The sequence below is a fragment of the Adiantum capillus-veneris genome, chromosome 10 (assembly GCF_014529385.1).
Source record: "Adiantum capillus-veneris isolate H3 chromosome 10, ASM1452938v2, whole genome shotgun sequence".
Lineage (NCBI taxonomy): Eukaryota > Viridiplantae > Streptophyta > Polypodiopsida > Polypodiales > Pteridaceae > Adiantum > Adiantum capillus-veneris.
Window position 1 is genome coordinate 30,802,664 of NC_140940.1, and position 72,089 is coordinate 30,874,752.

At 40.0% G+C, this 72,089-nt stretch overlaps 2 protein-coding genes and 1 pseudogene across 2 annotated transcripts; 1 reads left to right on the top strand and 2 right to left on the bottom strand.

Moving 5' to 3' along the window:
• Positions 1-27,279: 27,279 nt before the first annotated feature.
• Positions 27,280-32,216, bottom strand: LOC147448639 (uncharacterized). Its single transcript, XM_086522421.1, has 7 exons — positions 31,454-32,216; positions 29,251-29,410; positions 28,548-28,712; positions 28,302-28,466; positions 28,139-28,230; positions 27,808-27,902; positions 27,280-27,733 (listed from the first exon to the last, which is right to left on the bottom strand). The coding sequence occupies exons 1-7, from the start codon at positions 31,512-31,514 to the stop codon at positions 27,386-27,388; spliced, it is 1,086 nt and encodes a 361-aa protein (XP_086378547.1). The 5' UTR covers positions 31,515-32,216; the 3' UTR covers positions 27,280-27,385.
• A 3,490-nt stretch (positions 32,217-35,706) lies between these two features.
• LOC147448640 (uncharacterized) lies at positions 35,707-37,202 on the top strand (annotated as a pseudogene).
• A 15,864-nt stretch (positions 37,203-53,066) lies between these two features.
• LOC147448641 (uncharacterized) lies at positions 53,067-55,258 on the bottom strand. Its single transcript, XM_086521188.1, has one exon. It carries the CDS (start codon positions 54,209-54,211, stop codon positions 53,648-53,650), a length of 564 nt encoding a protein of 187 aa, XP_086377314.1. The 5' UTR covers positions 54,212-55,258; the 3' UTR covers positions 53,067-53,647.
• Positions 55,259-72,089: the final 16,831 nt, after the last annotated feature.

Sequence of the window (72,089 nt, forward strand, 5' to 3'; positions counted from 1 at the left end):
ATAGTGGGATGCTTGGCGGTTAGCAAGATGCCTCACGGTTAGCAGGATGCCTCACGGGTAGCGAGATGCCTGGCGGTTAGCAAGATGCCTCGTGGTTAGCGAGATGGGAAGGTTGCAAAATTCACGATTAGCAAATAAATCCTTTACCAAGGCTCTGTTGGTTAGACAGAGAAAGTCCGCGGGTAGCGGCAAACTCATAAGAAATGTGAAAAGTTATTTTTGCTGATATATAGGGTTGTGTTATTAGGCATTGCTTGAATTGTTTTGGTATTGTTTAAAGGGTTGTATAAAAGAACCTGTGTCTGGAATTAATTAAGGAAGAATGTTCGTATATGTAAAATAGTGTGGTTGTAATTAGAAAACAAGATAAAAAGTGTGAGTGTGGGGTGGAAAGTGAGGGCTGGCTCAGGTTGCCAGTCAAGGATGGGTGGTCTCGATTAGTCAAGAAACTCTCCACTCCCTCGTATTAAGAGGAGCGAAATTAGAGACTCATTGTGCCAAGAGTCAAGATATTCTAAATATACGTGCCAATGAAAGGGGAGGATTGTAAAGTGTGAGCTTTGTCCTAAGGTGTGAGTCAAGGAGAGGAGAGTGGATTTATCCCACATACTGTGGAGAAAGGTTGTAGAGATACTTAAAGCTCATTTCTTGAATCAATAAAAAACAACTTCATTTTGCACTACATGCTTGTCTATGGTGAGCTTGTGCTAAGCTAAGTCAATACTCAAGATTGTGTTTATGAGTCCAAGCTAATTCTATCTTGGAACCTAATTCACTTGAGTGATAACCTTGCTTACACACACACTCACACATTGAAGCCATGTTTCTCTTTCATCCACCATAGCTAGCACGATCCAATTCCTAACAAGAACTACTTGTTGAGGTTAGAAAATCTCATGACAATGTATTAGCCGACTGTCAGAAGGCTAAGTATTCTGTTGTCAAATATGTTGCTGATGTGCACCGTTGCGAGGGTGCCCTTGACACCATCCAAATGCACTTCTCTGACGGTGCCAATGTACCAACAGGCTTTCTTGATAGTCTCCAAGAAAAATTTGACCAAGCAAAAGCCACCCTACAGCAGGCACAGGTATGCTTTTAACTCCATTTGATTGTAGTATAATACCTGCAAAGTACTGGTTTGGATGTATAATATACTATAGTCTATATACTGTTGTGGAATGATTACACAATAATACCTATAAAGTAGATTGATTACTGTAAATAATGGTAACATACCTGCAAAGTAACGGTTGCAATACCGGTATTGGTATTCTATTGGTGAACATGTTACTATAAGTTCTATCAATGATCACAATAACGGTATAAAAGCAACATAATATAGGTATAACAACAAAATAATACTGATATAGTAACAAAACAAAACAATAGTTTAATACTAAAGTAACGGTATGATTATAATAACCATATTGTACTGAAACTCTAATAGTGAAAATGGTATTATAAGTTTTACAATACCGGTATTATGGCTCTATCATACCGGGATGGGTAGAATGTGGTACCACAAAACCGAATAATAAAAAAACATAATAGTATGACAATAACATCAATTCGGTAAGGGTAGATGACAATACCGGTATGATTACATCCTACCGGTATGATTAAATCCTACCGGTATCATTATATCCTACCAGTATGATTACATCTTACCGATATGGTTATATCCTACCGGTATGATTATATCCTACCGGTATGGTTACATCCGACCGGTATGATTACACCCTAACGGTATGATAAAATCCGACCGCTTTGATGTTATCCTTCCGGTATAATGTTATCCTACCGGTATGATGCTATACTATCCAGTATAATTACATCATATCGGCAGGATGTAATCAAACCGGTACGATAACATTATTATACCGATCTTCAAGCATTCATACCAATTTTATACATGTTTGACATTGTCTGATAACAGAGGTCTCTTGCCTACAGGAAGAATTATCCAAATGCTTGGAGCGTGAGAAAACCTTTGGTCTCTGTGTCATGTTTGTGACAGACATGATTAGTCAACCAATGCTACCTGAAACCAAGTCTTGCCTGCACGAGTTTCAGCTCCTAGACATAGTGTTGTTCTCATTGATGTGTGCAATGCTTGTGGTGTAAACATTTATGATCACAATCACTCAAGCCATGTTGTTCTATTGCCTTGTTCACATGCATACCATGCATTCTGCTATGCTCACTTGGCTGAGAAAGGAAAGTGCCTGCTTAAGGATTGCCCCATAGTTATTTCTGCAGAAGACCAATCCCTTCTAAAGAAGAAGCCAGTTGAACCATGCCCAATAACAAGTGAGAAAATTGTTTCAACAGGTAAGAAACACACCATTGTTTTAATCAAGTGGTTGATTTTTGTCTTCTCTGATGTTTTTTCAAAGTCAAGCTGCTTCAGAACTACTGTCGGTAAAGACACAGGGAACAATGCAGTGACGCCTGCATATAAGACACCTATGGAGGTTTTGCTTGATGAAAGAGTCCCTGGTAATGCTGAGAAACCTGTTTCGGAAACAACAGAAGAAGAACAAAACTTTGAGGTAAAGGAGTAGAGTATGACTGGTGCTGAAGGGAAAACCCAAAATGAGGAAGACAATGTATTGCTAGACACTGGCGTGCGGGTGACAAGATCAAAGACCCCAAGAAAACGAGGCCAACGTGGCAAGAGTAATTTTTTTCATTGATTAAGGCTCTAATAAGTGATCTTTTGTTGCACAGCTTTCTAAAGCTGATGGTCGTGTAGATGTCAGGCTAGAGGGAAGTCCCGAGGAGACCCTTGCTCAGCATATGAGAAAGGCAAAAAAAAAAAAATCAAGAAGACTGCAGATGAGAAGCCTAAAATGGAGAAAAAAAAGCAAGGAAGAGGAAGAGACCCAGGGGCAGCCAGAAGAGGAGATGGACATAGAAGACACTAAGGAGATGTAGAATACCGACACAAGTTTTGACCCTAAACCCAGAGCCTACAAAAGATTATAGTTTGCCCCCCCTATGTTTATTTTTATGTAACCACTTCTAAAATTAATATAACTTTCTTTCCCATTCGACGTCTCTTTCATCTTGTGCCTAATTTTTGAACTTTGTGTATTTTTATTGTATGATTTCAATCTATAGATGTCCTAATTACATATTTAAATTTAAGTCTTGTGTAATTTTTCATCTACAGATATGTTTTCAGTTGAAGAATGGCGCCTTGCAAATAGGTTCAGGGCTGACAAGCAGAATGGCAGGACTGACATTCGTGCAATATGGAATTGAGTGTTGTCTCCTCCAGTGCTCGTGTTTCCTCTATGGTATAGACCGTGTAAAAGAATCCCACTGATATGGCCAAGGCCACCACCTCTGTTGAGTGTCCAGTGTAGGGTTCTCATTTTGGACCTTAACACTAGGTTGGTAATGGGACACTTTTATGTCCTGGGACACTTTTATGTCCTGTTAAGTGACCATTTTCCTTGAATTATGTCAAAAGTTTCAAAATGGATTTTGAGGTGCTATCTATCTAGAAAGTTGTCTCATGAGCTGAAAAAAACTCAACATTTTTTTGGAATATCAATTCCATCTTTAACATTGTCCTTGCACAGCATTTCACAACCTAAACTGTGTGAAAAAACGGGTCCTGTTTTTGGCTTTTTTCAAATTTTTGCAACTATACCACTCTAGAATTCATGTTTATGAGGTCTATAATGCTAGAGAACTATCTTTAGTAGTCCTCAACATGTCCCGATGCTTCTAGGGAGAAATAAATATTAAAGTTGTAAGTTATGACCAAATTACAAAAATTGTCAAATCCTGTTTTTTAGCCAATTTTAGCTCTTCTATGATTTTTTTGGTGGATTTCATGATATCCAAATGCATTTTTTATTTTCTATGTCGCATATTGTAACATAAAGCTAATATTCCTTGAGTTTTGGGGCACCTAATACCGTATTTTGCATAGTACACAACGATGGTTGATTTTTTCACTTATAGAAGAAAACGAAACATTCTAGTATATCAAGTATAGCTTTTTCAATATTGTTAGTTTCTTGTGACAACTACATGCATTTTGTAGGTAGGAACCATATCTAGTCATAAGGATCAAATTCGGCTAGATATTGAATAGTTTCTATGGGATTCTACAACTCATAATGTTGAACCCAGTTTTTTCATGTTTGCTGTATTTAACACTTCATCTTTGTCCCCAAGATTCCCCTTGGTAAGAAATGTATTATTCTTTTGACATGCTCCATGGCTCCTTATGAACATAAAGGACAATAGGGAACTAAGAAAACATGCATATATTATTTGTATTGAGCGTGGCTATAGAAACTTTGATGATAGGTTTGCAGAATGGTAAAAATTCAACTTTTTTGTACCTATTTATTTTGGAAAAACAAAAAATAGTGGGTGAGAAGAAATCATATGTTGTGATCACCAACCCATTGAAGTTAACTAGGGAATTTATCTCAAGTCCTACAAAAATCCCTAATCTTATTTTTATGCAACAAAAAGTAAGAAATGTCTGTTTTGACAAAAATGCACTGGTCCATCAACTTTGGAGGTTTGGTGTGACCAAAAGATGAGAAATTTTACAAGTTTCTTATTTTTTCCATGTGTAGTAGGCCTTGAACTATAACCTCATGAAAGGATTTTACAAAATGAGTGGATCTACTATGGTTTGGGAGGTTTTTTTCAAAACCCTGAAAGGACACTTTTATGTCCTATTAGGTTACCAACCTAGTGTTAATGGCTTACTGCTCAAGAAATTTGATGAAAAATATGGTGAAGAATTGCCCTACTGGCCAAAAATGCGGTATGTTGTTGAAGGGGATACACAGTTTTGGGTAAGGCCTGATGCAGAAGTGTTTCTGAATTTTTGTTTCCGATGGTTCGAAGTGTGGATATGGAGCTGCTGCGAGTTTGAGAAGCTCAAATGCAGGCTAGCGACAGTGTTCCCAGACCACCACAAAAGATTCAATAGAGTGGTAAGTCAGGCACAGTGCACAAGGGCCCCTTTTAAATTGGGCATGACAGATAAACCGGTGTTCCACAAGAATCTCAAAAATTTTCCTGACCTACCACCTGACACACGTATCTTTGATGATTCTAGATATAAGCTAATGTTTAATCCATTGGGGTCATTTCTTGTTTTTACCAAGCTAGAAAAGCAGCCTAAAGAAGTGCGCGCCTGTTTTCTGTCAACCACTGTCATAAACTGGCTGGCACACTGGTTGATCTCTAAGGACAGAATTGAGTATACAAAGAGGACTGTAATTTGTGAAGACGGACAACCTAAGGACACCTATGTGCGTCGTTTTTATTGGAAATGGCGGATTGAATTTTTCAAGAAGAAAGGAACAGGTTTTTTTTATAAAACAAAAGCTTCATAAAGTCTGTGAAGTGGGCGACTTTTGTCGATGGATGTAAATGGAGAATTACTCAGCCTTCTTGTCAATCAATGTAACAGAATTCATGTATAATACATTTACAAGCAAGTTGCACGAAAATACGTTGTATTCTATATTTGAAGTATCTTGCAAATAAAAGGAGAGAGGGAGAGGGACGAGAGAGAGAGAGAGAGAGAGAGAGAGAGAGTCTTATACCAGTATGATACTGAGAAGTGACAAAGAGAGAGAGGGGGAGAGAGAGAGAGAGGGAGAGGGACTTGTATGATACCGGTATGATACTGAGAAGTGACTGGTATGATATCAGTATGATACTGAGAAGTGACTGGTATGATACCGATATGATACTGAGAAGTGACCGGTATGATACTGAGAAGTGACACACACACACACACACACACACACACACACAGGGAGAGAGACTTGTATGATACCGGTATGATACTGAGAAGTGACTGGTTTCAAACACAGTTCAGTTTACAGTTAAAGGCAGAGTCAAAGAAAGGGATTCTGCCATCATGTTTGTACTATTATTGTACTTATACTATTATCTCAAACTTGTATGATACCAGTACAAAACCATTAAATTACTTCCTTTATAGAACCAGTTTATTTAAAACGTAAGTACATGTAGTGATTCAAAGGGATAAACAAAGACATTTTTATATTTTAAAAAGGAAGTTTGGACAAAAAAATTCAACAAACTAATTGCTATAGCTCAAAAGGCATACTATTGTAGATAGAGTTGCTGGCATCAAGTGATATTGTATATAGTTTTGACTTGCTGGGATGGGGTATCATGGGGATTTTGATTGCCCGAACAAGATGTGAATATATGAATACCTCTGGCTTTTTGTCCAAAAGCTCGTAGGTCTGCTCATTTATCATAGGATCCTCGCCCAATGATATTGCCCCAGTCATCTTCAGCGTCTAAATGAAACTCCTCAATAGCTGCAGTGCATTTCACTATATAGAAATCCACTTTTTCTTCATTGTCATTTGGTGCGGGAACAACAAAATTATCACCAACAATAAGAGCTTGACTGAGGGTGTCATAGTGTCCTTCATACGCTGCATCCTCATTTATTTCGTCGTCATCGTCTTCCCCTTCTTCTGTAGGCTCCAAAATAAGGTATGTCCAGAAAGGAACGTGTGACTTGCTCACACATCTCCTCCACTTTTCATGTTTACATGCACTACAGAAACAAGACAGTGAACGTGTTCTCAAAGCAGTTGTATCATACACTGAATATGCAAAAACAGTGTGCATTGAGCGGGTATCTTTTACAGCCTTCACATCCCAATTTTTTCCCCTTTCGACATCCCCCAATTCAATCACCCAAAAAATCCTTCTTACATAACGGGCCTGGGACGCATAGGTGGCTGTAGCACCATCTGACAAGGTCCGTCTCAATAATGTCACAACATCTGTAGCATAGTCTATCTTTGGGCAGTTTGGCTACAATTGGTATTGAGTTAAAGACCTTTTTATCACTGCTCCCGCACCGTCGTGTTCTCCCTTACCATGGCCGGATCCAAAAAAGTTCCAAGACATTTTCCATCTCGTAAAAACATTGTATCTGCATTTTATTCAATGGATAGTTCTTAAGAAGATTAATATACTCTTGGCACGATAAAATTACCAAAAAAAACACGTATTATGATATTACTGATGTTAGACAAGCATTTTATTACAACTTTAATGCCAATATTATAGGTCTCTATATTAAAACCACCTTCAGATAATGTTGTTAGAACATGGTATACCTGGCAAGGATTCTTGCTTTGAATTGTGACGCTGTTCCATCAGACCATACCCAATGATGCCTTATGTTTAGACCAAATTGCTTTAGCCATTCTGCATGTTTCAAAAAACAGTGTTGAACAAAATATGTGTCATGTTGCTTGTCATCTGAAATGAAGAAGTGAATTGTCTTGTGGATGTCACCTGCATAGTATAAAAATCATAAATTATTGAAGGCTTAATACAAAAGAAATAATACTGATCTAGGGTGATGTCGTTACATGCAATTCGGAAATATGTTATGTGCGCAAAAATAGTTACTTGATTTGAATACCAATGCATGGACTGAATCTCATTTTGTTCTTTGAAACTATAATTTTCAGCAAAGTCAACAACTGACACAACAACATCTTCTGGAAAGCTTTGTATACATTCATTATATTGTTCTGCTTGCCATCTATACACAAAATGGTCTTTGAACATGACTCAGAGATCCTGGTATGATATGTCCTTATGCAACAAGACTCTCCTTTTCTTCTTCTGACCGTCACGCGCAGTTCCTACTTCTAGGTCCTCAAAAATCTTCACCACAATCTTTTTAGCAATAAATGCAGCCTCTACAGCACCAAAATCTAACTTATCCGGGCCACACCTTTTACATTGACCACTCAAGCAGGCAAGGGCATGGAAGGTGGACGTATCTGATTTTGGACACAATATAGAGTCCAATAAGGCTGTTACACTCTTGATAGGGTTTTTTGGTGCCTTGCATCCACCATTGTCTTTGCATATGTTGCATTGACATTGGCAAGCTTTTCCATGCAGACCGAATACAGAACTTCGCACGTGATATATGGCATCCTTTAGGAAGGACATTTGAACATGTGAAATGCAGCAGCAAGTATATCGGTCTCTCAATTTCCACACAAAATATGGCTTCATGTACTCAAACGCACGTTGCCTTATTACAATTTCAGGGTATTGTTCTTTGAAGTTGAGAAAGAGCTCCACCTACAATGAAAAACATATATGGTTAAAGAACATTGAAGAAAACTGCAGGTTTTTATTATCTTTGAAGAAAACTGTTACATTACTTTAAACCAATATTTTTATTTCAAACCAGTATGTTTTTTCACTTAATTGGTTAGGCAAACCAGTACATATGAACACATGTCCTTGGTACTTACCAGTGGTATATAAGTGTCAACCAGTTCAAATGTTCTTACTGCTGATGTAAACCAGTCTTTTCATTTAAAACCGGTATGTTATTTATCTAACCAGTACATGTGATCACTTAACCACGATGTATACCAGTGAGAAATAAGTGTTAAAAAATGAACACATGTCCTTGGTACGTACCAGTGGTATATAAGTGTCAACCAGTTCAAATGTGCTTACTGTTGATGTAAACCAGTCTTTTCATTTCAAACCAGTACATATGAACACATGTCATTGGTACGTACCACTGGTATATAAGTGTCAACCAGTTCAAATGTTCTTACTGCTGATGTAAACCAGTATTTTCATTTAAAACCGGTATGTTATTTACCTAACCAGTACATGTGATCACTTAACCACGATGTATACCAGTGAGAAATAAGTGTTAAAAAATATTTACTGGATATGTAAACCAGTATTTTCCTTTCAAACCGATATGTTTTTTACCTGTCTGACATGACAAATAGTACATATGAACACTCGACTAGTACATGTGAACACTTAACCACGATGTATACCAGTGAGAAATAAGTGTTAAAAGTTTTTCAATGGTTATGTAAACCAGTTCTTTACCTAACTGGTATGACAAACAGTACATGTGAACAGTCGACCAAGATGTTTACTGGCATAAAATGTGTAAACGGTTTTAAATCTATTTACTGGTTATGTAAACCGGTATTGTAATATCAAACCACTATTAGTTTTTATATAACTGGTTATGTTAAGTAGTATGTCTACTACATACCACATATACACTTGATCAAGCTGTAAACTACTTTGAAAATGTGTTAACCAGTTGAAATTAATTTACTCGTTATATAACCGGTCTTTTCATTTCAAACCGGTATTAGTAAGTGCATAATTGGTCGGGTCAACTAGTACATCTTTCACATACCACATATATACACTTGACCAAGTTCTATACTAGAGGGAAAAAAGTGTTAACCATCTAAAATTAATCTACTGGCTATGTAAAGTAGTTTTTTCATTTAAAATCGGTATTAGTTATTACATAACTGGTTAGCTTAACCAGTACATCTTTCACATACCATATCAAGAGTTGTTTAAGATGCTTATATTGGTCATGGAAACCCATATCCGATATTTATCTACTTTTAACTAGGACCGAATACATATTCAATATTTACATTCATAGTTTTTTCATGCGATGACGGGAGCAAAGCGAACCCCGAACCCCGACGGCCTCTAAAACACCGGGGACCGAATGGCGCGCCTCGACCTTGTCATGGTAAAGAAAACAAGGGGCACCACCTAGCTTCAGCGGCTAGGACGCAAACAACACACCACCATAACAAAGTTTTCATCCAAGAGAGATGGATGCCTGGGAGTAATGATGAAGAGGAAAGGGAATGAGATCAAGTGAGAGAGAGAGAGAGAGAGAGAGAGAGAGTGAGGGAGGGGGTATAGAAGCTTAGTACTTAGGCACCACAAAAGGATGGCGAATCCGCACACCCTTCACACATACACAAGCTCACTACAAACACAAGACTAGGTGGCGATTCCGCACACCTCACATGGGCAAAACATTGCAAGAAAACATACTCACAAAACCTCAAGCTTTATTTAGAGAATAAGGCGATGAAATGGGGAGCATAGGGTAGGGGAATGAGAAGGGAGAGCGTGGTAGAGCACATGGCGGATAGGTGGGAGTTGATGGCGAAGACTCGCACGAGGGTTATGGCCATCATCCTTCATTTAGTTTCCCTTCATCTTCCATAGCCCAAGGGTGTAGAGGTCATGCTCAAGATGAGCATGGTGATTGCTGTGCGCTCCTTGCCGCACTGTTGAAGCAAGGGACTTGCCAATACACCGTGTGCGAGCCACAAATGGCTCCAAGCACACAACAAGCCTAAACTAGCAAGCTCAAGAGAGCAAAGGGTGTGTCACTCATCGCTCTACGCTCGCCTTCGTGGTGGATTCCTCGCCGCGATGAAGAAGAAGCTGCAGTCGTGCCACGCTCAACCGCTTCGCCGCCGTCGTGCCTTCGTAATGCTCGATCGCACACACACTCTCCCTCTCTCTCTCTCTCTCTCTCTCTCACACACACACACACAAGGAGGTGAAGAAGAAGAAGATGGAGATGGAGATGGAGCAAGAGCACTCTTCTATTGCACAAATGAGAGAATGAGTAAAAATTAGGTTTAGTTGGCTTTTATATGAGCTCACCCCATTCACACTTGGGCGCCCATGCTTAGCCAACTAATCCCTTGAATGTCCCAGTTAGAGTGCGCCTCTCATCGGCGATCACTCTTACCCTTTTCCTATTGGTCCGACAAGCCCGGTACCTGACTCTACCAAATACATAATACACGTCCGTCGTAGGTGATGGGGTGTCCGTGAGCCGTGAGGGTTAACATGCCCCCCCTGCTGATGTAGATTCCGTCCTCGGAAGCTATTGAGTTGAAGCTGGTTCGTCGAGGTGGAAGAGCATTTGAGATGAATGTCCTTAGCCTTCTTCAGTCACTGCAAAATCAAACAACATTGGCACAGTAATTGCATTCTCTTAAAAAGCATATGCAGTTTTAGGTAGACAAATTGATTGGTAAAAGAATTTCAAACAATTTGTTAGCAATGAACATTAAATTGCAATGTAATCAAATGCATAAACAGATGTAAAGGTAGAAAATTAAACAAGTCTGGGGTCGCTAATTTGACAGTCGAAAGGCACTAGAGATCGAATATTAATACCATGGGTAAGCTTCTTAATTATCTGTGGTCAATTAAGTTGTTTAATCGCGAGAGCCAAGTATTCATGTTCGAGGGCTGACTAGAGGCTATATCTAGAAGACCTTGTAGTTAAGCTACGATAAAAGGAATTTCTCATGAAATCATCGCCTGACTGATTACCTTTTCGTTGACCCCCCAAAGTCTTTTCACATTGATTCAATTATGATGTGTGTGCTTATTTTGTATGCCTTGGGTTTTTTGCTTTTCAAGGAAAAGCGCCCACACTGGGAACCTCTAGGGCTCTAGTACCATAGGCGATACATGTGAGTGAAGTACCAATTTAAGCAGGGATTTCTCTTCCAGCTTAAAATTTTACATTGTGGCACTTTGATTTTTTGCTTGTTCATTTTCAGCATTTTAATTTTGTAACTTTGGGGGGTCATATAACACTGATACACCTCCCCAGGCTCATCACATTAGTAAACTCCCTTTATAATACTTAAGCTAAAGGTCAATAGGGTTAAGCCCACTAGAAAGCCCTAGTACATTTCACACAATGCTGCCTAAATCGGATTAAGAACCTATGTAACCATTGCTTATTAGGAAGGCATTCCCCATGGTATTAAGAGAAGATTTCTAATACCTAGCTTGGTCAAACTAGCTTAGTCGGACTGCTTGATTTTTAAACCTAGACAACTGATTATGACAAAACATTACATTGAATTAAATGTTTGATAGTAAGAAAATGCGCTGAATATTATGCTACCAATCACAATCAAAGCAGACAAACATGGATGCAAAAAGATAAGGGGCAATGATAATGGACAAGAAACACCTGTTTGTGTCGATGGTCACGCTTGATTTGAAGAGTGAGTCGAGATAAAGATTCCATGAAGGTCCAAATCCTATCAATAGCAACACGCTCCTGTACACACTAGGAAACAAAAGGAATACCTCCAGGAGGCACATTAGTGGGAAAAGAGAACTTCGCTAATCTCTCAACTCTAAAACAGAAACACTCCTATCGTACTAATCTTACCTACCCTCCATCACTCAAGTGATGAGGATCAAAGGTGTTTTATGGCATAGGTTTCTGTTTCACTGTACCAGATGTGACATGTGTAGGTCTGAGTCAATGTTTTGACTTTTAATGTGCATACTCGTTTGCTAATTGCTCTTGCTCTTTTTTTTTGTTTTTTTTTTCTGAGTATAAGGCTTTATATGTACATTCCCTAAGATTGGTGATTGAGAGGTCAGGGAAAAAGGTTGAGAGGGAAACAAATGAATGATGACTGTCAGCAAACACTCCCCCCCTTCCTTGGGTAGATCATACCGTTTGAAATGAGCTTGTCACCCTTTGAAACCAATTGTTCCAGTTGGTAATAGGTGAGGATTTTTGCCAGTATTTTTCTATTACCCTAGGTGCCTCGTCAAGTTGCAAGGGTGGTAAGGTACTCTCCCAGGATCGAACTTGAAGTGGTTCATCAGGTGATTCTTGAACACTAGGAGGTGTGGATTCTTTGGTAGCTTCATGGAGGTCAACTACTATAGATGGATGCTGTGTAGAAGCTTTTACCTCTATGGATGTATTACATGAGGAGCTAGAAGCTTCATGGGACTCCCCCCTTCCTGAGCTAGGTGGAACAAATCGTTCTTTCTTTGGTACCCAAACTAGCTCGGGAGCGGGTGTGTAGCATTCTGTGATTTTTTTCTTTCCACTATCATTGATTCGTTTTGGAGCTACGGGATTGGGCTCACTTGGGTCAGGTGATAGGTAAGAGCACAATCTACGTTTTGGCACCCAGATTTGATCATTTCCTTGATAGTAGCCTTGGGCTTCCAATAGTCGTTTAGGGATCCATCGCAACATTTTCTTACTTTTCTTGGAGCGAGTGGTACGTTTCTTACAAGGCTTCTGTTTTTTAGCACTAGCTATGGTCACTAAGGAAGCTTTAGGGACCCACTTGTATGTTTTCTTCGTTACATTAGGATGTGTTTTGTCGGAAGGGATATGCATTGCTTGTAGCATATTTAAGGGTATAGGCATTTCATCCCCCTCAGGTGTTACCCAGGTCGTCCCCCTATTTCCCCAAGTGTCTATGGTTGCTGCTAGGTGGACCCAATCCACATTGTCCGACTCAGTCATCCCAGGTAGGATATCCATATAAGGAGAATCTTGGCCAATGTCTGTATCCTTCTTACAAGTGTAACAATATTGTAGTGGGGCCGAGTGAACTGTGGTGTCAGAGCAATGATCAATAATGGTTTTACTCCCTAAGGGGTGTACCTTACCAGTCACCAAATCCACTCTAAGGACAGAGTCTTGGAATTGCAAATAGACATGATTTTTAGACCAATCATGAACCATTTGTGCTTCCCTCATGAATGGTCGTCCTAAAATCATCTCATATGACATAAGGTGTTTAGAGAAATCCATTACAATGAACGTATGGCGTACCTTGTGTCCTAGAACTTTGATCTTAAGATCCTTGAGCATCCCCATAGGTTTGGCTATGGTACCATTTGCCATCTTTACCACAATGTTAGTAACACTGAGGCGGGGTTTTCCCATGGATTCCCAACAATCTTTTGTAACGATGCTAACTCTCGCACCACCATCAAAAATTCCCTTTATAGTTAATCCCTTGGTAGTGATGGGTAGGGTCGCATTAGACTCGTCGCCTTCAAAATACTGCCCTAATTTGTTAATGGGTACCTCGATCACAGACTCGTGTCCATCTAAGTCAAGTGATTGCACATGATTTTCCTCATCAATCATAATCGAGTCAGGCCTATTTGGTTGCGCAAATTGTGGTAATCCCGTTCATAGCTCTCCGTTAAGGAATGCTCGAAGTGCAAGGAATAACTCAGGATCTCCATACAGCTTTGCTATGATCGTGGTTCGGACCTCAGAAGACATGAAGTCCACTAGTTTGGCAACATTCATTGGCATTTTGCAGGGTGTAGGTCCTTGACTAGGAACTGGTGAGGATGGAATCTCATATTCCTCAATGGGATCGGGTATTCCTTCGTTAAACATCCTTTCCAACAAGAAAGGTGTATGCTCACTTTCTGATGTCCCGTCCTCACTCCCTTCTTGGATGATACTAGATATGGCTAACGGTCTATGGTTCATGTGGGGTGGATGAACTTGCGTGGGAAACACTGTGTCATAAATTTTGACATGCATGGGTTCTGGTTCTAGTTCCCCTTGAGTCTCCTCCACTAAACCTCTTAGATGTTTCACCTGCTCAATCTCGTCTACTGGGTTTGGGTACGTCCCAATCTTCTTTTTACGATTCTTCCCTTTTTGCCCCTGCGGTTTATCTTGGGGGTCTTGGATTGGATTTGGAAACACTTGTGGTGTTTTCAGAGGCTCTTTATGGTTTTCTCTTATTCGGTTTTCATTTGGTTCCATGTCACGGTTTTCTTTGTCGGTCTTTCCCTTTGTGGTATTGGTTCTAGTCTCCATTGTCTCGATTGAATCTGAATCATCCTCGAGGTCATTCATATACACGGGGTCATCTCCTGTTCCTATGTTTGTTTTGGAACTTGGCTTTGAATTTCCCATATTCTGCGACCTCTTCCTTCGTGTCTTCTTTTTCTTTGCTTTGATAGCTGACGCGGTATCTCTCTCTTCGAGGATATGGCCTGGCCCTTGAAGCATGGACCGTGTAATCGCATAAGCGGGTGCGACGGGTGGTATTGGCGATGTCACACTAGCAATTTCGACCAAATTTAGGGGTGTGATTTTAGGCGCATTTGGGTTATAGGGGCATTGGGCAATCAAGTGATCTATGCCACAATGATTACATGTGAGTATTGGCATTGCAGACGTGCTCCCTTGATTCATTTGCATCTGTGCAGCATTCTTTTGCAGCCTAATAGGGCACTCCGCTGCTCGATGTGGTCCACCACACTCGTAGCATTGAAGAGGTGGCCTCCTAGCCTGGGTGTTGATATTTTGACCTCTGGATGCGAGAGGAGCAGCTTGATAAACCGGCTTGACTTGCCCCCAACAATCTTCCATGTAGTATATAGGATACTCTTCCAATGTATCAAGTCCGTAGGCAATACTAGTGTCTATTTCCTCCTCACAGCCATCTGCATAAGCATTTGATGGCTCGCAACCCACTTGGTTCATAGGGGCGACTCTTGGATGCGGGGGCTGCGGTCCTAGCACAGGAGGTGGTAGCGGTGTAGCTTGTACAACATTTTGAGATCTAGGGACCATGTGTTGCGGTAGTTGCTCAACAGGTGGAGCAGGCATCAATACAGGAGCTCGAGGTGCATCCGTCCAGGCTACAGGTGGTCTATTTGCCATCATACGTTTGATCATTAAACAATCCTTAGCTTGGTGACCATACCTACCACATGCGTTGCAAGTTCCATTAAATTTTACTCTAAACGTAGGGCACTCACTAGTGCTATGTGGACCTAAGCAAATGGAACACCATTGTTGCTCCCTTCTTGGATACATGTGACTATTTTGAGGGGGTCGATTATCCTTAAGAGACTCTTGGATTGCCTTGGTGAGGTCTGTCAAGAATGTCTCAAATACCTTTGGCTCATTGGCAATGGGCTTTGCAGTCATGGGTTCATACTCAATGGCTTGTGAGCTAGTGGATCTCGTGTCAGTAGACACCCTCATGCCTGCTATCATCAAGTTGTCCTCTAATTGTATTGCATTGGCAGTGACATCTTCCGAGGTTGTGATACCTCTAATCACTAGTCCATTATAGATTCCTTCATTCCTCAACCCTCGAATGAATCGATCAAGCAGTTGGTTATTGTTGAAGCGCTCATTTACAGGGCAGCGAGAGTTTAAGTGCTTTAGACGACTAATGAAGTCCCTTACTGACTCTCCTTCCTTACGTTTGGCCTTCTGTAGCTGAGATGCTACACCCCAAAGAACACCTTCTCGTATGTACTCCTTTAGAAACAACCTTCGAAGGGTAGGGTAGATTGTTTTCTTGTCCACCCTTAGGGTTCTATACCAATCTCCAGCCTTCCCACTTAATGTCAAGCTTAAGGCATTGCACTTATGTAGTTCGTTGCGTTCCCCTAAGGAATCACATACTTGTTCAAACACTTCAATGTGTTTTCTAGCATCTTTGTCCCCATTGAATTTTTGCCTGAGTTTGGCAATTTGTACTGCCTTACTTCTAAGCTCTCTGTCAGATGCATGACGCATATTTTCCGCGATAGATCGAACTATGGTTTGAGCAAACGCTGCCAAGTCACCTATGTGAGGAGGCAGGGCCGGTGGAGGTACTCTTGGAATCATATGTGGGAGAGGGACGGGTACCGGTCTTGGCATATGTGTGGATGATGCAGGATATGGAACATAACCGGGCATAGGTCCACTCGGATAAGGGCTAGGGAGCGGCACTCGAGGAGCATAAACAAGTGGTACAATTGGAGGTGTGGGGGCCATGTGTGCATAAGGGGCTAGAGGCACATACGGTCGAGGCCCCATATTAGGTACTACGACACTAGGTAGTGGCACTGCGCTAATCGTAGATGTCATCGGTACATTCTCTGTCAGGCTTATCCCTGGAGTGAGCACTGTGTTTTCCTTAATAGAGGGTTGAGCCAAGTTAGGAAAGCTAAAGTTGTCGCTCGGAGGCTTAGATTGCATAGAGACCCCAGGTGAAATGACGTAAGATGGGTCCACGGGACTCATTAGAGGAGTCTCCATTTGTGATAGAGTAGGCTGTTGAGCCTTGCTCGTATCCAGAAATCTCATGGGGCCAGTTGAGAGTATATTTACCCCTCGGTTTTGCCTTTCTGATTGAATAATGCCATGGATAACATTACAGATCATTTTCTGTTGATCTTCGATGCTCGTGGCACTAGAGGTGGATTGTACAATCTCTATCCATCCTACATGGTAGGCGTGGCCAGAGTGTAGATCCGTCAACACCTCAGTGTGGAGGTCGTATGTCCAATGATCATTAATGAACAATCCTTCTAGAGTCGACGTGTGAACGGTTTCTTGTAAGGTAGAAGCAATGTTGCTCCCCGTGGTTTTGCTTGTCACCAACGGTACTCTAGAGGGAACTTCTGAAGGAGGCATCTCAACAGGGCCTTCTTGGTAAGAAGTTGGCAGGATATCCACATGGACACTCTTTGGGGGTGTGGGGTCCACGTGCGATGTGAAAGGAGAGTCCACTTCCCCACCCCCTTCGTGTGCTTCATTTGCATCAGGTTCCAAGCGAGTAGCTCTACCTAATGTTTCCATGAAACGGCTAAACATACTAGTACTAGGCTGTGGAGCTTCGGGAGGTGCATGGCCTTCTCTCTCAGTGTTTTGGGTAGGGTAGGCTTCCATGATTTCTGAGACGGAGGAGGAATCACTAGCGGCTATTTTAGGGTCTTGGGTGGTGCTACCTTGTGTCCCCGCTGAGGGTCTAGAGCCTATCGTGGATGGGTAATGGGTGTCCGTATGAACAGAGGCACCCTCAATATGCTCGTGTTCTAGCACCCACCCAGAGCGTAAGTGCATGTGCTTTTGATACCCTAAGGTGTCAAAAAGCTGCTCTAGGAGGCCTTGTGACTAGTTTTTTGCGTGTTTTTTTGTTTGTTTTTTTGCTAGATTTTTGAGAGCGTGTCGTGGAATGGGTCGTGTGATAGCTCGAAACGAGCGTATCGCTAGGAGGGACGTGTTGTGCTTTACAGCCCACCGTTTGGTTCTATTTTGCTCCAGAAAACCCCGAAACAGTCTTTTCCTAGCTGGGGAACTAGGCTCCAAATAGCAAGTCTAAGGGTGCAAGTGGGAAGAGAAGGGAGGAGAGTGGAGGACTTGTCCCACATGCTCTCATTCCGTCTTGAGGGAGTAGGGTATATAGATAAGAGTGAGTCTAGTATATATCATAAGACTGAGGACTGAGGTCTAGGCCTGGGCCTGGGCTTGGGCTTGGGCTTGGGCTTGGGGAAATGATCCCGATCTAACTTTTATACAAACCAACCCGTCCGTTTTTATAACTCACGTTTTTTATTTTCGAAAATTTAACCTCCCCCTCACTCGCGTTTTTATTTTTCGGATTTTTATTTTTATTTTTATTTTTATTCCAAAAAAATTATTTATTTATTTATTCCAAAAAATTTAAACTTTTTTTTTTTTTAATGCAGAAAATGCTGAAAATTTAACACAGAAAATGCAGAAATTGAAACTTGACAGAACCAGAAAATGCAGAAAATGCAAAAACGCAAGAAATGCTAACTGTGCAGTGCAAACCAGAAAACGTAGAAAACGCAGAAAACGCAAAAAACAGAAATCTCCATAGAACTACACACACTCATTCCCTGTCTTTCCTATGATAGAAATTGCACCACAAGAAAGCGTAAAGTGCTTAACCGAGCTTAGTGTAGGGCATTTCCCCGGCAGCGGCACCAAAAATGTGCGCTCCTTGCCGCACTGTCGAAGCAAGGGACTTGCCAATACACCGTGTGCGAGCCACAAATGGCTCCAAGCACACAACAAGCCTAAACTAGCAAGCTCAAGAGAGCAAAGGGTGTGTCACTCACCGCTCTACGCTCACCTTCGTGGTGGATTCCTCACCGCGATGAAGAAGAAGCTGCAGTCGTGCCACGCTCAACCGCTTCGCCGCCGTCGTGCCTTCGTAATGCTCGATCGCACACACACTCTCCCTCTCTCTCTCTCTCTCTCTCACACACACACACACACAAGGAGGTGAAGAAGAAGAAGATGGAGATGGAGATGGAGCAAGAGCACTCTTCTATTGCACAAATGAGAGAATGAGTAAAAATTAGGTTTAGTTGGCTTTTATATGAGCTCACCCCATTCACACTTGGGCGCCCATGCTTAGCCAACTAATCCCTTGAATGTCCCAGTTAGAGTGCGCCTCTCATCGGCGATCACTCTTACCCTTTTCCTATTGGTCCGACAAGCCCGGTACCTGACTCTACAAAATACATAATACACGTCCGTCGTAGGTGATGGGGTGTCCGTGAGCCGTGAGGGTTAACAATTGCGGTGATGGTGATGGTGTGGGTGTGTGTGTGTGTGTGTGTGTGTGTGTGTGTGTGTGTGTGTGTGTGTGTGTGTGTGTGTGTGTGTGTGTGTGTGTGTGTGTGTGTGTGTGTGTGTGTGTGTGTGTGCGCACTAGACACACACAGTGCATAGTGTACTCTTTGGTGATGGTGTGTGTCCTTAGTGTGATGGTGACCTCTCTTTATATAGGGGAGGAGGGGGGAGAAATTCTAGAATTTAGAAATGAAGAAATCATTATCTACATAGGCCATGTGACTGTGGGCCCCACTTGTCTGGCTGTGTGTATATGTGCCAGGACAGCAGTCTCATGAGAGAGAGACTAAGAGAGAGAGATGGGTTGATGAAAAAAAGTGAGAGGTGACATGGAGAATAAAGTAATTACAAGAGGGGAGAGAGGGGAGTGTGTTCAGAGGTGAATCTGTGTGCAGATGTGTGTGAACACAAGAAAAATCAGGTAACCACCGGGTGGGGATGGGTCTGTGGGCACCTTTTTTCAGTGAAACTGAGTGTGTGTGAGTGTGGGGGAGGTTATTTAGCTACAATACAAGAGACATGGCGCCCTTTAGAGAGAGAGGGGGGTATTTGGGTCATGGGATATGATAGGAGAGAGAAAGAGGGGGTGGGGTATACTATTTTGGAAGATAGGGTAAGTTGCATGTGAGTTAGGGTGCATTATTGGTGAGTTATAATGCATTATTGGTGAGAGGTGGGGTAGCTTGAGGGGAGAGAGAAAGGAGAAAGGACAAGGGGAAGAGAGAGGGGGTTGACCTTTTGAGTGGAGGAGAGGAAAAGGGACACCCGGCGGGACAACAGTGAAGAAAAAGGAGGCAAGGTGGGGATGGGCTACCCCGCAGGCATGAGGTGGCCTATTTTACCTTTCTTATATATTTACATAATCATACTTTATTTTTTTCTTACTTTTGCCAATGCCTTTTATCACTCCCTCCCTAAGAGGGGGTTTTCATGGGGTGGGGACGAGAGAAGAGGGGTATGGGAGCTTGGCTTGTGAAAAGCCCCCATCAGCGGCAACCATACTGCATACGCATATGAAAGTATGGTTCAAGTATGGTAAAACTGCAACCATACTTTCATACTTGACCTCAGCCACTTGTGTATTAGTAAATGCAAACTGCATTCGCTCAATCCTTCCGATCTATTGCATCGATTTCCACACTGCAGATGTTCATGACCCATTGCATACAGAGAACCTAGTGCAAAACTACAAACTGTATTCATTCAACCAGTTGCGTACAGAGAACCTAGCACAAACCTACAAACCGAATTCGCTACTAGTGCTGACTCGGAGCTGTCAATATTGGGGAGCAGCTACCATGTGGAAGAGATGAGGAAAGGCTGTGAAGCAAGGAAGGGCATACTATGAATGCTATGCATGCAGGAGCAGACTCGCAGAGTACAATCGCTAGGAAATTTGGGGTTTTTAATTTTAGTCCCATTTGTTTATACATATCATACGCGTGTGAAAGTATGCGTCTGCAAACGTATTTTTCAGCAAACATACGCGTATGTTAAAAACTATGTTTCCATTTATATTCTCCTTCACATCCAATATTTATCTACTCTTAATCTAGGACCAAATACAGATTCCCCTTATTTCCATTTATAACTTTCTTCATACCCAATTTCATATCTACTCTTATCAACCCAATTATAGTGAATATAGGTCATGAATGCAAATATTAGAAAACAAAAATGGATATAGTGAAGCAAGTTATTACCTGAGATTGTTCAAGAAGATGCATAGGATGTTTGACGTATGAATTTCTTCCAGTACGCTTTCCGCATACATCCTTCTTATTGGGTGAAACACGAGTGTTAGACATCAAAAAAGAGAAAATCAACTCTTTCTCATCAGGTGTTATGAAACCACGATCCATTGGCTATCAAGCACACAAAGAGATTGGCAAATTTCCATCACCTGCTGCCCTCAACCGATTCTTTGCAGCTATGAAGTTCCTCTTGTGCAAATTTATCAATTTAGATGCAACTAAAACATTCACTTTTGAGGTAGATGTACACTCAACATTCATAAGCATTGTGGTGATGAACCTTTTAAGAAAGAGCTCATGTCCGCTCTTGGGTAATTTGATTGCATCTATTGTGTTGCGTATGGCTTCAACAAAGGTTGTTTGGTGCCCTGGGCATTTCAAGGTCTCCAAGAGAAGGATGATTGACAAACTTGCACAAAATATATGAGCGTGATGCAACATCGAGGGTCTTTGTACGCCGATTGAAGAGCATAACAAGGTGTCATTGCAAAGTCTTTCACGCTTTGCATCATCAACACCATTTTGATCATTATCTTCCTCACGTGCTACCTGCTCAAGCTTGTTCTTAGCACGCTGCTCCCTCTTTCTCCTAGCATGATATTCCTTGATCGCATCAACAACATACCTAGCACACAGTTCACAGTGAGGCTGAGAGCAGTCACATACAGTGTGAGATTCTTGCTCCATGCTAGAGAGGGAGAGATTGAGCGAGGTGATAGGCCTACAGAGAGCAAGAGCAGTATATGACAGCAATAGATGTGTGATAGGCCTACAAAGTAAAACAGCAATTTGTGCTCCTACATAGAGAGTTAGAGAGAGACAGGAAAATGAGAGAGCGGGAAGACAAAGAGCTGGCTGACGTGCATAGTTAAGAGTTACAGAGCCGTCTTCTATATTTGAAAGAGAGCCGTGGAAATATTAATGGTGTAAAGAGCTTGCTGACATGCATAGTTAAGAGGTACAGATCTGTCTTCTATATTTAACAAAAAGCTGTGGAAATTTTATATTTAATTTAAAACTGTTCAAAAGAATATATCAAATTGAACTAATATAGATGGTTTTATGTACCGGTTATAAAACCTCTGTCCGGGACAAGGTTTTTGGTCCACCTATTCATGCATCCACCCAAGAAGGCCCAAAGGGAGTAGTATCATAAGGTTGATGTATTTATGACTATTGAGAAAAATTGATCATTGTGTCTACTAGATGAAAGCTACAAATGATAGTTTCTTCATTTTATCCTTCGTGTGGATTCTGCTCATAACTAGTAAGTGTAGGATTCATGTAAATGCATTGAAGGCAAAGCTACATGAGAATTTTGACACAATTTTTTTGATAACTAGACCATATTGTTGAAACATGGGTTATGCAAGATAAGCATTAAAAAAAAATTACTTGACTCAACAAGTACATTTGCAATGAGCTCAATGTTTCCATATGGTGGGTGTTGAGGGACCGATCTCTTTGCAAATCCCTTTATGAGGGGGGATGTGAAGTCAAATTTGCACCATCATGTAGAATGCATGCTGGCATAATTACATGTCTTATAGAGTGACCATCTATTCTTGAAATATGGATTATGCAAGATAAGAGTAAAACGATTCTTTACTTGAATGAACAAGCACATTTGTAGCTAGCTCAATGTCTCCATATGGTGGGTGCCAAGGGACCAATCTCTTTGCAAAACCCTTTGTTAGGGAGGATGTGAAGTCAAATTTGCACCATCATGTAGAATGCATGTTGGTATAATTACATGTCTTATGGAGTGAACATCTATTCTTGAAATATGGATTATGCAAGATAAGAGTAAAAAGATTCTTTACTTGAATGAACAAGTACATTTGTAGCTAGCTCAATGTTTCCATATGGTGGGTGCCAAGGGACCGATCTCTTTGCAAAACCCTTTGTTAAGGAGGATGTGAAGTAAAATTTGCACCATTACATTGAATGCATCTCAGCACAATTATATGTTTGATGGAGTGAACATCTCTTTAGAACCCAAGCATTGGTCGTAATCATCAACAAAACAACATGGAAAGTCACCCTTCAATGCATTCCACTATTACAACATAAAGTTGCCCATAGTATTGTATCTACACGGAGTTATTATCAAGGATTTCAAAGTGTAGGATCCTTCATTGCTAGGAGGGATTGACATTGAAAACTTATTGTACAGCATAAGTGCAAGGAAGGGGGGTTATTCAAAAAACAAGAGAAGTGTATAAGTTAGCGGTACTAAGGCCCCAAAAATTTCCCCTTTAAACTTATAAATAGGATGGATGGGATTTAAGTCCCACTTAAGATGGGAGGGAGAAAAGAAAAGGAGAAATATAGAGATGTATTGGAAGGAGAGGAGCATAAAGAGTCTATGTAGATAAATAGAGAGTTTGATGAATACATCAAATGCCAACATTACAAACACATTATTTGTAATCTTCATCTTATGTTAATTAAAATTTAGTCATTGGTATTAAAATCCTAAAACCTTTTCACATAAAAGTTTATATGAACTCACATGTTGCTATCGAGGATTACCTAGTTAGTATTACCTAGAAAGTTGTTTGTTCTTGTGCTAAAGAATGCTTTGCTATAAAGCAGAGTCCATGGTATCAACAAAGATAGATCACGCAAAAGGTGGTTTGATAAAGAATGTCAAGATGCTCAAAATTCCTTGATAAATCTTGATGCAACTATGGAAAAAGATAACTATCAAAGTCATTTGCATACATACAAGGCATTGATTCAAAAAAAGAGAAGAACATGGGAAGTAAAGCAACAACTTTTTCAAGTCCAAGAAAAGGCACATGCATGTGGAAGATTTTGGAGAAACTTGAGGGGAAAGCGGGTTGAGAATTTTGGTAACTTGAGTCTTGTGGATATGTACACACATTGTAGGAAATTATATGAGCAAGCAAATGCTTAAAAAATGACATTTTATGGTTCACTCCCATGTATGCCCTCTTTTTTTACTGTTGAGGATGTATGCGGTGGGCTTGAAAAGTTGGCCACTCGCAAAGCGGGAGATCTTCAAGGTATCAAGCCTGAGATGATCAAATGGACGGGAGATTTTACCCTTGAGTGGATGTGTGACATGTTCAACCTTGCACTTCAACATGGTATGCCTTATTATTGGAGTACTAATTGGGTTAAGCCTTTGCATAAAGGAGGGGATAAGAATGTAAACAACTATCGGACTATAATGATTGGGTCTCTTATGGAAAAGTTGTTTGGGTGCATAATGGAGATGAAATTGAGTGATTGGGCTGAAGATAATGACAAGTGTGCAAAGGGACAAACGGGTTTTTGTCGATGCCATAGCACCATTGATCATCTTGTCACTCTTCGTGTTCTCATGGAGAAAAGTCGGTTGAAAGGCAAGCAACTGTATTGTTGTATTGTGGACTTTAAGAAAACCTTTGATATGATTCCACGTAACAATTTGTGGAGACAGATGGAAGAACTCCAAGTGCCAAGTGAGTTTTAACTTGCAGTTTTTTGAATCTATGAAAAGTGATTTGTCAACTGCGCATGGGAAGAGAAATTTCAAAAAAAAATTGTAAGGACTATTGGCGTTAAACAAGGATGTCCGTTGTCACCAACTCTCTTTGGTCTATGCATCGATCAATGCTTTTGTTGTATGCGGATGATGTATGCGGATGATGTAGTGCTTCTAGCACACATTTTAGAAGATGCAGAAAAGCTTATGGTTGTCCTTGAGAACTTTTGCTTGCATAGTGGGCTGATTGTGAATGAATCCAAAACAAAGGTTATTCTTGTGAAAACCAACCATAAGGAGAAGCCATGCATTGTGTACAACAATGAGACACTTGAAGCTGTTGAGAGCTTTAAGTACCTTGGCCTTGAGGTTCCGTCCAATCACAAGTGTGGCATAAATGTGCTATGCGTTGTTTGGAAGTGGAAAAGAGAGCATATTATGCATTTGAGAAGATGTGTAATGCGGGAAACATCGAGTGTTGGGTTCTCAAGAAGTATCTTTTTGATGCATTGGTGACACCGGTTCTTCTTTATGGACTTGAAGTCTGGGACGGGAGCATCTCAAAGTCTACTTGGAAAGAGTTTGAGAATGTCCAAAAGCGTTTTCTTACAAACTTTCTCCAAGTGAAGACACAGACACCATATATGCTCCTACTTCTTGAGTCAGGATGTCTTCCAATTGAGGTTATGGGCATGGAAAGGGTTGTGGAGTACATGATAAAAATGCGTCAAACCCCTCACATGGACTTCCTACAATCGCATGGGAAGCAAGAAAAAGAGTTCAAAAGATGCATAAAAGCAAGATCTTGAGCACGGCATGGATGCAAGACATAAAGAAGTGGTTTAGGAGATGGGATGCATTACACTTGCTACGTGATGCTTCAATTGACTTCCAAGTGAATGAAGCTTTTCTACAACACCAATGCATGTATTACGGCTTGGGAGAAATCCGGTGGGTCACGCTTCATACATTACACCACCCATATTGCTCCCAGCTACAAAACCATGTTCTTCGCTGAAAGAGGAAACCGTACTCACACTTACATGCTAGAGCATATCCCCTTGTTGGCGGTACGCACTATCGCAGCCATTTGGCTTAGCTCCCATTTCCTTCAATGAGAGATAGGGCATTGGGGCAATGGAGAAGAGTCACATTAGGAAAAATTTGGGATCTAGAGAGTGCCTTTTAAGAATTGAGGACCGCAAGGTAAGAACCAATCAGCTTTAAGCCACCGTAACAGTGAAAAGTATCACTAAAAAGAGTTTTAAAATAAGAATTTTGTAACAAAAGAAGTGAAAACGACTAGTAAACCCTTGAAACAAAGATATCAATCTTCATTGTTCTCAAAGATCAAGAAGCTTTATTCACTTAAAAAGAGTCCCTTTCAAATCAACCAATACTTTCATGATGCAGTCCTTCTCTCAAGGAAAAATATACTCTTATTATTAAAATCATGCATAAGTGGACTGCTAGTCACAAAAATATCCCGTTCATTAGTTACTTATGATTAATTATACTTCTCTCATCTAAAGATTCTTGAACTTCCTCTTCTCAAATTTCTCTTGTTTTCTCTCTGCATTCTATGGCTTCCTCAAGCAAGTTATGTAAACCCTCTGCTTCTATTGAGTCTATAACTCTTTTCAACACGCTTAATGATCAAAATCATTGGATACCTTTGACGACAACCAAAGGATCTTGGATTCTAATGCAATCAAGAAAGCGAAAGAGGCAAAGTACAAATGAATTTTTGTCATCTTGGAAGGCAAGGGTGAAGGATTTTCATGTCAATGACAACAAGAAATCAGTGAAAGAAGTTATTGTTCAACATGTTTATAGCGGCATAGAGAGCTTACACTTTCTCAATGGCCAATGGATCTTCCATTAAATATACCAAACTGTAAGTTATAAAGCAGAAGTGTTTATTAATGTGGTTTCTTAGAATTTTATTATGATTTTATTTATGTATTTTGTAGATGTCTATCCTTCTTCCTATGAAGATTGGCATTCAGTGGATTGTATAATAGGAGTAATCAATGTCTACCATGCTTTCATTGGTAGTCAACAGTATCAAGGAAGAACAAATTGACAACTTGCAAAGCTAGGTGTTTTCTTTTATGATAGTTTCTTTCATGTCGGTACCGATCTTTCTTCTAGAACACTAGAAAAGCTTTCTTTACCAGATTTTATAAGTTCAGACTGGCCCTTGCCAACTAGTGACATAAGTGAGGCATTTCGCTTGAAGCTATTTAATGAAGTACAAAAAGGGTTGAAGCCTAATGTAGCAAGTAGGCTTGTGAAAATCAAAGTCAGCATGCCAATCTATGTATTTGTGGATTTTTTTGCCACAAATGAATGTCCAAAATACCATGCTTGTGTGTAAGAATGTAGACCAAGACACAGTACTTGAGTTTTTAGACAAAGGATGGGATTTTTGTCATTCTAATGGAATTGATTTCAAAGTGGATGCATCAAGTGTAAACGTGAAGTACATGATAAAAAGTCAAAACATTATCATGACATTTTACTATCAGAGATCTCATAGAGTGCATGGTGTTCCTGTGATATTGGATCAAGACCTTCAAAATATGCAAGGCAATCCTTTAGTGCACATTGATGTGTGGATGAATGAAGAACTTCAAACCACTCTATCTATTGGTGGAGAGTGCAATCTTCTACAACTTTGACAAGGTTTGATAAATGAAGATGAAGTTGATCTTCCCCAAGATTTTTCCTTTCAGATCAATGGTAGACAAGTAAGTAGTTCCATCAAAACGACACCTTTACATGCAACATAAAGATTTTTTACTAACATAATTCTTTATCTTGACAGGTATCCAAGAGAAGAGAGAAGCATATGAAGTGCAAGGACATATATTTAAATGTAGTCTTTATAATTATCACTTAGGTACAACAATTCAAATACGAAGAAGGTAAAGACAAGGCCTTAATCTAAAGCAAGATTTTTTAATACAAAAAGTACTTCAAATACATTTATTGTGTTTCAAATACATTGTCACTTTCAATCTCTTTTTGGTCCTTTCATGAGGTGCTTACTACTGATGGTTCTGGCATTGGCGACTTCTGTAAGTCTCCGTCTTCAACAAATTCTTCTACATGAGGGTCAATCGGCGGATCTTTTTTGTAAATCTCTTCTTTTTGTGATGGTGATTCTTCTGCGAGATGATATTCATCTTCAGACCACTCCATCTCTTTGAAAAACTTTGATAGGTCATCATCTGTGGCCTCTCTTCTATCAAACTCTAGCTTTTCCTTTGAGCAAGCTTTGCAATTACTCCAACTATTCGCATTGAAAATATATATCATGCTTTCAATTTTCTTGATGCAAAAATGTGCTACATCAAGCTCTGTGTATGTTGTAATAGAAAGCTACGATACAAAAACAATTTTGTGAGTCAAAGCAACTATACTATTTGTGTATTAAGTGTTATAAAGAAATAGACCTGAGAGGTCTCGCTTTTGTAAACATGATCCAACATGGCTTTGGCATTATACAGTAAATACCATCCGCACTTATGATTGTCCTTTTGTTGTGGTACTTGTCAACCAAAATAATTCATAAGACAAAAGAAACTTACAAAAACAACACGAGCTTAGTACAAGAAAGAGAACTCAAACCTGAATCTTTCGATATATAACCTCTTTTAAAATATTGCCCAAAGCATAGAAGCTTTCAATGGTTGCAAGTAAGATGTTGACGCAACTATTGAAACAGTTTATAATACTTCAAATCTTTTTGCTTAATACTTTTTGTAAGGACTTTAAATTTCTTACCCTTTGATATCCAAGTGTGTTGTTTTTCAATAGAATTCAGATATAGAACTACTTTTTCTTGCATGTCTAGCATGACAAGACTCCAATGGTTCCTATAAAAAAGATAAACAAAAATAAATTTCACAATTGACAACACTTGTTGTAGTACAAAACAATGATTTACCTTGAGATATATGGCAAAATAATATTTCTCACACTTGGATTGCAATGGGTAAACCAAGCTATAAGCTCTTGGGGAGACTTTCTTTCATCTAAACGATAAGAGATTTGACAGTCAATTATAAACACCTCATCTTGTGCGCCCTCAAGAAGTTCTTCTTTGATCATCCTGCAATTGAACACTTGAGTTAGTATCATAAAAGCAAAGGGTGAAAGGAGCCCTTCATTAAAAACCAAAAAAATATATTACCTTAGAAAAATCATGACAAGGGTATCAGAGATGTCATTGTCAAAGCTCTTCAATATTTGGACATCTTGAGCTTCCAAAGGGACAAAGGCAACATGGTTATCGCCTTTCATTAAGACCTCGACCTTTGGACCAAGAGCATTTAAAGTCTTTAAAACCTTTTCTTCTCTTTGCAAAATCTCCAATTGTTGAGACTTTCTCTTTAACTCTTCATGGTCATCCTATTTTAATTTTAGCCTCTCAATTCTGTCTTGGTTCAACCTGGTATCTCTACTATGTATGTCTTTTTCAGTCATTCTTCTACTTTCAACTATTTGGGCCTTCTTGCAGGAGGAATCAAAAGAATGTCTTTCATTTTTTTATCTACAAATGATGGCATATATCTAAATTGCTCATAATAGTGTCTAAGCATGCTTAAGCTTATCATGTCTTCAGGCATAATTGCAACTCTATGAGCATGTGCTGCAAGAATGAAAGTGTCATTAAAATATTCAATAAGATAATCTTCACAAGCCTCTTGAAGACATGCAACAACTGTAGCCATCCATCTGGTCCTACTTCTACACATTTATGTTATCTCTCGCACTATCCTGACAAATGGTGCTTTAGGAATGCAATTTGTGGTTGCATCTTGTGCTTTTCTGATTTGTCTTAGAACACCTAGATATTGTGAAACCCTTCGTCTCCTTGGTAAATTTACACTTACACTAGAACTTGGTATATGGGTCTCTTGGGATGAACTAACACCATTTGGTCCAGTAAGCACTTCTGAAGTTGTTCTAGTGCTTGAGGGTTGAGAAACACGGCCGCCACGACTTCTCTTTGCGGTTTGTTTTTTTCTTGCCATTTTCTCTTTTGAAGAGTACCTTTATCACAATAGTGAATTGATTTAATACCACAAGATTCTCTCTCTCTCTCTCTCTCTCTCTCTCTCTCTCTCTATATATATATATATATATATATATATATATATATATATATATATACATATACATATATATATATATATATACATATATGTATATATATAAATATACATATACATATACATATATATATATAAATATACATATATATATATATATATATATATATATACATACATATATGTATATATATAAATATACATATACATATATATATAAATATACATATATGTATATATATAAATATACATATACATATATATATATATACATGTATATATATATATGTATATGTATATTTATATTTATATATATACATATATATATGTATATATATATATATATATATATATATTATATATATATATATATATATATGTATATATATGTATATGTATATTTATATATATACATATATGTATATATATATATATATATGCATGTATGTATATATATATGCATATATATATATATATATATATATATATATATATATATATATATATATATATATATATATGTATGTATGTATGTGTGTGTACTTCCACTTAGATGTACATGAAATGCCATACACACTAATAATATATACTTGTGAGTCCTTAATAGCATTTCAATTATATGCCAGTGAGACATAAATTACACACAGGTAACTCTCTCTCTCTCTTTCTCTATGTATGTACATGTGTGTACTTCCACTTAGATGTTATACACATTAATTGAAATGCTATACACACTAATAAAATATAGTTGTGAGGGCTAACTAGCATTTCAAGTATATGCCAGTGAAACATAAACACACAGATAAATCTTTCTTTCTCTCTCTCTCTCTCTCTCTCTCTCTCTCTATCTATATATATATATATATATAATATATTATATATATATATATATATATATATTTATATATATATATATATATATATGGACATGTGTGTGTGTATACATACCATATTTATAAATTAAAAAAGTGTGTGTATACATACACACACATGTCCATACATAGATAAGTCTAGAGGTTGTATTTATCTAATGTATTTGTCTAGCTATAACATATAATATGTATCATATAACCATCTTATTTATCTAACTATCATTTATAATAGTGGATAATATAAATCATATATGTGCTTGTTTGGTAGGGGTCCCAATTCATTTTAGATATATAGACTCGCGAGGGGGGGACCAGGAAGAGAAGGAGAGGAGGGAATTGGAGGCTTGGACAGACAATAGGAACGAGGCAAATCTACTAGTGTGGGCTAAGGCATAAAGGGTTGTGGACCAATTGAGTGTAAATGAGCAAATAGATAAGTGCATGTAATATACATATATAATAGACATATATATATTATGTGTGTGTATGTGTGTATTTTAATTGGATGTACCTGAAAAGCTATAGTTGCATTTTAAATATTTTGTAAAGACAAATAGCTTTTCAAGTACATCCAATGAGAGTAGGATACACACCCTCCCATCCACACACACATGCACATGCATTCACCTAGAAAGTCATCGCATTTACTCGCAATAAACAAGGTTCATAAATACATCCTCAACCAAATAAATTGCAAAATATTACATAGATTATAAGTTTTAATCAACAAATACTTACGAATTCTACTAAAACCTTTTTTTTTTCAAATTTGGACCTAAAACTTGAGAACTTTTAAACATTATATCACATATCAGCTTGTCTAATAATTTTCTATCGCCCAAGTGTGGTAGATTGATTATGCGATTTCCATCTTGATTAAGAGGTCTTGAGTTCAACTCTCTTTAAGGTCTCTTGGGATAGTTTCCTACGACATTAGGACTCTCTTCTTCTTCTTCTTCTCTCTCTCTCCATCCATCCGCTAGTGCTCGAAAAAAAAGGTATAGTGTAATTTCGCTTTCTTTTTTATAGTTGTCAATAACAATTTAAATATAAAAGGTAATAATTTAAACCGTTACTCTCTCTCTCTCTCTCTCTGGGCCACGTACGTGCACCTGTTGCTCCTTGGGTTTCGTGCTTTTGTGTGCGCCTTCGTGCCGCAGCAGGGTCACCCATCACAGCAGCGCAACATAGGTCTTGTCGTCGTCAGCAGCAGCAGCCACATGAATTGCAGGTCGGCTCCAGCAGAGCAGCAGCGCTGCACGTCGCTAGCAGTAGCCCGTCACCAGTCGCCAGTAGCAGCAACAGAGGTGTCGGTCGCCAGTAGCAGCAGAAGTGTCGTCCGTCGTCAATAGCAGAAGAGGCGGTGTCATCAACAATAGAAGTGCCCCCCGTCGTCAGCAGAAAAAGTACCACGTCGTCGTCAACGTCAGTGTAGCGTCGTCAGCAAGCGGCAGAAGAGGCGGCTCCGTTAGCATCGTCAGCAAGCGGCAACAGCAGAGGCGGCCATCCCGTCAATGCAGGAGAGAGAGAGAGAGAGAGAGAGAGAGAGAGAGAGAGAGAGAAGACTGACCGTGGGTGTGTGTGTGTGTGTGTGTGTGTGTGTGTGAGAGAGAGACACACCATGCTGTGGATAGAAGAGGCGGTGTCGTCAGCAAGCAGACGTGCTGCCCTTCGTCAGCAGCAAAAGTGCCGCATCGTCGTTAGTGTCAGCGTCAGCGTCGTCAGCAAGCGACAGCAGCGACAGAAGAGGCAGCTCCGTTAGCGTCGTCAGCAAGCGGCAGCAGCGGCAACAGCAGAGGTGGCCATCCCGTCAACGCAGGTGAGAGAGAGAGAGAGAGAAGACTGAGCGTGGGTGTGTGTGTGTGTGTGTGTGCGCGCGCGTGGGTGTGTGTGTGTGTGTGCGTAGGTGTGTGTGTGTGTGTGTGTGAGAGAGAGAGAGAGAGAGAGAGAGAGAGAGAGAGACACCACACTGTGGATAGACTCTCCAATGTAGTTACAAAAATAAAATGAAGTACGTACCCATGATTGTAGAAAAATAAAATGAAGTACGTACCCATGATTGTAGAAAAATTCAAAAAAGCCAAAATCTTTCGAAGATACCATAACATCCTGTAGGCAGAAAAAAAAAGTTGTTTCTTTAAAAAGCAAGTTTGAGTCTTTGTGTATGCTTGTCTAACATGCCATGGATCGTGGAGAGCTCTGAAGAAGCTTCTTCTCTTGACCTTCATGGGCAACCACCATGCTCAAGAGCAGGAGCGGTGGACACTACGGACTTGTCTGCTTCTCCCGAGCGTTAGGGAAGATGGGCATTGAGTGGTAGGTAGAGAGCAAGAGCAGTGCTGAAGGTAATCGAGCAAAGTAGGGTGTGTAGGGGAGCTTTGCATGACCTCGCATCGTCATCACCATCAAGTGATAGTCCAAGAGGCTCTCCCCCTGTTGTTCATGGCTATGGACGCTAGGGGAGAAGCAGTGCGGCAAAGGTGGGCGGCGAGGGCAGCTATAGAGCAGGGTGGCAAAGGCGAAGAGGAACATAGGCTGGCGGGTAGGGGGCAGGGGAATATTTCAGTGTATTACTGGGATTTTTTTAAAAGAGGAACAAGTATGACCCATTGAAAAAACCAAAAACTTGAGGCATCTTTTTAAGATGCTCTCTTTGCTCATTGGCGGGGTGTGTCTATCTCTCTCGGCAACCGTTATCCAATCTTCTCTGGATGCAAAGTTGGCATGTGCAGGGTGTGACGTGGAGTTATCTGTCTATGTGGATGCTTGTTATTGATGCTCATGAAGGTGGTGGGCGGTTCTTGAGTTCCATCATCTTCCTTGCGAGGCTCTCTATCTCGCTGTCTCTTGCATGTGAAGAAGCCCATGCCAAGGACTCTCTCTCTCTCTCTCTCTCTCTCTCTCTCTCTCTCTCTCTCTCTCTCTCTCTCTCTCTCTCTCTCTCTCTCTCTCTCTCTCTCTCTCTCTCTCTTGTTTTGTGGAATTCCACTTTGGCTTGCTATACGAGTGAAGCAGGTGCGTGAGGAGGTGAGGTGGACTCTTCTACTCTATAGTGAAAGCACATCACATGGTGGGTGAAGGTGCGTGAGGAGGTGAAGTATGTCAAACAAATTTTCAAAAATGGTTTTGAGTGGAATCATTAGAGATTCCACTTAAAACCAACTAGCTCCTAAAAATGACAAACATTCACATTGTTGGAGATAACTACCCGTTTGCATGGCATTCGATGTCTCTCGATCTGCTCTGTATCTCTCACTCTTACTCTCGGAGCCCGTGTTGTGTTTGTCTGCAGAGTATGAGAAGTTGTGCTCGCTTCCACTCAGCTCTCTCTCTCTCTCTCTCTCTCTCTCTCTCTCTCTCTCTCTCTCTCTCTCTCTCTCTCTCTCTCTCTCCTCTCTCTCTCTCTCTCTCTCATTCTCTCTCAAGCGTGCATACGTAGAAGAAAGGCCCAAGCCTTTTTTACACATGCAATCACACTATGCGTTGTTTTCACCTCATTGTGTGTCCAAAGAGAGGCACAAATCACCTATTTTTGAGTGGAGAGATCAGATGTGTCAGAGAAGCTCTGTGTTGTTCACAGCAGATGCAAAGGAAGACCTTAGTCTACAAGGAGTCACCTTCATCAAGATCTCTGCCTTGAGAGAATTAACGAGGCCACTTGGCGGGGGGCAACAAGGGAAGCACCTGAGTTAGGGGCCCCTGAGTTGCATACCGAACTGTTATGTGGTTTAAACTTTAGCCGATTGCATGCAAATTGACAATCGACTTGGAGGGAAGGCAACCAACGACCGCAGATGAAGTGAAGGCCTTTCTCTACATGCATTCACAAGATCCGAAGGGAAGGAAGGCTCTCTCTCTCTCTCTCTCTCTCTCTCTCTCTCTCTCTCTCTCTCTCTCTCTCTCTCTCTCTCTCTCTCTCTCTCTCTCTCTCTCTCTCTCTCTCTCTCTCTCTCTCTCTCTCTCTCTCTCACGTGAGGAGCCATTGGTGGCACGTACCCTACTTTTCCTCGGTCTGCTGTTGCAGAAGTTGCTTGGATCTTTCTCTTGCGTGTGATCTTTGCATGAGACCTGAGAGAAGGGTATCTCGGTGGGCTGGCCGTGCAAGGCACAATAGAGATAGGAAGGAGAAGTAGAATGTCCTGACAGGTTGTAAGTGGGGTGGGAATATTTTGAGGTAATGAATATATTTTAGTTTCTACGAGTATGTCCCTACGCCAATATGAAAAAACTAAAACTATAACACTATAATTGTCAAACTAAAATCATCATCATCATCATCATCATCAATGTTGGAGGATGCCCGATGTTGGGCGTTGTTCGAGAAAGTATAATTCATGTTGGAGAGCAATGTCAATGTCCACCTTTGTAAATAGTTGTAATCAGTGTCTTCCATATCGTGCTAGAATAGTCCTAATGCTTTGATGGAGCCTCCGTCACTATCATGGTCACCCTCATAGACATGGACGTCTAGCTCTCCCAAGCTTAGTGACCGGGGCTAAAAAAATACATTTTTCCTAACTGATCAATATAAGGGGAAACTTGAAATTCTCCGAGTTTTTAGGTCAAAATTTGAAGGTTTTGCCGATAATTACACTAAACTTGTGCAAATTTACCGATTTTCTTAAAAGGCAAGCTCAAAATCTAAACGGGATTTTATAATTTCAGTCGGTTTGGTTCTAACACTGTTAGTGGCTTTGTCTACTAATATAACTTTGGTATAAGTGGGCTTTGAAGTCTGCTATGAGGCCCGCAAAGCGGCATGAATGCATGGAATCTTGGCAGATGGAGCTAATATACCTGACAAGCTACTAGTACGAATCTAGTATATTAGCGAGTAGGGGTTCCTAGGTTTTCTTTATTACAGAATAGCCAGAACCTTAGCATCCAAGACTCTAAGAAAGGGTTTTTTCAATGCAATAACAAAGTCTAACCACGATTGTAGTCGGTCCAAAAATACAATAGAAATTTATTATTTGTAAACAATAATTGTGATATCAGCTTATTGTCTATGAGAGAGGATATGGGGCAAGAAAACCAACACATATCCTCATAATTTACTCATTGTATACACCTAAAATGCTCAAAGAATGAATTCAATTGTGTCGGAGGTCACTTTCAAGCATTTCAAGTGCATCTCTAGCATCAATAGTTTAAGTGCACTTGAATCGCGTCGTATAGTATTCATTTAGTTTGAATTGACTACACGCATTTCAAATGCACACACATACCCACATATACACACTTATATTAATCTACATAGTACATACATGCATGTATATAGATGAATTGTGTGTGTGTGTGTGTTGTGTGTGTGTGTGGAGAGAGAGAGAGAGAGAGAGATAGAGAGAATCTTTGCCCAAAGGTTATGGATGATTTGAAAAGAAAACGTGACTCTCAAACTGATGGTATCTCATCTATCTATAATGATTTGGTAACGTCTACCCAGAATACACATGACATAGGTATATTATACATCGATAATTCAAGAGAGTTTTTTTAGAATTGCATTGTGACCTTGCTCTTCTAATATAGACATTTGTTATTACAGATAAAAACAATCCCGAGATTCTATTGCAAGAATTTCTATATGATTGTGGAGCCACGGAATCATATGATTCATTTTATACAATGTTTAATACTTCTTTTGAACTTGAAGAAACTCTTATTTTTCACAAAGAAGCTTTACAGTAGTACAACAAAGAGTTTGATCAATTGGTGGATTCAAGAGTGGTACTATACCTTGATGAAGAATATATTCTTGCTATAGATTTGGTTCAAAAGATTCAATCACAATCCTCTAGGCTTAACAAAAAGTATTCCGTCTTATCAGAAAATGTCAAACTAAATCTTCCAAAATGTCCAAAGTGCAAACACAAATGTAAACTATTAAAGAAAAGTGTGGGGTTTATTGTGTTTTTGTTCTTAAGAGATAGTAATGATGAAGAAGCAGAAAGGGATGAAAGTAACTCTAAATCAAGTGAAGTGATCAAAGATGAACAAGACAATGAAGAAGTTCTTGATGTAGAAAAAGAGTGGGTATTTTGGCACAACATTTGAACTATAATGTTGGGACTGATGAAGAGCCAGTTAAATACAAAGATTTTGTAGGAAAAGATCCTCTTTAAGGCAAGTTGGATGTTTGCTTTGAGCCTCATAAAGCATTGGAGATTTGTTTCGATGAAGCTCTTTAGTATAAAGAGCCTACCGAAGAAGAGTTTCTCAAGGCACAAGAGAATATAACAGATCCTCATCTTTCAGAAGCGGATAGGAAAATGAAGATGAACAAGATAAAGATGTACCAATCATTCAGGAGCTGCCAGATCTCAAAATACAAAATGTTGGTTCGATAAATCTTTGGAAGGACAATCAACTTGTGTCAGATGAGAACATTACGGTAAGCACTTTATATGTATAAGCTAAAGTTTTTTTTTTTTCCCTTTCAATGTTTCTAATGATTAATTGATTTTATATGTTTGTAGATTCAACCACCAAAAGATGAGTTCTTAAGACGGTCATCTAGAGTCGTTGATCTTACCAAAGATGCTGCTCTGAAGCACTACATTAAGTACCTTGCTTGTCCTGATTTAGTTATTTTTCACAGGAAGTACTCCTCTGATGGTTATATACCTCTGTTTGTATACAAGACATTGTCAAAGTATCTTGGTGGCTATGTTCTTCATCCAAATGCTACCAAAGTAAGACTTTTGGAGAAAGAGTGTGCTATCAATGTTTTTGGATATGGTCATGCAATGCAAGGATCACTTGCACAAAATTATTTAGCATATACTGGATATGCTCTTGCAAAGGGAATTGAACATTTATAAAGAGATTTCTCCTTCCAGGAAATGATTTCTACTTTGACACAATGATTTGAAGCAGGTTGAATACAAAGAGGGCACTTCAAGTTTAGATCAAGAAGATGTTGAAGACATTGAAGATATCATTTGAGAATAGATTTTTATTAAGTATACACTTTTATAGAATGTGTTCTGGATCTTGAGGTGGAACCCAAACTTTTTTATCTCTCACTCTCTTCAATCTCCACTGATGTAAGGTTGCTTCTGCAGTAGAATCCTTCCAGCTCTGTCGTCTTTGAATTTTTTGGATATATTTATTGCAAGAGCTTGTTTTTTGTTTCTAGAAATTTTATTCTCCCTTATTCGTAGTAAGACTCTTCTATAGAACCAAAAAAATACTTCTTTTAAGCTATTCACTCTGTTTTTTCCTTCGCCGTGTTGAGTGTGTCAAAAGTATGGAATTTTTCCATTCCTTGAGTGGACCATATTGCAAGACATCCATATTGCTTTGTGAACTAGGGCATATGATCATGTAAAATATGTTACGTTGCATGTCATAATAATTATATTTATACAAATCAAATAGTTGTAAGAAGAAAAGTATGAATTACCATGTAGTGGGTAATGCTTTGAGTACTCCATGCATCTTGCATGCTTTTACCAAAATCTTGAAGGGATATCTTTAATTTCATGTTGTCGTTGTCTATCCATTCTTTCTTGTCAAGTAAGCAGAAAACCTCATCTAGAGCCATCCACACTTTTGCTTTGCAATTCCTAGCCTTTCCATTATCAGCATGGTCTGTAATAGCATTATGAAGCTTCTTCCACTGCTTATACTTTACCATTGAGCAATTACGACTCTTGTTGATTTTGCCCAGTTCACCATGAAATGACAAAAACCTACGAGCTTTCACACCTGGTTTTACTGGAACGTCATGTGATGATGTTGAACGCTTTTGACAAGAAATTATCTTTACTTTACCTCCGTGGAGCCCCATCTCTGATAGTATTTGCTCTATTTTTTCAATTGCTTTTCTTGACTCAGTCTTTGGCTTCAACTTCCATGCATATTCAATGTATAAATATACAAGCTTCTCAACAATCCTTCACAATGCATGCAATATACATATATGGACATGCGAAAGTAGAATATCAAGAATGGCTCGGAGGTTAGGATCCTCATCAGCTCTAGAGGGTTTTCAATTGTGTTGCTTCAAGCTCAAAGAGTGAGCTTTGTTCATACAATATAGACAAGGTGATTTAGAGCTAGCACCTTTTGCAATGTTATACATTCACTTGAGTGTCTTGAGATCACCAGCAAGATGCCACTCTACTTGGAAGCTTCCAATATCTTCAACATGAAGAAGTTCTCCCTTTTTTTGTCTACAAATGACATCAGGAATATCTGTTTGGTGAAATGTCCAGTACAAAATGTCATGATCTTCTTTGTCAACCTGCATACATGACTTTTTGTTACTAATATTACTTGATACATTAACTAGAGAAAGCTTAAAATTTTGTATACCTCAAAAGCTCCTAGCCACCATATATCATTCTCTGATTGTACACCGAAGCTATCATCGTTGTTCACAAGATTTTGTGCTACTCCTGAAGTGCTCTATTCATCAGGGTTATGGTGACTCGTTCTGTCTTTTTTTGCTTCAATATCTCACATTCATCTAGCTTAAGCACAAAGATTATTTTGTCTTGTACCTCCTCACTTGTCACATTATAAAATTTGACCATTTTCTTTAGAAGATTTTGCAAATTGAAAAAATTATTAAATGATTCATAAAGTGTACCACTTGTCCCACATTTCTAAATTCTTGGTTGATGAAATATGAATCACCCAAGTATTGTGAAACTTCAGTGTTGAGACCTTGTCGTGCTTGACATACATCAGCTAGTATAGGTAAGATAGAAGATGAGACCTTTTTATCTTTGAGCTGGCTCTTTACTAATTTAAATATGCTTGAATATCCTTTTTGACTGATGCCACAATTATCTATGACACTTTGAACATCTAAAGTATCAATGGTTTTGCTTTGTAGAAAATCACTGATTATATCCTGCTTTATATTCTTGAAATTTTATGTGTCCAAAATCTCTTTTGCAAGATGAGGTGCAAACAAAGAGGAATATGAAGATTTGACCATTTGAGGATCAATATTTTCCTTTTCAGGATGAAGAATGCCTCTACAAAAACATATTTTTGATTAGCTAATAATCAATACTTTGTTACAACAAGAATATGTATTAAAACGGTATACCTTATTTCTCGAATCTTGCACTTAAGACCTCCACTTCCAACCGAGGATTTCAATGTTGGAAACACTTCTGCATCTTTGACGAAGACGAAGTGGAGTGGTTTTTATCCCCGTCCTTCTCACCTCCTTTTCAAGCTCAGCAATGGTTTCTTTGGAGGATAATATTTTAACACATATTTAGGAATTTTGGGAAAAATGCACAAAGTTGGGACAATTCTTTACTACACAAGTTAGTTGGGAGAGATTACGTATGCCAAGTTGTTGCACATAAGAAAGTTATGGAGCATTATTCAATATATGTTAATGCATGTGAAGTTTCTTGTATTAGATGTTGTAAATAATAGTGTTTGGAACACCAAAGAGGGACTTAGGATCTTTTGGCAAATAAGGGACAAAATGTATAGTGTTCATTTCAACACTAGAGCATACAATGTGAAGTTTTTCCCACTCGTTGAAGCATGGTTGGAGATGTGATATGTAGACTATGTTTGCTTGTGTTTTCTATCTAAACATGTATGAGTGACCATGGATACATTATAAGTGAGCCCAAAGGGGAGATAATAAAGATCAATCATAATGCACTTTTGGTGCATTCCCACTATACTTCCCACATCATACCACAACACCATGACCTATTGCACTTGTCCCCAACCACAACTACCTAGGTATGCGGTCCCTCCCAAGCATTAGCTCACCATATTGAACAGGAAAGGCTGCTACATGAAAAAGGGTTTGTTTCTTGTGTGAAAAAGTAGACGCAAGGAATTTCAAGGCCTTGTGGGTTTCCAGATTATGCTCAAATCGTTGTGAGTTTACAAAGAACATACACAAATTTTGATTGTTTACTTCATTTGGGAACTTTTGTTATTGCACATCCCTAGCTTAGTGTGGGATCACTGATTGTAGGTACTAAAGAATGTAGATAAACAACAATGCATGCAAAAAGGCTCAATGAATGTGCATGCTAGTACGTCACCAACATAAGCACGAGCATCATTGGAAGTAGTACTAATATTGAGGGGAGAACTCACCCAAACGATTCCTAATCTCATTCTTTCCCAATGCCTCATGTTGAGGCCTTCTAAAAATTCTTGTGTAGTTGTAGATGCTGACTCAAGCCTCTAACTCAAGCCTTGAGGTATATCGCCATACCCTATGCACATGGAAAATGCATGGCCCTGCACGTGCCTCTGAGTGAGATATGCATTGCTCCCGATCAGGTTTGAGCTACCATGAAGCCCCTTTCATAGGGATCATGGTAATACTCCCCTCCCACCCATGTTGTAGGGTTGACTCGATTGCAACTTTCCGCATCAACTGAAACAACATACCATCGACCTCAAAGACTCTGACACCTCAAAAATCACCTAGAAAATACAATAACTTGATCTCAAGTTCATGGGTGTAGCAGTAGTAGAATGCACATTTGTGACCTTTCTATGGCTAGAACAACGTGCATGAGGTCTTAGTAGCAAACTTAAGTTTGCTAAGACCTAGCAAATAAAAGATGTTGTTCTCAAGATCATGGGCGTAGAATTAGAATGCGCATTTGTGACCTTTTTGTGGCTAGAGAAATGTGCATAGGTCTCACACATGCATGTGCATGAGGTCTCCATGAACTTACGTTCGAGCAAAGGTCTGAAGTCACTACTTGAAGTGCCATTAGTTTTGACGAGGCTTGACTTGCCTTCACAATAAGCTTGTAAAGCAACGTTAGGTTTGAATTCAAATTAAAGCGAAATTAAATTACAAAGCCCCTGCGTCAGCCCTTGCATCATTGTCTGTTCTAGACCATAGCCATCGCTTCGAGGACCTTATATTTCCATAGGAAATTCTCTTATGCTTGGCTTGACCATTTCAATCCCAACGGGGCTCTGCTACTTCTTGTTGCCCAGCTTGTCCATTAGAGCTCCCACCTGCTACACCTTTTACCTTCTAGATCCCACAGCTTGTTGGCGGAAACTAGCTCCGACTGCACCACCACCCAGAAACAACTTGTTGGTTATAGCATCACACATACATTGCCTGGTGCAAGCAAGGAACACCCGGTGCCATGGGATGCCCGACCTTACAGGCGTAGCTCCGACCTTGGTGTTGGTGATCGTGGATGGCAAGTATGTTCATATGAATAGGCATTAGAATGCAGGGTAAGCAAGTGCATAGGGCCTTAAGGGCTAAATCGCAGGCCCAAGAAGGTGGGAAACCTACTGCAGAACTCTGTGCTACTGAAAAGGTGGATGGAGGCCTTGGCTAGGGGCTGGCTGTGAAGGACAACCACAAGGGAGCATTGAAAAGAAATGGCTAGAGAGAAACCCGCAAGAATCGTACATTCAAAACTTGTATGTTCAAACTTCATCTACTCGTTTATCACTTGCCATTATTAGACGTACATTCATCTACTCGTTTATCATTTCAATGCCGCTCAGAGTCTGGACTCTTTGAAATTTCAGGGCTAGAAAAATACATTTTTCTTAACCGAAGAAAATAAGGGCAAACTTGAAATTTTACCTGTTTTTAGTCAAAATTTGAAGCTTTTGCTGGTATTTACACTAAAACTTGTGTAAATTTGACGGTTTTCTTAAAGGCAAGCTCAAAATCTAACCGGGATTTTATGATTTTAGCCGGTTAAAATACACTGTACCCCGGTTTTTTTCTAACATTGCAAGTTTGAATGTTTGCATTGTGCATAAAGAACTTCTACATTTGAATGATATAACTGTTGCGCCTTTGGATGTGCATGCGGGCCTTTTCGCACGTGCACTTGAGAGAGAGCGCGCGCTAGAGAGAGAGAGAGAGAGAGAGAGAGAGAGAGAGAGAGAGAGAGAGAGAGAGAGAGAGAGAGAGAGAGAGAGAGAGAGATAATAGGTATTGAGGGAAGTGCAGCAATGAGCATGCTAATAAGCCCATACATGTTGACGAACATAAGAGGTAGATAGACTAGATGGGATGAGGGATGCTTGACATGGGGACCACGCTAGTTGTATCCATCAGACTGCCTGTATCCATCAGACTGCCAAGTACAACTACATTTCGATAGGTAATTAATTTTGCCTAGGTGAATACAAAGTGCTTAAAGACTACTAGTAGTACTCAAACAAAACTTGTTTTCTTAAAGATCTTAGAAAACCTTTAGTGAAAATATAATAGGTACAGATATTTGTTTGCAAATAAATACACTAGAATCTCAAGGACCTGTAGATTTTCCTTCCTACAACTTTGTTAAAAAGCTAATTTTCAAATTTTGAAGGTGGGATTACACTAAATATTAGTATTCTAAGCAACTTTGTAGCTTGAGCCTCTAATCTAGAGTAGGCTCGAACCTAAGTTCACACGTCTAGGGAGCCTTTAAGGGAGAAGCTTGGACTTACCTTAGTAAATGACCCCAAGTTGTGCTTCAATAAAGGCTCAAATTTAAGAAAATTGAGCTTCTACCCTAGCCTCTCTAAGCAGATGTGAAGGAAGAGGTTTGAGCTTAAATTCACAATAAAATTTCAAACTTCTGTTTGAGTGGAGACTTAAATTGAAGTAGCTTGAGCCTCTACGTCATCACAAGCTTGAACTTAAGTTCAAGCCTCTAAGAAGCCTCAAAGGGAGAGGCTTGAACAGCTGCGAAGGGCTTGGCTTGGACTTAACCATAGTGAAGTCCAGAACATGCGCTTCAGTAGAGGCTCCAATTGAAGCACCTTGAGCCTCAACGTGAGAAGAGGCTCAAACTTAAGTTCGATCCTCTAAGCAGCTACGAAGGGAGATGCTTGGACTTAACCATAGTAAAGGCTAGAACATGCGCTTTAGTAGAGGGCCGAGGCTCCAATTCAAGCAGCTTGAGCCTCAACTTGAGACAAGGCTCAAACTTAAGTTCGAGCCTCTAAGCAGCCTCGAATGGAGAGGCTTGGTGGACTTAACAATAGCAAAGGCTAGAACAAGCGCTTCAGTAGAGGCTCCAATTTAAGCAGCTTGAGCCTCAACTTGAGAGGAGGCTCGAACTTAAGTTCAAGCCTTCAAGCAACCTCAAAGGGAGAGGCTTCAATTCAACCTTTAATAGGGTCCAACCTCTCTGCTTCACTAGAGGATCAAATTTAAGCAACTTGAACCTCTACTTGAGAGGAGGCTCCAACTTAAGTTTGAGCCTCTAAGAAACCTCAAAGGGAGAGACTTGAACTTAACCTTAAATAGGGTCCAAACTTGAGCTTCACTAGAAGATCAAAAGTAAGTTTCTTGAACCTCTACCTCAAAGGAGTCTTGAAATCTAAGTAGCCTCAAGGGAGAGGCTTCAACTTAACCTTGAGCAATAAATGTATAAACATGTGCTTTAGTATAAGCTCATATTTAACTAGCTTGAGCCTCTACCCCAAAGGAGGCTCGAACTTAAGTTCGAGCCTTTAAGAAGCCTCTAAGGTAGAGACTTGAGGCTAAATCCCTAAACTTGTGCCTCAATATAGGCTCAAATCTAAGTAGCTTGAGCCTCTACCTTCTTAGAGGAGGATCAAACTCAAGCTCGAGCCTTTAAGCAACCGTGAGAAAATGGAACTTAAACTTGCAAAGGTTAGAACATGTGCTTCAATAAAGACTCAAATTTAATTAGTTTTAGCCTCTACTTAGGATCCTCGAAGGTAGAGGCTCACACTTAAGTTTGAGGCTTTGGAAGAGTCTTGAACTTAAGTGGCTCATGGGTCTTTCTTAGTGGAGGTTGGAACTTAAATATGATCCTCTAACAAATCCTTGAGATAGAGATTTGAACTAACTTCCAAGCTGCTTCTTCATTGGAGACTCACATTTGTATGCTTACTTAAGACAATCATGTGGGGTCTTACACTTGAATTTAAATATTCTTCCTTAGTCCAATACTCACATTCGTATGCTTTAGGATAATTAGTTGGGGATTGATACTTGAATTTCAAGGTTTTAGCAAGTGAGATTTGAACTTAAGTTCAAGCCTTGCCTTGATATTCTTGTGTAGCACTCCAATGTGAGTCTAGTTTCATGAGCTTAATGTAGCTACTATAGAACATGTAAGTGAGGCTTATGCTAAATCTTTGAGCCTCATAGACTAAATATTTGAGCCTTACCTCCATATAGTGGATATAGAAAATGAAAGTTGGGTTTCAGTATGTGAAGTTCAAGCTCATGGCCCATGACCTCTATATGCTAATGCACATCAAGGACATGAGCCTTAGTACACTAAGTTCTAGGTTTCTAGCTCTTTCAACCTAATGAGCTCATTCTAGATTTCTATGTACATAGATTTCTTGTGTGCACATCCTAACCACCATAAATCTTCTTTTTCTAGCAGCCTTTTTGTCAAAATCCCAAGGCTACATTCCAAGTTGAAGCTCATTTTAGCTCCCTTCCACGTTGATATTGAGATTTCAATTGAGAATGAGCATAAGCATTTTGAGCCTCAACTGAGCTTATTAACTAGGGACTCAATTATCAGTTTGATGCCCCCTTAATCTAGCACTTGCAAGAAAGGAACACCTAAGCAACCAAGAGGCATGGGACCTTGTTTCTCAAACTGCTAGGGTTGAACTCTTCATGGGGTACTTCCATGAGAGGCTCGACCTTGAGTAAAAGATTCACTTGCCATGGGCCTTAACTTCAAGGTCCAATTTCAATGAGCCTCAAACATATGCATGTTGCATATGACAGCCTAGGTACCTTGAACTTGCAAAGAGGATCTTGAACCCAAGTTGACCAAAGTTGGATCCTTAGCCAAGTTGACCAAAGTTGGATCCTTAACCCAAGTTGACCAAAGTTGAATCCTTAGCCAACAAATTAGGAGCTACAAAGATTTGTATTATAGGATCCTTATTTATTAGACCTAAAAGGTGAATATTGACCAAAGCTCATGCTTCCATGCTAGTCTTCATCAAAAGGTACTTTCTTTGAGGCTTTACTCGATATAGAGCCTCATCTTACCTAATGACATCTCATCCACAATCAACCCACTATACAAGCAAAAGTTCTCAAGGAAAACCATAAGATTTTGTGCATCCTCTAAAGTGTGTGCTAGAAGCACTACATCATCCGCATACAACAAAAGCATGATTATCGCATTGCAAATAGTGACTTCTTCAATGCCTTCTTCTTGCATAAATTCAAGTACCATTTGTTCCAATTGATCGATGCATAGAACAAAGAGAGTTTGTGATCCTTGTTTATCCCCAATCGTGCTTGAAACTGTTTTTGCAATTCCTCTTGCCATGCACAATTGACACATCATCTTCTCATAGATTTGAGAAACCACAAGCATAAACTCACTTGGCACTTGGACTTCTTCCATCCTTCTCCACATATTGTTACATGGAATAATATCAAAAGCTTTATTAGAGTCCACAAAGCAACAATATAATCGCTTTCCTTTCAATCAACTTTCCTCCATGAGAACAGAAGAGTGACAAGATGATCAATGGTGCTATGGCATCAACAAAAACCCGCTTGTGCTTTTGCACCTTGCCATTCTCTTCAGCCCAATCACTCAGTTTTATCTCCATTATGCACCCATACAACTTTTCCATAAGAGACCCAATCATTATAGTCCGGTAGTTATTTACATTCGTTACATCCCCTCCTTTACGCAAAGGCTTGACACAATTAGTAATCCAATCATAAGGCATACCATGTTGAAGTGCAAGGTTGAACATATCACACATCCACTCATGTGTAAAATCTCCCATCCATTAAATTTTCTTTTGAAAAGATGTCCTCACTTTGCATCTTCTCAAAACACCCCAATAGCCCCTTATTGGCAATATCATTGTGAATTCTTTTGCACATATCAGATTCTTGCATTGTGTCACACACCTTCAAGATGCAAGCATAGGTGATTTCAAATGGAGAGATGCCCTTGATCCACATCTATTAACAACAGCCCAAACCTGCTTGGTCCTCTCTGTGTTTGAGAGAGAGAGAGAGAGAGAGAGAGAGAGAGAGAGAGAGAGACAGCAAGTACCTCAGGTAAACATATCCTTCAAAACCAAAGCAAGTGGAGAGATTCCCTCACTTTGCATCCCACAGATTTGTGGCCATGTTGCTATTGGACGTAACTAGAAATCAATGCACTCCAAGTGATGACACCTTCAAGATGCAAGTATAGGTGATTGCAACTAGAGGGATGCCCTCATTTTGCATTTACTGAAAACAAACAAAATCTTCCTCACCCTACAATATCTGAAAATCAATGCACTCCAATAGAGGACTTCTTGGACAGGCATTTCCTCAAGCACTTTTTGTGATTTTTGAAGTGCACCACATTTTGGCATACATATTGACCAAGGCAGTGGGCCAAGCTTTTTTTTTCTTTTAGCCCCCAATGGATCTATATGGTTAGAGAGAGAGAGAGAGAGAGAGAGAGAGAGAGAGAGAGAGAGGGAGGGAGAGAAGCATATCCTTCAAGACCAAAGCATAGTTGATTTCATTGGAGAGACATCCTCACATTGCATCTGCTAAAAAAAGCCCCATTCTTTGTTGTCATGACCTTGTTGGGCATAGCCAAAAATCAATGCACTCCAAGAGACGACATCTCACATAGGCAGCTCCTCAAGTTTCCATACATCTCGACCAATGCATTGTCAATCATGATATTTTTTATCCACAACGCCTGATTAACAAATATCATTGTGAATAGTTTTCCACATGTCAGTGTCTTTTATACTTCCACACGCCTTCAAGATGCAAGCATAGGTGATTGCAACTGGAGACATTCCCTTAGTCTGCATTGCCTGAAATCAACCTCGCGTTGACCCTGTTTGGTGGGCATGCTAGGCAATCATTGCACTCCAAGAGATGACATTCCGGAAGAGGCAACTCCTTAGACACTTTTTGTGCTCTCTAAAGTGCACCACATTTGGCATACATGTTGACCAAGGAAGCGCCAGGCACCACATTTTCTTTCATCATCTCCTGACAAACTATATCATTTTAAAATCTTTTGCCTCTATCAACATCTTGAGTGGTGCCACACACCTTCAAGAGATGCAAGTTGTGCCCCTATTGGGCATATCTCAAAATCAGAACACTCCAAGAGAGGGCATCTCAGATAGGTAGCTCCTGACGCATTTCTTGTGCTTAGCATACATGTTGAGCACGGCATTGGAAAGCATGATGTTTTCTTTTAACAACCCATGACTAACAATATGATCGTGAATTCTTCTGCCCATATCAGTGTCTTGCGTATTGCAAATGAGCTTTGTGTGACTATGATAAAATAGACATATGCATGGTATGGTTGTTGGTGTATGTGGTTATGTTTGTGATACCCGTCGACTCCGACGAGGTTCTCATTGATGCCCAAGGAGAGCATCTATCACATGGCAACTCTGTAAGTAAGTGGGCATCTCTTACTTAAAAAAATCTTCATTGCCTTGGCTTTATTGACGTCTTGCTTTCAATCATGACATCTCACAATGGTGCTTGAATGCATTGGAATAAGCCTATGTAACTCATGATGCCTTTATCATTGCCACATTGACCACATATGAGACACCAATATAATCGGCCCATCTATAGCTTTCTTATAGCATGACTTCATTTGAGAAGCAATGAAGAGTGCAAAACAATATATGAGAAATGGTCTCCAGGAATGCATAAATATAGTACAGGGTGGTTGGTATAGCCGAGTGTTGAGTGGGGACAAAAGAGGCATCTCAACATCACCATTGAAACTCTCAAGTAGTGGATGTTATTATTCTTTGATGAGTCCATAAGTGGCTCTCAAGTGGCTTAACAGGTAAGCTACCCATATCATACAAAAAAAATTGATGTATTTTAATCCAGTGCATCAACAATGATCTAGATAGAAAAGCATTTTAATCCCTATGAGGTAAAACATGAAGCTGCACAAGCATTGCTAGCATTCACATTTTGCCAGAGCATCTTTGCCATATATGGCAGAAAAACTATCTGTTGTTCTAAAGCTACTTTTTCACAATGAGTTTGTCGCGCTGCATTCTATGTTGTAAAGAGGCTCCGATTGCTCAGCAAGTCTAGAAGAGCATTACTTATCTCAATTCATCAGCCAAGTAGTGAGTTTTTTTAGTTTTTTCATCACTTTGTGCCTGCTCTCTTCATGGAGTTCTCATGTTTGGTGAATGATCAAAAGCACAAGAGGTAAAGCTCCTAAACATGAAAAAATTGAATGTGTGTGGTCGCTAGGAGAGTCATGAAGATGAAGGCATGTGCGAGACAAAAGATGAAGGCATTGGGTAGTGAAAAGTGAAACACTCACAAAATTCACATAGATCTCATACTCTTAATAGAGCATATGTGAACTCACACATGAAGAAGTTGGTGGCTATAACAACATAACAAGTATGGCGCATGGGGGCAGGTCGTTAGGGGTGGCTCCCCAGATAGCTGATGTAAGTTTGGTCTCTGCATGGTGTCATGGCTCGGCACGAGCATGACAAGTTCTTGTAATTTATTGAGATGATCAATATAATTCATTCACAATTGTGAGTTTTGCAAAAAAGAAAAAAAACAACATAACAAATATCACAAAAGGTTTTCTTACGTCGAATGGAGAATCTTAGCGTTTTTTGAGATGACGAATCTTAGAATTTGCATATCTTTTGCATTATAGTAGGCTGTAGCACATGGTGTATTCCATCATGACGTTTAAATTCTAACCTTGGCAAAGCTAGCACCTTGAAACATACCTTCTACACAGACATGAGAACTCCATGAGAAGAGACATTAATTACTACTACACAATGCTATCAATTTGCATAGTCACAATCTACTTCAAAGTGGGCCAATCTTTCCATGATGTTCGAAGTATTCACATAAGAGGTTAAAACATGTGGTGTGCAAATGCTTACATCATATGTACGCACCACATCCGCCATTCCTGCATACATACAAACACCCATTTCATCTGCTAAAAATAGCCAAGAGCTTTACGTCCACAGCAAATAGTCCTCGCTCTGCATCCGATGAAAATATCCTAGAGCTTCCTCACTTTGCCCCTATTCAGCATATCCCTCAATTAGTTCATTCCAAGAGTTGACATTCCGGATATGAAGCTCCTCGATAACTTTTTGTGCTTTTTGAAGTGCACAGCACTTGGCATACATGTCGACCAAGGAAATGCCAAGCACTACGTTTTTTTCCCAATAGCCCCTGACTAATAATATCGTTGTGCATTCTTTTTCCCATATTAGCATCTTGCGTAGTGCCACCACACGCCTTCAAGATGCAAGCATAGGTGATTGCAGCTAAAAATATGCCATCAATATGCATTTGCTGAAAACATCTCAAAGCTTCCTAGCCGTGTCCTTTTGGGCATGTCTAAAAATCAATGCACTCCAAGAGATCACGCACATTTTGCGCTTTCTAAAGTAGACCACATTTGGCATACATGTCTACCAAGGCAGTGCCAAGCACCATATTTTCATTTGAAGATATGCCCTCACCTCGCATCCATTGAAAAACACCCAGTGCTTTGTGGCCTTGCCCCTGTTGGGCATAGCCATAAACTAGTGCACTCCAAGAGACACATGCAGCTCCTCAGTCATCTTTGGCATACATATCGTCAAAGGCATTGCCAAACATGATGTTTTTCTCAATAACCCTCGATTAAGATATCATCGTCTTCACATGGGCCTTTAAGGCAAAAGCATAGGTGGAAAGCGTAGGTGGCTTTATTAGGAGAGATGTCCTCACTTTGCATCCCTGCTGCTGAAAATAGCCTAAAGCCGTCTCGCTTTGCCCCTGTTAGACAAATCACGCAATATGTGCATTCCAAGAGTCAACATTCCGGACACAAAGCTCATCAAGCACATTTCTCGCTTTTTGAAGTGCACCACACTTGGCATACATGTCGACCAAGCTAGTGCCAAGCACTATATTTTCTTCCAACGTCCCCTAACTAATTCCACTTAGCACTATATTTTCCACTTAGTCTACTGGTAGCGTTGGTATTATATTCGTTTCATTGCGAGATTCTTCTAGATTCCATTGCCCCAGGCCTTCGAGTTCAGAACTCTCTCTTTCTCTTTCTCTATAAAAGGGTTACTCAAGATTCGAACATGCACGACCTGCAGAAGAATGGCACGCAAGGGACTCTGCTAGCCAATCCGCCACTCCAGTTTCATTGCAACGAAACGTCGCACACGCATAGGAAAAAATTGTTAATGCCATCCGCGTCCCCACAACGGCCAGCTCGTCTGTCGACTCCCCTGCCTCGCTTTTGTGCCCTCTGCAGGGTCGTCTGTCGCTCACAGCTCTGCCTCAATTGCGGCCTCACAGCCCTGCCTCGTGTCCGCTGTGTTGCTTGGCATCAATTGAGATTCCGCTTTTTTACGAAATTAACGCCAACTGGTACCCCCTACTAATATCACGGTGAATCCGCTTGTCCATATAAGCATCTTGCGTAGTGCCATACGCCTTTGACATGCAAGCATACGTGATTGCAACTGGAGAGATGTCCTCGATTTGCATATGCTGAAAATAGCCCAAAGCTTCCTTGTCCTACCCCTTTTGAGCATATCCAAAAATCAATGCACTCCAAGAGATGACCTCGTGGACCAGTAGCTCCTCAAGCACTTTTTGTGCTTTTTGAAGTAGACCACATTTGGCATACATATTGACGAAGGCAATGTGAAGCACTGTTTTCATCTAAAGAGATTCCCTCACCTCACATACCCTGAAAACAACCCAGAGCTTTGTGGTGTTGCCCTTGTTGGGCATATCCAAAAATCAATGCACTCTAAGAGACGACATTGCGCACACACAACTGCAACAATCTTTGGCATACATATCGACCAAGGCACTCAACAGCCCCTGATTAGCAATATCATTGTGAATTCTTTTGCGTATATCAATGTCTTGCATATTGCCCCATGCCTTCATGATGAAAGCGTAGGTGGCTTCATATGGAGAGATTTCCTCGATTTGCATCCCCTGCAAATAGCCTAGAGCTTCCTCGCCTTGTCCTTGTTTGGCATATCCTGAAATCAGTGCATTCCAAGAGTTGACATGCCAAACAAGAAGCTCCTCAAGCACTTTTTGTGCTCTGAAGTGCACCACATCGACCAAGACAGTGCCAAGCACTACCTTTTTTTCCCAACATCCCCTCACTATTAAGATCATTGTGAATTCTTTTACCCATAATAGCATCTTCCTTAGTGCCACACGCCTTCGAGATGCAAGCATAGGTTCGCATCTATTGAAAATTGCTCAAAGCTTCCTAGCCCTATCCAAAAATCAATGTATTCCAAGAGATGACATCACGAATAGACAACTCCTCCAGCACTTATTATGATTTTTGAAGTAGACGACATTTGGCATACAAGTGCCAAGAATCATGTTTTCATCTCGAGAGACGCCCTCACTTCACATTCGCTGAAAACAGCCCAGAGCTTTGTGGCCCTTCCCCTATTGGGCATAGTAAGAAATCATTGCACTCCAAGAGAGGACATCTCGCACAAGCAGCTCCTCAACCATTTTTGGCATAAATGACAACGAAGGCATTGCTAAGCATGGTTTTTTGTCTCAACAGCCCTTGATTCTTTTGCACATATCAATGTGCCCAGAGCTTCCTCGCCATGCCCCTGTTTGCCATATCCTGCAACCAGTGCATTCCAAGAGTCGACATTCCGGACATGGTGCTCCTCAAGCACTTTTCGTGCTTTCCAAACTCCACCACACTTGGCATACATGTGGACCAAGGCAGTGTCAAGCACTACGTTGTTTTCCAACAACCCTTGACTATTAATATCACTAGTAAAATTGCACCGCCTTCGACGGCGGCATGGCCCCTCTTTACCCTCAAGCTCCTCACTCTTGACAAATTTCATAAAAGAAGATCAAGCAAAGTACTCTCTCTCTCTCTCTCTCTCTCTCTCTCTCTCTCTCTCTCTCTCTCTCTCTCTCTTTTTGGTATTCATAAAGTGTGAATGAAACTTTCTTAATTAAGTTCTATCTGTATGACCTTAATTAGTTGTTTTCATAGTTAGCACAGATGAAAAGGTCTTGTTGAAGTAGTTGCACATATGAACTTGGAGGATTGGGTAGGGGCACGGGGAGTGTAGCCCTCTCTCTCTCTCTCTCTCTCTCTCTCTCTCTCTCTCTCTCTCTCTCTCTCTCTCTCTCTCTCTCTCTCTCTCTCGTATCATACTGGATCCCTATGCTGCTATAACTTCATGAGCGGTCAAAGCGCTGGGAGTGGGTAGACCTCCAAGCATGGTGATGATGGTGCACGGGTAAACGAAGAGACATTGCACACACACACACACACACACACACACACACACACACACAGAGAGAGAGACATAGTGCCACCAACGAGCTCGAAGCGTCCCTCACTAAGCTTGCTCTAGTTGCTAAGACCATAGCTACCCTCCGCAAGCTCAACACCGTGCATTGCCTCCTCACTTGCACTGCTTCTCTTCTTCAATTTGCAAATTTTCCCCTTTCGCCCTGTCCCATTATGTAGTGTAGCAAGAGAGTTGATACGCCACTTGGGTAGGTAAAGTTCCATTGTCTTGAACATACATTGTAGCAGTGACTCAGTGATGAGCACTAAGCACTCCCTGAAGCCTATCGAAATTCACTGCAGCTCCAAAAATGCTCTCTCTCTCTCTCTCTCTCTCTCTCTCTCTCTCTCTCTCTCTCTCTCTCTCTCTCTCTCTCACACACACACACACACACACACACACACAAGCTATCAGAGCAAGCACATTCTGCCATGTGGCAGGGGCCGAAATCCCTCCACCTTTTATTATAGTATAGATAGTGAATTATTTTGTTTATATGAGTGTCTTGCGTAATGCCACACGCCTTCAAGAGATGAACAAAGATGGACAAGAAAACGAAGAACAAATAGGTTCTAATCAAGGTTCTTATATAATTCCAAGAACCCAAGTGTTCTTACACACAAGGAGGAGCTAGGCTACGTATGAGAGATTCCCTGTAATGTGGACTTGTTTGGGGCCAACCCTTCCCTCTCTGAGGGTTCTTTGTAACTTAATTCTTTTTTCTCTTAATACACTTCTACCTCTTTTTTTTTTTTTTTTTTTAAGGAGGAGCATACAAACTCAACGAGAGAGAGAGAGAGAGAGAGAGAGAGAGAGAGAGAGAGTTTAACACGTAGGTCTGTCCAAGAAGGCTACATTGTACAAAAATGTCCACCAAATTTGATGTAGAGAATTGTACTCAAAACTACATTGCATGCGAGTCCGAGGAGTAGTCAAACCCTTAAGGCCCAGTCTCTATTTGAATTCAAATTTTCCCCAAAGCCACAGGGTCAACCATAAAAGCCAGTATGCTTCCACACCGCGTTCCGGACATTTCTGAGGTCGCGCCCCTTAAGTGTCCGCCCAACTCCCTCCATCACAGAGCACGCCATCGCCGTACGTTGACGTGACGTGATGACATGGGGCGGCGTTATGCCTGCAGGCTTTTCTTCATCATCATCGTCATCGTCTCCGCCATAGCCTCCGCCTCCAAGCTTCTTTCTTACCCCCACGATATTCAAGCTTCTCGCCATTTCGCCCCGCCTGCTCCCCTTACTTCCTCCATGACCTCCTGCATTTCCTGCAGTACTCTCTGAGGCAGGCACGTCCATGGCAGCGGATGTAGCCACATACTTCTGTGCTGCGAGCGACATGCTGCTGCGTGATTTGGGTAGTAAATTGTATCTTCTTGAGGTCTCTTTGGCGGCTGTTGTTGCAGTTCCATTGATTCCAAAGCTTTCCATCTCCCACACCTCTTCCTCTGAGATCTCCCAATCTGTGTGGATATGGCGCTGTTGCTTTGATTCAGGCATAGCCAAGCCTAGGAGCCTCTCTGCTCCTGTGTGGGTTCTCATGGTTTTTGCCAGATTGCCTGCCACAAAGCTATATAAACAAAATGCAAAGTGCTGATATGTATAAAAGTGATACTACAGCTGGAAGTCACCTACTTGTCTACCTATTCAAGGAATAGATTGGCAATAGAAGTACTATGGGTGCTTCATATGCTAATTAGAACTATGAATGATTCCTATTGGTGCTGATTATAAGGACTATGGGAGCTAATTAGAAGGGAACTTCATATGCTAATGAGAAGGACTTAACTTTCCCCACAATGGATTCGACTTAGAAGTACTATGGGTGCTTCATATGCTAATTAGAACTATGAATGATTCCTATTGGTGCTGATTATAAGGACTATGGGAGCTAATTAGAAGGGAACTTCATATGCTAATGAGAAGGACTTAACTTTCCCCACAATGGATTCGACTTAGCCGCTTGCTTATGTTCGAATCCGATCCTCCCAGCCGAAAAATAGAGCTAATTAGAGTAGTTTGATTGGTAAAGCTCAACCACAATATTAGTGAGTATCATGAATTGGGCTTAATTGGCTAATTCATGGTTATAAGAGCTTGATCTAGAATGTAAATAGAATTTGGTCGATCGTTGCACTATCACAAGATGAGCCTACAGCAGTACACCGTACATTTCGCCACACTTAATGCTCTTCTTGTGGTGTTCAATGCAAATTAAGTGCATAAAATCAAATTGATTTTGGCAAGACAAGAGGGATAATCACATCAACATTCCACTAGTGCATATAATCTTGATCAAACAAGAGGCATTGTGATTATAAAAGGATTAATAACCCTGAAAGAGTATGATCATCTGTTGATGAAATTGATCAGCATTGTGCAATGCAAAAGAGATAGACAGAGGAGGTAATGAATATCAAATTAGAAGGGAAGGGGGGAGCAAGCCAGTCAAGATATTTTGAAGCAAGTAGCTAATCATGAAATGATGATGAAGGGAGCTAGGTGCATTGCCTCAAGGTAAGCTAGCTCTAGAGCTAAATGAAAACAATAGAAAGTGAGGCTTTGCATTCAAAGGCTAAGAAGGCCTACCACAATTATATAGGGGCTAGGGTGCATGCCAATAAATATGCTTTTGGGTGGGTGCCCTCTCTCTCTCTCTCTCTCTCTCTCTCTCTCTCTCTCTCTCTCTTTCCTTAAGTACTGTATCATTCAATTCTCTCCCACTTTTTCATTCAACCTCCCTTATCCACTCACACATGCATGATCTTCCCCATTGTAACCAGACTTATTCTAATAAGTGAAAGTGGCGTGTATGGAAAAAACAAGTTGCCGTCCACCCTTTTCTCTCTTTTGATTGAATCACTTCATATTCCTTCCAACAGCTCCTTCAATGAGCTTTTCCTTTTCTACAAAGTTTTGCTTCTTCCAAAACCCATTTTGTACACATTACCAAGGAGGCATGCAATCCAACTTTTGGGGAAGCTCATGAGTTGGTTCCGAGAAAAGTTAAAATTAAATTCTTCCTTTAAATAAAGCAAAAATTTAAGCACCAAATTTTGCTAGTTACCAATGTTAGTGAGCTCAATAATTAGACATTGCCAAGCGATGGTTGCTTGATGTTGCCAAATGATGGTTGCTTGATGCAACTTACCAAGCCCTCCTTATCATTAGACAATAACTCTATTAACAAAGTACTTGAATATGTCATCAAGGTTAAGCTAATGGGGGTTGTTTTCCCCAACTTTATTTTCCATAGAGTACAAAAATTAGACTTTCCTCGAGTTGCAGAGAGGTGAAAGCATGTTAACGTGACATGGTTTAAGCTATTCAGGACAGTGCTAATTACTATAATTTTGACATATGCTAACTAGTACAATAACATGAGCTAGATCTTTAAGATTTATGACGTGTGATATATATTCAATAGAAAGCTCTTGAAACAAGGAATTTAAATGTACAAACTTCGACAAATTTTGATCTTATTTGTGAAAATTTTATCGTACGTCCAATTTTGTTTAGATGTGTTAATTTGAATATGCTAACTAATTAACACAAAAAAGCATGTCATGTTAACATGCTTTTACCCAAAGAACAATCCGAGCTGACGTGCAGAGAAGATAGATTAACATTTAGCATTCCCTAATCAATGACCTAGATCAAGCGATGGACGCCACCTTCATATGAGAACGATCGATCCCATGTCAATCACCTCGTGGCACTCTTCCCACGTTTCATTGAAAACATCAAGCATTCAGAGAAACTACTTAGCTATACTTGGCCTACTTAAGGAGGAAGCTTGAAAGTTGAAACTATTTGGGGCAATTTGTGGAACTGTTGAATTTAGCTTGTTGCTTAGTACCATACTAAAAAGTTAATTATGGAAAATATTGTTTTTTTTCATGTTTATACATACTCTCTATCATCATATGTAAGCCACTTTGATATTTTACCTTGTTGAGCTACAAAATGGACATATTTGGCTACTTTGTATATATTAGTAAGAGGTGCTTAGCTTGTGATGATGAGGAGACATGGACATGTGATTGACCACCCTCTCTAGTGAACGTTTTGTTCGGTTATCCATGTAAAAATAACCTCTAGGTATGGCCATGTATACCGAGATTTATCATTCTCACAATTACCACTAATAATTAAAATTCCATATGGCCATTAGGGTCTCCCAATCACGGAAAAAAAAATAAAAATTTCAAGTACATAAGTGAAGGGTGAGTATAAGAATGAAAAGACACATGAAGGTGCAAATTCAAAAGACTTTATGATGAAGTTCATATAAAGAGTAGGTGGAGTGCACGTTGGTACATTTGTGTTTTCCTTCTCTTTTAATTTCTCCAAATAGTTTTCTTGTTTTTAGAGTGTCCTTGCACTATGTAGGTAGAAGCCATTAGGAATACCTTATAACCTTGTCTCACAAAGAAAGAAGGACTCACATGGATAAAAGTATCGGCTCGAACATTGTTCTAAGATCCTTGGAAGATGTCATGGCTCGACATGATCATGGCTAGAATTTGTAATTTATTGGTTATGATAATATAATCTACTCACCATTTGAGTTTTGCAGCAAAAAAAAAAAAAAAAAATCTTATAGCCAATCTACACAATTTCAAAGAATAAAAAGCTTTTTTAAAAATATCTAAAATACAAAAGTGAAGGGTAAGAATTACGAAATCAAAAGCCTCTATCTTTAAAGTGGAAATCCAAAAGCTTTTGTATTCTATATACATTATTTTCACCATTAATAATTATGATTCCATACACCTAATAGATCTCAACAATTTTAGAAAAATAAAAACTCTTTTTCACAATACCTAAAATGCAAAAGGAAAAAGGGAAAGGTAAGAAATCAAAAGCCTCTTGACAGTGCAAAGTCAAAAGTTTTTGTATTCTATATATATAAATAGGTGTCCTTGCGTGAATTATTGTTTCTCTTTCAACCCTATCCTTTTCTTCTCCCTAGAGTTTGCTTGAACTTTGCACTATGTGTTTTTAAATTTTTTAAATTTTTTTAAGCAAAACTCACTATGAGTGAATTATATTTATCAACCCAAATAATTACAAGGTCTTGTCATGAATATTATTTTAATTAATACAAATATTTGAATATCAAAAAATTGAGAAATTTTTTAAGTAGTTTGTGATAAAATGCAAAAAGGAATTAATTTTACTCCTTGGACAATAGCAACAATGGTTTTGGTGGGGGAGGGGGGTTCTTAACAACCAATGGTCATTGGTTGAAACTTAAATTAGGAAAGACTTTTTCTCTAAAGTTGGATCAAGGGTCCATCTATGAAAGCTAGCCATTGGTGATACGTCGCAAACTTGGGACAAAAAGGGGGCCACAGTTGAAAAGAAACATAAGTTGCGGATTGATATGTATTATCAAACGTGTCTCACCTTGGGGCCTCACCTCCCTCGTGTTGCCGACGAGTGAGGGAAGAGCAAAGTGCATGGACTCTTTAGTTACTAATCACAATCTTTGGTTGTATTTGGTTTCTTTATGATGATGAGTAGTAGCCTTGTAAGGAATAAATCAATGGGATTTCTATAATGACAAGGAAAAGGATTCTCTTTGACACTAAACATGGGTGGACCTTAAATTCATTCATGGGTGTACACACAAGCACTTCTTTGACAAAGGGCTCACCTACCCATACAAATATCCTTAGTCTTTCACTATCACAAACAATAGTTGCAATTTTGTCATGCTTGGCTTTGCTTTTGATCAATACAAGGAGGACAGATCGTAGTGTCTTGCATTGCCCAATTTCCCCATCCCTTTCAAGCCACGCCTCCTTATATCAATCCACATAAGAGCATGCGCCCACAATCATCTCATCTCTCTTTTTGGGGTGTGTGTGTGTGTGTGTGTGTGTGTGTGTGAGAGAGAGAGAGAGAGAGAGGGGACTCCCCACCTCCACTAAAGCCTTTTTTTTTTTTTTTCCTCTCCTCTTTTGAGAAAGCTTCCCAACAATAGAGGAATATCCACTTCTTTGTCTTTCTTCATTTTTGCTTCATTGGCAATCATGTGCTTGTACTTGCATATCAACTCCCCCATGACAATGATACTTTTGGCCTTTTGCATTCCATGTAGTTTCATGTCTCTTTCCCATGCCATTCTCCTATTTTCCCCTTCTACAATATTCGATAATTTTGGCATCATGACTCATGAGTAATGGGCCATAGACTTACCTATGCAAGAGAGTGCATTTGACTTTGTGGCCTCGTTCGCACGGTTGAGCCCGGCCCCATCTTGATTTTTAACAAGCACCCATGCCCTTCTTCAAAATTTCCAAATTGTATAGTTTCATTCTGATAATTTGATGTATTTTTTGCAAGGTAGCAAACATTTTCACCGATTAAACATGAGTAAAATACCCAAAAATAAGTAAAAAGACTGTCCAAAAGCAACCCTACTCACATACGTCCCCGCTTTTTAGTGTAAGTTTCCTCAATATAAATGAAACTTCCAACTATAACTTCAGTGGCCCTTAAGTTTCAAGGTAAAAAATATATGCATTTTAGATTCAAATCCCAATAATTATTTTAGAGTTGAGCATATTTTTGTTGTCTAGTTTATTTCACCATGAAAACCAAGGCTAATAAATTGGTTTTTTGATCTAAAATGTGAATTTTCTAGGAGCAACTTAGGCAATATTGGGCCAAAGTCTCCCTAGTTTAAAATATCCATTGTGCAAAGCATGGATTCATCTATTCTCTTTTTTTTCTTTTCTTTTTTTGGCCTTACTCACAATTGTGAGTGGAGATGTTAGATCAACTCAAAAAAGAATACACAATCAACCAAAGTACTACATGTGCCTTGAGGGGCAAAGCTTTCAAAAGGACAAGTGTAGTGACACAGAAGAAATCATGCAACGAGTTTCTAAGACAGAACACTCAAGTGGCCAATGCAACCGAGTGCATGTTTCCAATCTTTGATATTATCAGCCACTCCTCTCTTTCAGCCTACGCATAGATGAGCTCAGAGCTCTCACTTGGAATATCTTTAAATTGTGGCATTACATGTTTCCCCTCAAAGATGAAGAGGTTCCTGGCTTTCCAAATCTATTTCAAATTATAGCAGTATCTGATGATTTGGGTGCAAAGCAGGATGGCTTGGTTGTGCGATCTTGTTTATCTAGATCTATGTATCGAGATAAACAATCTTGTAGAGTGTAAGAATCTCTAACTCTAATGGAGAGGCAACTATAGCCTATAGCTTCCTTAATTTACAATATCCACTATAAAGAAAGTGGCTTTATCTCATTGGTTTTAACTTAGCCAGCTGTGCCCCAACGCATGCTACATTGTTCTTCTCTTTTCTTGTAGAAAAGGGTTTTCCAAAATACATTTTAAACTCAAGTTTCACGAGATCTAGGCAAACGTTAGCTTTGAATGGTTGAATTACGTGCTCTTACTATAGTTTTATGTGAGAGAGTTGCCTTGGCTTGTCTACCTTCCCATTAAGGAAACTAAAATAGTAAGCTTGGAACCTAGAAGTTCTCCATACATGGCACGCGCATAGAATCTCGATAAGTTCACATGTTTCCCAATTGAGTAAAAGTTTTAGTTTGAGATTAAACTTTGGAGTTGGGAGATGACAATCCAATCCACTTCCAATTAAATTAAATGCTTTCTTGCATCTAGGGCATTGAATGAATACAAAGGAGTCTTTTCTTCTATGCTTTTTTTTTTCTATGCTTTTTAATGGAGGAGATTTTAGAGATTTTACCTATTTTTAGTACTCTTTTAAGCTTCTTTTCTTAGTTTTTGGAGAATTTTTCCTTTCTCTCTTTCTCCTACCTATTGGACCACAGTGAAAGAATCCAAGGAAGATCCCACTTAAAACTGCTTTTTTCAGCATTCAACACACATATTTGGTGTTATTAGATTTTCAGGCGGCGTTGATACACAATTTTTTCAATCTTGCAAAGCACTTATCTACCATACATAACCATGAGTGTAACAAGTGTACTTGTAGAAAAACAAGACATGAGCAACAATGCATGTGGTACGCCTAAAAGAACGCGTTTTCATTTGGCACAAATTCAGTGCAGGTGGACAAAGGGTCCACTTACACTAAACTCGCCTCACTTGGAAATCCCCTTTTAGGATTTTTTTGGTCTTTCTCCCTCCTCGATCTCCAAAGGAGGCAATGTAGGAGTCACTCTAGAGGTAATGGTGGTGTCAAAGTCACCTGATTTTGAAACAAATTATCACCTTTTATTTATTATTTCCGTTTTAGTGCCTTGCATAAGGAATTTTAAGGGTGTTTATTAACTTCTATACTATACATAATCTATACTATTATAAAAGGGGGAGGGATTCCTCCCCCGGCACGTGGTGACAACTCCTTGAAGTGGCCGTGTAGTCTGCAAGCTTCGACGACACAGGGGATTGAGCGCCAAAGAGAGAGAGAGAGAGGGAGGGAGGGAGGGAGACAACCGAGGGTCGCTCATCATACTAATGGAGCTTAAAATTTTCAAGGAAGGAGAGGACATCTAAGTGTCATGCATTGGTTGACTTTAAAAAAAACTTTACAATAAAAATGCAAAAGTGGAGGGTAAGAAGATCTAAAATGCAAAAGTGAATGGTAACATTGTAGAAGATGAAAAGACTTTTACCGATGGAAAGTCAAAAGACTTTCTACTTTACATAAAGTTAACGTACCACTTTAAGTGAACATAACAGAAAAGAGCAATTTTATTGACGAGAGCTAGCTACAATTGGTTGAGCATTTGATATCTGTGACTCAAGTCATGGGTTCTATTATGGTTGAGTGATGCCCGAAGGCACACCTTTGTATTTGAGATATGAAATACAAGAGAAACAATTACGGAGAGAAGAGATGATTGACATGCAATATAGGAACTTGCTCTAATATATGAAATACAAGAGAAGCAATTGAGGAGAGAAGAGGTGATTGACGTGCAATATAGGAACAAATTGTCTTCAAAGAACAATCTTACAACAAACCATCAGAGAAACCTCTAAACTCAAGGAAACAATTTTGTAAATGTCCTGTTCAGTGTACCATAAGCTTCTCATCAAAGATGACATTTTGATTAGTCAACAAAGCATGTTTCACTTGAGAATATTATCGAATAATTTGTTGGTTTGTAAAGAAAGCCTTGGGCATACATTTGATACTTTATTAATTGATTGGACCTACTTTTTCACGTGAAGCATTGAAAAATTATGTTTTTCTAGTTTGTCAAAAGGTCTCTTCATTTTTCAACCTTCCATAACTTGAATTTCTTTTCATTTCTAGTTTCTTTTCATTTCACTGTGTGATCCTTGCAAATTTGGGTGAACAAGAATCCATTGGGACTCCTTCGTATCACAAGCAAGAAACTTCATTCAGAAAACACACATGGGAACACAAAATGAAATGATGTTTTGCATTAACAGAAAGAGTAAACAAGAAAATTTTATTGATGGTCCAATATGAAGTGATCAACATCATAAAGTACAATTTTATCAAAGACTACATCACGAAAGGGGGTGTATACAAGATAGAATGTACCCACTTCCCACACTTCGCACCCAAGCGTGACCCCCGCAATACGGCTAACTCGTCGAGTTACCCTCGTGCCTGAAGCAAGAATTTATGACGCGTGGTATATTTCTAAAACTCAGTTAGATATTGGTAAGAAGCTACACATAACTTGTCGAGTGACGTGGTCATGCCACAAAGACGACGGGTTATTTTCACGTACATACACACTCGGCATTGCTACATAACTCGCCAAGTAACACGGCTATGCCAACATAGGCAAACCACGTAACTCGACGAGCTACGTGACAAAACCTACTAAATTCACATAAGCAGGCCACGTAACTCGGCAAGTTGCATGGATGCCTTCCTAGAAGAACTCTTGCGACAAAGACATGGCATACATGTCAAATGTCCACGTAACTTGACGAGTTACGTGGACACGTCTCCAACCGTTTGCATGCCACGCAACTCGGCGAGTTACGTGGCACTTGATGAGACTTGTAGAGATGATTGAACATGGACCCACATGCGTGCATAGACTTTTTTGACGAGAATGTTACTGATTGTCTAGCTCAAAGAATGTGTGGATTAAATCTTTGTCACTCCTTGTCTCTATTGAGACTCTATTTTCCTCTCTTTCTCTCTCTCCTCATACAATGTGTATAAGAGTCCCTCTACCACATGATAAATATCATGTCATTTTTTTTAAAATTATATACAAATTCATATCCAAAAATACATGTATTCCCAACCTTCGGTGACGTTGCCCCCGACCTCCTCCGCCATAGGGGGGCTAAGTAGTTGTCGTCGCCCCCCCTTGGATCCCCCTGGCGCGAGAGAGAGAGAGAGAGAGAGAGAGAGAGAGAGAGAGAGAAGAGAGAGAGAGAGAGAGAGAGAGGGAGAGAGAGAGAGAAGGAGAGATAAAAAACAGAGTTTATAGATTTTAGTTGATGAAAATCTAGTTGTCCATATAGATGATGAGCTAGTTGTCTAAGTATACACCAATCTGGTTGATCATATATGCAACTATAATGATGATGATATGAAAAATAATCTAATCTAGTTACCCATACAAAGAACCATTTTAAAAGGGCTTGGAGAAATCCCTTTTGGTCTTGTGGTCTATGAAAAAAGGATAGCACTATATTTAGATGACCATATGGATGCCAATGTAGAGGACTAAATAAATTTTCATGTAGATAGTCACAGAGACAACCATATAGAGTCCAATATAGATTTCCATAGAGCCATATAAAGATGATCATATCCTAATCCATCATATAGAAAGATAGCAATCAAGATGACTCTATTGATATCATATTGATGATCCATAGAGCCATATAAAGATGATCATATCCTAATCCATCATATAGAAAGATAGCAATCAAGATGACTCTATTGATATCATATTGATGATCCACCTAGATAACCAATCTTTACAAAGTTAACCATGTATATGTCCATGTAGGCAATTGTATAGATGACCATAGAGACAACATTGCAGATGCACTTGTAGAGGATCATGTAAACATCCATATAGAAACTATATGGACAAGCATGTCCTAATCCATTATAAAAGGATACCAATGTTGATGAACATATAAAGGTCTACGTATGTGGCAATCAATCTAATCATATAGAAACTATATAGACAAGCATGTCCCAATCCAGGAAATATAGACAACCATATAAATACCCATGTACATGGAAAAAGATCCAACAATACTAGATGATCATATCCTCATGATAGAAGCTAAAATGGGTTGTATGAGCCATATGTCCCATTTTAGCACATAGTATGGCCCTTGACCACCCAAACTATAGCGGATAGATGTGTGAATTTTTAAGAGTGGCTGAATGGTACTCACACCCACTCGTGCAAAGTCTCATGGTCATCCGATATGGTTTAGTCAGTCCCGACCCATACTATGGGCTAAAATGGGCTTACATGAGCCATATGTCCCATTTTAGCGCATAGTATGGGCCTTGATTGCCCATACCATATTGGATGGTTGTGACACTTTGTAGGGTTGGGTAAGTGGTGCTCACACCCATCCATGAAAATTCTCATGGCCATCTAATATGATTTGGAGAGTCCCAAACCATAATATGCGCTAAAATGGGTCGTATGGCTCATATGACACATTTTAGCACATATTATGGGCCTTGACTACCCATACCATATTGGATGGCTATGAAACTTTGTAGGGGTGGTGAAATGGTTCTCATCCCTACTCGTGAAAATACTTGTGACCATCCAATATGTTTTGGGTGGTCGCAAACCATACTATGTGCTGAAATGGCCAATACGGCCCATTTTAGCACACAGTATGGGCCTTGACCATCCATACCAATTCGGATGGCTGCCACTTTTTATGGGTGGGGGTGAGCACTATTTTCCTACATGTGTAAATTTTTGCAGCCATACGCTATGGTATGGGCGATCAAGGCCAATACTATGCGCTAAAATGGATTGTATGAGCCAAACGACCCATTTTAGCGTATAGTATGGATCGAGACCGCCAAAACGGATGAGTGTAAGACTTTGCAAGGATGTATATGAGTATCATTCCCTCACTTGTATAAAGTTGCACATCCATCCAAACTGGTATGGGCTGTCAAGGCCCATACTATGCGCTAAAATGGGCCATATGACTTATACGGTCCATTTTAGCGCATAGTATGGGTCAAGACCATCCAAACCATATTGAATGGATGTGAAAAATTGTACGGATATGAGTGAGAACTATGCTTCTAGCCGTGCAAAGTTGAACATTCATCCGATATGGTATGGGTGGTCAAGTCCCATACTATACGCTAAAATGGGTTGTATGAGCCATATATCCCATTTTAGCATATAGTATGGGCTTTAACTGCCCATATCATATCAGATGATTGTGTAACATTGTACAAGGTGAACTAATGGTTCTCACCCCCACTCATGAAAAAGCTTTGTGGCTTGTTGGACGGCGGTCCCGAACCATACTATGTGCTAAAATGTACCGTATGTCTCATACGATCCATTTTAGCACATATTATGGGCCTTGATCGCCCACACCATATCGGATGGCTATGAAACATTGTAGGGATGGGAGAATAGTGCTCAGTTCCACTTGTACAAAGTCTCAAACCATACTATGCACAAGAATGGGTAGTATGGCTCATAAGGTCCATTTTAACGCATAGTATGGGCTTTGACCACCCAAACTATATCGAATAGCTATGAAAATTTGGACGAGTGAGGAAATAGTACTCAACTTTCCCATGAAAAGTCTTATGGACATCCAATATGGTTTGAGAGGTCTTGACCCATACTATGTGCTAAAATTTATTGTATGAGCCATATGTCTCATTTTAACACATAGTATGGGCCTTGATTGTCCATACCATATCGGATGACTGGGAAAATTTGCAGGGGTAGAGAAATTATACTCTCTCCTACTCGTGCAAAGTCTTGTGGCCATACAATATAGTTTGGGCAATCTCGACCCATACTATGCGCTAAAATGGGTCGTATGGCTTATACGTCCCATTTTAGTGCATAATATGGGCCTTGATCATCCATAACATATCATATGGTTGTGTAACATTACAAGGGTTAAATAATGGTGAGCACCCCAATCCTTGCAAAGTCTTGTGGCCGTCCAATATGTTTTGGGTGGTCCCTAACCATACTATGTGCTAAAATAGACCATATGCCTCATACAACCCATTTTAGCACATATTATGGGTCCTAATCGCTCATACCATATTGGATGCTTATGAAACATTTTAGCAATGGGAGAATAGTGCTCACTTCCACTTGTACAAAGTCTGCTAACAATACAATATGGTTTCGGAGGTCTCGAACCATACTATGCGCAAGAATGGGTCGTATGGCTCATATGGTCCATTTTAACGGATAGTATGGGCTTTGACCACCCAAACCATATCAAATAGCTGTGAGACTTTGGACGAGTGAGGAAATAGTACTCAAATTTGTGCACGCAAAGTCTTATGGACATCCAAAATGTTTTGAGAGGTCTCGACCCATACTATGTGCTAAACTTTATTGTATGAGCCATATGTCTCATTTTAGCACATAGTATGGGCCTTGACTGTTTATACCATATCGGATGGCTGGCAAAATTTGCAGGGATAGAAAAATTATACTCTCTCCTACTCGTGCAAAGTCTTGTGGCCATCCAATATAGTTTGGGCAATCTCGACCCATACTATGCACTAAAATGGTCCGTATGGCTTATACATCCCATTTTAGCGCATAATATGGGCCTTGACCATCCATAACATATCAGATGGTTGTGTAACATTTCAAGGGTTAAATAATGGTGATCACCCCAATCCCTACAAAGTCTTGTGGCCGTCCGATATGTTTTGAGTGGTCCCTAACCATACTATGTGCTAAAATAGACCATATGTTTCATACGGCCCATTTTAGCACACATTATGGGTCCTAATCATCCATACCATATTGGATGGCTATGAAAGTTTGCAGGGATGAAATAATAGATTTCATCCCCACCCGTACAAATTCTTGTGGCCATCCAATATGGTTTTGATGATCTCAAACCATATTATGCTCTAGAATGGGTGGTATGGCTCATACGGTCCATTTTAGCGCATAGTATGGGCTTTGACCACCCAAACCATATTGAACAGCTGTGACACTTTGCACAAGTGAGGAAATAGTAAATCTCCCCCATGAAAATTCTTATGGACATCCAATGTGGTTTGAGAGGTCTCAACCCATACTATGTGGTTTGAGAGGTCTCAACCTATACTATGTGGTACAATTTGTCGTCTGAGCTATATGTCTCATTTTAGCACATAGTATGGGCCTTGACTGTCCATACCATATCGAAAAATTTGCAAAGGTGGAAAAATCATACTCTCCCTTACTTGTGCAATGTCTTATGTGCCATCCAATATAGTTTGGAAAATCCCGACCCATACTATGCGCTAAAATGGGTTGTATGGCTCATACGTCCCATTTTAGCGCATAATATGGGCCTTGACCGCCCATACCATATTGAATGGTTGTGTAACATTGCAAGAGTGAATTAATGATGATCACCCCCATCCGTGCAAAGTCTTGTGGCCATTGGATATGTTTTGGACAGTCCCTAACCATATTGTACACTAAATGAACCGTATGTCTCATACGGCCCATTTTAGCACATATTATGGTTCCTAATCACCCATATTATATTGGATGGCTATGAAAATTTGGAGGGATATAAGAATAGTTCTTATACCCACCCCTACAAATTCTTGTTGCCATCCAATATGGTTTTGGTGGTCGCAAACCATACCATATGCTAGAATGGGTCGCATGGCTCATACAACCCATTTTAGTGTATAGTATCGGCCTTGACCACCTGTGCGCTCCTTGCCGCACTGTCGAAGCAAGGGACTTGCCAATACACCGTATGCGAGCCACAAACGACTCCAAGCACACAACAAGCCTAAACTAGCAAGCTCAAGAAAACAAAGGGTGTGTCACTCACCGCTCTACGCTCGCCTTCGTGGTGGATTCCTCGCCGCGATGAAGAAGAAGCTGCAGTCGTGCTGCGCTCAACCGCTTCGCCGCCGTCGTGCCTTCGTAATGCTCGATCGCACACACACTCTCCCTCTCTCTCTCTCTCTCACACACACACACACAAGGAGGTGAAGAAGAAGAAGATGGAGATGGAGCAAGAGCACTCTTCAATTGCACAAATGAGAGAATGAGTAAAAATTAGGTTTAGTTGGCTTTTATAGGAGCTCACCCCATTCACACTTGGGCGCCCATGCTTAACCAACTAATCCCTTGAATGTCCAAGTTAAAGTGCGCCTCTCATCGGCGATCACTCTACCTTTCCCTATTGGTCCGACAAGCCCGGTACCTGACTCTAAATAATACAACGTTTATAGATCATAGGGTGTCCGTGTGCCGTGAGGGTTAACATGCCCCCCTTCCTGATGTAGATTCCGTCCTCGGAAGCTATTGAGTTGAAGCTGGTTCGTCGAGGTGGAAGAGCATTTGAGATGAATGTCCTTAGCCTTCTTCAGTCACTGCAAAATCAAACAACATTGGCACAGTAATTGCATTCTCTTAAAAAGCATATGCAGTTTTAGGTAGACAAATTGATTGGTCAAAGAATTTCAAACAATTTGATAGCAATGAACATTAAATTGCAATGTAATCAAATGCATAAACAGATGTAAAGGTAGAAAATTAAACAAGTCTGGGGTCGCTAATATGACGGTCGAAAAGCACTGGAGATCGAATATTAATACCATGGATAAGCTTTTTAATTTTCTGTGGTCAATTAAGTTGTTTAATCGCGAGAGCCAAGTATTCATGTTGGAGGGCTGACTAGAGGCTATATCTAGAAAACCTTGTAGTTAAGCTACCATAAAAGGAATTTCTCATGAAATCATCGCCTGACTGATTACTTTTTCTTTGACCCCCCAAGGTCTTTTCACATTGATTCAATTATGATGTGTGTGCTTATTTTGTATGCCTTGGGTTTTTTGCTTTTCAAGGAAAAGCGCCCACGCTGGGAACCTCTAGGGCTCTAGTACCATAGGCGATACATGTGAGTGAAGTACCAAATCAAGCTGAGATTTCTCTTCCAGCTTAAAATTTTACATTGTGGCACTTTGATTTTTTGTTTGTTCATTTTCATCATTTTAATTTTGTAACTTTGGGGGGTCATATAACACTGTTACCCTCCCCAGGCTCATCACATTAGTAAACTCCCTTTATAATACTTACGCTAAAGGTCAATAGGGTTAAGCCCACTAGAAAGCCCTAGTACATTTCATACAATGCTGCCTAAATCGGATTAAGAACCTAAGTAACCATTGCTTATTAGGAAGGCATTCCCCATGGTATTAAGAGAAGATTTCTAATACCTAGCTTGGTCAAACTAGCTTAGTCGGACTGCTTGATTTTTAAACCTAGACGAGTGATTATGACAAAACATTACATTGAATTAAATGTTTGATACTAAGCAAATGCACTGAATATTATGCTACCAATCACAATCAAAGCAGACAATCATAGATGCAAAAAGATAAGGGCAATGCTAATGGACAAGAAACACCTGTTTGTGTTGATGGTCGCGCTTGATTTGAAGGTTCCATGAAGGTCCAAATCCTATCAATAGCAACACGCTCCTGTACACACTATGAAACACAAACAATACCTCCAGGAGGCACATCAGTGGGAAAAGAGAACTTCGCTAATCACGCAACTCTAAAACAGAAACACTCCTATCGTACTAATCTTACCTTACCCTCCATCACTCAAGTGATGAGGATCAAAGGTGTTTTATGGCATAGGTTTCTGCTTCACTGTACCAGATGTGACAGGTGTAGGTCTGAGTCAATGTTTTGACTTTTATTGTGCATACTCGTTTGCTAATTGCTCTTGCTCTTTTTTTTTTTTTTGTGAGTATAAAGCTTTATATGTACATTCCCTAAGATTGGAATTGAGAGGTCAGGGAAAAAGGTTGAGAGGGAAACAAGTGAATGATGGATGTCCACAAACACTCCCCCCTTCCTTGGGTAGATCATACCGTTTGAAATGAGCTTGTCACCCTTTGAAACCAATTGTTCCAGTTGGTAATAGGTGAGGATTTTTGCCAGTAGTTTTCTATTACCCTAGGTGCCTTGTCAAGCTGCAAGGGTGGTAAGGTACACTCCCAGGATCGAACTTGAAGTGGTTCATCAGGTGATTCTTGAACACTGGGAGGTGTGGATTCTTTTGTAGCTTCATGGAGGTCCGCTACTATAGATGGAGGCGGTGTAGAAGCTTTTACCTCTATGGATGTATTACATGAGGAGCTAGAATCTTCATGGGACTCCCCCCTTCCTGAGCTAGGTGGAACAAATCGTTCTTTCTTTGGTACCCAAACTAGCTCGGGAGCGGGTGTGTAGCATTCTGTGATTTTTTTCTTTCCACGATCATTGATTCGTTTTGGAGCTGCGGGATTGGGCTCACTTGGGTCAGGTGATAGGTAAGAGCACAATCTACATTTTGGCACCCAGATTTGATCATTTCCTTGATAGTAGCCTTGGGCTTCCAATAGTCGTTTAGGGATCCATCGCAACATTTTCTTACTTTTCTTGGAGCGAGTGGTACGTTTCTTACAAGGCTTCTGTTTTTTAGCACTAGATATGGTCACTAAAGAAGCTTTAGGGACCCACTTGTATGTTTTCTTCGTTACCTTAGGATGAGTCTTGTCGGAAGCGATACGCATTGCTTGTAGCATATTTAAGGGTATAGGCATTTCATCCCCCTCATATGTTACCCAGGTCGTCCCCCTATTTCCCCAAGTGTCTATGGTTGATGCTAGGTGGACCCAATCCACATTGTCTGATTCCGTCATACCCGGTAGGATATCCATATAAGGAGAATCTTGGCCAATGTCTGTATCCTTCTTACAAGTGTAACAATATTGTAGTGGGGCCGAGTGAACTGTGGTGTCAGAGCGATGATCAATAATGGTTTTACTCCCTAAGGGGTGTACCTTACCAGTCACCAAATCCACTCTAAGGACAGAGTCTTGGAATTGCAAATAGACATGATTTTTAGACCAATCGTGAACCATTTGTGCTTCCCTCATGAATGGTCGTCCTAAAATCATTTCATATGACATAAGGTGTTTAGAGAAATGCATTACAATGAACGTATGTCGTACCTTGTGTCCTAGAACTTTGATCTTAAGATCCTTGATCATCCCCATAGGTTTGGCTATGGTACCATTTGCCATCTTTACCACAATGTTAGTAACACTGAGGCGGGGTTTTCCCATGGATTCCCAACAATCTTTTGTAACGATGCTAACTCCCGCACCACCATCAAGAATTCCCTTTATAGTTAATCCCTTGGTAGTGATGGGTAGGGTCGCATTAGACTCGTCGCCTTCAAAATACTGCCCTAATTCGTTAATGGGTACATCGATCACAGACTCGTGTCCATCTAAGTCAAGTGATTGCACATGATTTTCCTCATCAATCATAATCGAGTCAGGCCTATTTGGTTGCGCAAACTGCGGTAATCCCATTCGTAGCTCTCCGTTAAGGAATGCTCGAAGTGCAAGGAATAACTCAGGATCTCCATACAGCTTTGCTATGATCGTGGTTCGGACCTCAGAAGACATGAAGTCCACTAGTTTGGCAACATTCATTGGCGTTTTGCAGGGTGTAGGTCCTTGACTAGGAACTGGTGAGGATGGAATCTCATATTCCTCAATGGGATCAGGTATTCCTTCGTTAAACATCCTTCCCAACAAGAAGGGTGTATGCTCACTTTCTGATGTCCCGTCCTCACTCCCTTCTTGGATGATACTAGATATGGCTAACGGTCTATGGTTCATGTGGGGTGGATGAACTTGCGTGGGAAACACTGTGTCATGAATTTTGATATGCATGGGTTCTGGTTCTAGTTTCCTTTGAGTCTCCTCCACTAAACCTCTTAGATGTTTCACCTGCTTAATCTCGTCTACAGGGTTTGGGTACGTCCCAATCTTCTTTTTACGATTTTTCCCTTTTTGCCCCTGCGATTTATCTTGGGGGTCTTGGATTGGATTTGGAAACACTTGTGGTGTTTTCAGAGGCTCTTTATGGTTTTCTCTCATTCGGTTTTCATTTGGTCCCATGTTACGGTTTTCCTTGTCGGTCTTTCCCTTTGTGGTATTGGTTCTAGTCTCCATTGTCTCGACTGAATCTGAATCATCCTCGAGGTCATTCATATACACGGGGTCATCTCCTGTTCCTATGTTTGTTTTGGAACTTGGCTTTGAATTTTCCGTATTCTGCGACTTCTTCCTTCGTGTCTTCTTTTTCTTTGCTTGGATAACTGACGCGGTATCTCTCTCTTCGAGGATATGTCCTGGCCCTTGAAGCATGGACCGT

Coding starts and splice junctions, on each gene's coding strand:
- LOC147448639 (XM_086522421.1), bottom strand. CDS start 31,514: ATGGGTGACCCTGCTGCGGCACGAAGGCGCACACAAAAGCACGAAACC. Junction 29,411..31,453: donor CGAAACCCAAGGAGCAACAG/GTGCACGTACGT, acceptor ATTGTGATAAAG/GTACTCTTCAAAAGAGAAAA. Junction 28,231..28,301: donor ATTTTGCCATATATCTCAAG/GTAAATCATTGT, acceptor TCTTTTTTATAG/GAACCATTGGAGTCTTGTCA.
- LOC147448641 (XM_086521188.1), bottom strand. CDS start 54,211: ATGAGAACCCACACAGGAGCAGAGAGGCTCCTAGGCTTGGCTATGCCT.